Below are 71,190 nucleotides of genomic sequence, written 5' to 3'. Positions count from 1 at the left end.
CGATCCTCATTGACGTGAGTCCTGTTTCGGCAACTGCCGGCTGTTAGCATTCGTGCCATAAAGGCCCGCTCACACTCTTGCAACCGAGTACAACCGAGAGAGACGATATCTGTTGAAATTTTATAACCAGTACTCCTTGTAAAATGTTAGAGCATATTATTTATTCACATCTTGTTAAATATCTCGAATCCAACTCTTTTTTCTCATCCTCACAGCATGGCTTTCGTAAATTTCTTTCTTGCGAAACACAACTTCTCGTCTTTACTAACGATTTATTTTCATTACTTGATCATGGATCCCAGGTTGACTGTATTTTTCTTGATTTCAGCAAAGCATTTGATAAAGTTTCTCACCAACTACTACTCTTCAAGCTTAGCAAACTCAACCTCGACCCTCAGATACTAACTTGGATTGAGTGTTTTCTTACAAATCGTTCGCAGTTTGTTCATGTAAATGACTCTAATTCTTCAGTGTCTTCTGTTACTTCTGGCGTCCCTCAAGGCTCCGTTCTCGGTCCTTTGTTATTCCTCATATACATCAATGACTTGCCGTTGTGTGTCTCATCATCGCTTAGTTTATTCGCGGATGACTGCGTTATTTATCGTAAGATTACTAATGATTCTGACTCTCTCCTTCTTAAAAACGACTTAAACGCTGTTCTTGATTGGTGCAAGCTGTGGTCCATGACACTTAATACTAAAAAATGTAAAACAATGAAAGTATCTCGCCGTAACACTACGCCTTTTATCTATCATCTTGATCACGTTTCTTTAGAATGTGTGACCTCATATAAATACCTCGGTGTGCATATTACTTCTAACTTCTCCTGGCATATTCATATTAACCACATCATTGCTAATGCCAATTCTATGTTAGGCTACCTAAAACGTAACTTTTCTCTAGCACCAGTTTCTCTCAAACTAATATTATTCAAATCTTTGGTTCGCTCAAAATTAGAGTATGCAGCTTCAATCTGGGATCCTGGTCAGACGACGCTCACTTCTCATCTCGAGTCAGTTCAGAACCGCGGCGCTCGTTTCATACTTAACAATTATCACCGTACAGCTAGTGTATCATCCATGAAATCTCTTCTCTCCTTGCCACTGCTTTCTTTGCGCCGTAAGTGTTCTCGTCTATGTCTTTTCTATAAAATATATAATTCTAACCCCATTCTTAAAGAAAAGCTCTTCCTCGTCCCACCTTACGTTTCTCCACGCATTGATCATCAGTACAAAGTCGGCATTCCTCATTCTCGAACCTCAGCCTATCACGAATCTTTCATTCCTAGGACATCACCAGAGTGGAACCACCTTCCGGCGTCATTAATATTATTACCCTCGTTAGATGTGTTTAAAAGTGCTGTTACTAATTATTTTTGCGAAAGTGACCCGTGACCTATTCCATGTCTTCTATTACTGTTTGTTGTTGTTTTTTCACTCACTCCCCTCTGTAACGCCCCCAGGGCCTTGAGGGTATGTAAATAAATAAATAAATAAATAAACACACTGGCATTTTGGCGCCATATATGCGGTTACCTTGGAACTGTATTTCACAAGGGCGAAAGTTTTGCGGGATTTTCAAATGCGCGTAATACCTGAAGCGTACTGAGCTTCAACTAATTTATTTACACTATTTACATTAGGTTAAATCTGAGACGTGACGAGCCGATCTTGCGGGTGCCGTTGTTCCTCGATGTCTGTGCTGTTTCGAGCGCCGAGAGAGGCCGTGATCGCGCGGGCACTTCTTTCTCTTCTTTCGCGCTTCGCTGGGAGCCGCTACATGGTTCCCCCCCTAGCGAGGTTGTGTGTAATGCGAGCAATGTGTGCGATGTGCTTGTGAACGAAGTTGCATCAATTTCTTGTAGCTCATTGTTCGTGAGATGTGCAGGCTTAATGCGGTCAATTGAAATTACTTCTGCTCGGCCGTTGACTGAAAGCGTGAATGTTTTGTCAGTTCGTTGCAGCACTGCATAGGGTCCGTCATAGGGACACTGTAGTGGACGTCGCACCGTGTCGTTTCGCACGAACACGTGACTGCAGTGGTGAAGGTCGGGACTTATGATGACTTTGCGTGACTGAGTCCTGGTTTGGATTGGTTGGATGTTTTGGAGAACCGAGCGTAATCGGCTGGCGTAGTTCTCGCAGTCAATGTCACTGCTCTTTTCAGTTGTCTGAAAAAATTCACCGGGTAGTCGGAGGGTAGTGCCGTAGACCATTTCGGCGGAGGAGCACTTAAGTTCGTCTCGCACGGCAGTGCGGATGCCCAGCAGCACCATTGGTAGGACTTCGGTCCATGGGTTTATTGACGTGTGCGCTCTGAGTGCCGCTTTCATCTGTCGGTGAAACCTTTCCACGAGCCCGTTGGAGTAGGGATGGTATGCTGTTGTTCGGATGTGGTGTGCACCGAGAAGAGTTGACAGTTTATGGAAGAGAAGACTTTCGAACTGTCTGCCTCTATCGGTTGTTATTGTCGCCGGCACACCAAAACGGCTGGTCCACATAGTAATAAATGTGTGGGCGACAGTCTCCGCGGTCATGTCTTTCATAGGCATTGCCTCTGGCCAGCGAGTGAACCTGTCCACGCACGTCAGCAGGTAACGATAGTCGTGAGACGGTGGCAGCGGTCCCACGATATCTAGGTGTACGTTGTTGAATCGGGCACGTAGGTCTCGCAAATTCTTCGCTAGCGGGTCAACTTACTCTGAGAGTCTCTTGTTTGATTGGAGGAGTTGAGAAAACTTCTCCTCCAAGGAGTGAGCTCCTGATGACTGGCCAGCTGCTGGTGGTTTTTGGCTAACTGCGGAGATCCCGAGAGCGGAAACATCCATGATTTTATCTGCCATCTGGGCGAGTGTTTCCAAGGGCTCCGATAATGTGGACAGGATCATGCGAACTTGTTGGGGAAGTCGCTGAAGGAATAGTTCCTTGAAGATGGATGCGTCGAGTGATTCGGCGCGGTCTCCCAGAAGTTGATGCATTCTGCGGAGGAGATCGGAAGGTTTTCTGTCGCCTAGCTCCTCTGTGGTGAGGAGCTGCTGGATGCGGCGTTGCTCAGATTCTGTAGTCCTCCGAGTTAACTCCATTTTCAATTTTTCGTATGGATTGTCTGCTGGAGGCGCTCGGAGTACGTCCCGGACGATGCTAGCGATGGACTGCGGGAGGGCAGCAACAACGTAGTCGTATTTTGACAGTTGCGTTGTGATACGGTTTTTTCGGAAGATGGACTCGATAATGATGAACCAGAGTTCCGAGTCCCTGGTCCAAAACTCAGGTAGCTTGACCGTGGCAATGCTTGGAGGGGAAATCTGGTCGCCGGTGGATGTGGATTCGGTAGCTGGCGGAGACATTACCGTTGTTGCTGAGGGCCGGGTCAGAGCTGAGGTCGCTGTTGCTGAGGTTTCGGGTCACCAATTTGAAGCGTACTGAGCTTCAACTAATTTATTTACACTATTTACATTAGGTTAAATCTGAGACGTGACGAGCCGATCTTGCGGGTGCCGTTGTTCCTCGATGTCTGTGCTGTCTCGAGCGCCGAGAGAGGCCGTGATCGCGCGGGCACTTCTTTCTCTTCTTTCGCGCTTCGCTGGGAGCCGCTACATACCTATAAGAAAGGCTCGTTTATAACGTATACAAAAGTTTTTCGAGCCAAGAAAGAGAGGATAATGCGCGGGTAAAATAGAAAATATGCCGGACTGCCAAGTTTACACTGCAACCCGATAGATGGCGACACTGTGTCCTCTCGTTGTAAGAGGTTTTAAGGAACCAAGTTCTATGAGATCGCAAGAGTGTGAACGGGCGTTAAGTTGTCAAGGATAGACTTCGTTCAGCCTTAAGCTGAGACACTGCCAAAGCTAAAAGCACGAGCTACTCCGCGCTTTTGGCTTTGAGACGCGAGTGCTCGTTCTCCAGAAGAACGACCTCGTGCTCTCGTGCTTGTGGCATTGGCTTAGGTCTCAGCTTAAAGGATCCACGAAACAATTTTTCTACTTAATACTACTTTGAATCACTCGGGGAAGAAAACCGGTTTCTTCCCCGACTCGCCGATAACCCCCTGCACGAGCGGCGCCAAGTTTTCCGAAGGAGGATACAAATCCAGGAAACGACATCACACCGAAATCTGATTTTGGTATTTCAGAAAGAGGGGCCGTAGTGCGTTCGCAATTGCGTTAAAAATATGTTTTACGATTGCCGTTATTAAATGTTATAAATATGTCGCCTATAAAGCTTCTAAATTTTCTTATTTTTGACGTCACCGGTCAAAAGAAGCAAGGAGGTGAGCGCGGGAAATATAAACGCCAAAAATACAAAGGCGCGCACGCGCGCGAGGTTTTTTTTTTTTTTATTTTGCGATGCGTTTTTTTTTTTTTTTTTTTGCGTGTCAATGAGTGTAACTTGCATCGTTTTAGACAATAAAAAATAATACGACCTTTGGGGTGTCAGTGCACCTTTCAGCGTCTACCTTTTTTGCGGTTTCCACGTCCCTCGGGGTTCGGGCAAGCCAGCGGGCACGGAGAGAGTAACTAAATATCAGTGCGTCATATTTTAACCGGACGACGCGGAAACCTCCTCCACCTACAGGGGCGACCCGCGGTTGGGTACCGAAGGCGCGCGATACGTGACGTCTTAGGTCCTGGGCTTATTACTGGTCAGAGCAGCTAAAAGCTTCTTTTTAGTCGAAATACAAAATATAAGTGGCGGGAACCCTTTCAGTTGTTTATAAAAGTAGATTTTGTTCAGTATTTTAGATCAGAAAAGAATCAAATGCAGCTTAAAAAGTACGGAAACAAGAAATGACCCGTAGACATACCCGGCACTAAAGTCACTGGATCGGGGGGCACCAAGCGGTGGAAAAGGCGGCGCATACTAGAAAGGAGTAGTGGGATCTGGCGCCGACACGGAAAGGTCCCGGATGTACGCGGCGGCGCTGCGGTCCGAAGTCCTTCGGCAAGCAGCCTTGTCTTGCGTTTTAAAGGGATACTTCAACAAAATTTGAAATTTTCCGGTCTTGATCAAAAATAGGTTGCATATGATCCACAATATCCGTAAATGACAATGTCACGTTTGTATTTTGAGCCTGGTGGCTCTATTTTTCGTTATAAATGGCCCACTTTGGCAAACGCACGGAGAAGGCCCAGCGGAGACCACGTGACATCCAACGCAATCGTGACTTAGGTCGTCTCAGGATGAGCAAAGCTACGGCGAGGCTGACGTCGAGAGGATGGCCTAGTCGTTCCAGCCACCGAAGCAGCTGCTTTTGTACGAATTTTGAGTGACGGGTTAATCTTCTATAATCTTCTAGGGGAACAATAGCGACTTCTGCGACACACAAAAGGCATTCTCGGGAAGAGGGGAGTTCCTCCTTCCCCTCTTCTCTCGTCGTGGCCGGGGGCGAGACAATCTCCGTCACTAGCTGTCAAGGTTCCTAGACGGGCATTACAAGCGAGGCGTTAGCGACATCCACAAGGTGCTCTTTGCTAATCGTTTAATTCGTTTTAAAATTCTTTTTCGAGACTTTTTTGACAAGATATAGGTATTTTCGATGTGAGACTGCTCCTTTGAACACATATAGACAAAAAAATGAGTGCCGAAATTTTCTTGTAGTATCCCTTTAACCGTTTCGCGGTATGGCAGCGCGAAGTGGCTCCCATTCTGAACTGATCCTTACCCCGCGTTCGCTGTCGTTTGTGACCAATAAAGTGTCATGCCAATATAGTGTTTAATCACGCAGAAAATGCAATGAGAGCCGCTCTGGCTGCCCGCTGCATACAGCCTATTCAGGACATGCTTTGGTGGCGCCCTCTCGCGCTGTCGACACGAAGTGCGGCAGCCGTGAGCGCTCGCTGAGCTCACTACCCCTCGTCTAGTTCACGGCCACTCAAGCAACAAAGGACGTCATGAAGGAGGTTATTTTTTGCTTGTTTTTGTAATTTTAATTTGACTATAACTTTTAAAATAACGCGAAATTCGATAAAAGAAAAGTTTCATTAAGTTACTACGTTCAGTGCGCTCAGGTTCGGTGCAAATTAAAAACCAGTAAAATGGTCCTTGCAGGGCACCTTTAAGTAATGGAACATCAGCACCCGGCCACCGCTGACAACAGCGTCAACCCGGCGTCTTTTTTTTAACATTTTTTAGGAAAAAAAAAACAATTTTAGGCTAGAGCGTTTTCTTTTTTTTACCTACAACCCCGATTCATAAACTACGAGTCTGATAAATGCATTATCTAAAGTCACCTTTTGTGAAAAGTTTCAATGTACTCCGTTTGTTGGTTTGTTTACACTAATTTCTTTGCGCCAGTTTCCCCCAAACGATGCTGGCTTGTCCCCTCTTTTTACGCCTGCTGGTTGAGTGAGAGCACTGTCTTCGTACCTTCTCTCACCAGGCGTCGTTCCTGCCCATCATGCACTCTTACCAGGGGTCGGTGGGGCTGTCTAACCCGGACAACACCCGCACCGAGGTGGATTCCCAAGCTGACCGAACTTCGGACAAGTGATTTCCTGCTTGACCGAATAAAACTCTACCCCTGTTCTAACCTTGGGTGCCGATGGTGCAGTAACGAAATGTGCAGAAACGTCAAGATGACGTAGCTATAGCTGTAAAGGGGAAAGAAACGAAACGAACCGGTTTTGGATTTTTTGGTGGCACTTCGCCGCGTGAAGCATCGTCCCGTGGTTTCGAAAATTTAAGGTATTCGAGTGTGGTCATGAATATCGGTCAGAGAGATTGTTGACCCTTTGAATGGACTGCATAAATCGGTTTCATAACGTATCGAACTAAGATTTGCTAAAGAGGTGGCCGAAGAGGGCGCATTAGCATATCAGAATTTTAAAAATAAAAAATGAAAGCCGCTTACAACTCCCTGTAACGCCGAATTAGAGCGCAGCTCTTGAGGAGGAGGAGGGAAGGGCACTGGGGGGGGGGGTTAAACTAACCAGGGGGGGTCACGTTACCTTGGGGGTCACGTGACCCCCAATGCCGATGATGTCATCACTGACGTCACTGATGACGTCATCAGTGACGATGACGATGCGGGTACCGATGACGTCATTAGTGACGTCACTGATGACTTCACCAGTGATGATGACGATGACGATGCGAATGTCGGTGACGTCATCAGTGACGTCACTGATGACGTCATCAGTGATGATGACGATGACGATGCGGATGCCGGTGACGACATCAGTGACGTCACTGATGACGTCATCAGTGATGATGACGATGACAATGCGGATGTCGGTGACGTCATCAGTGATGATGACGATGACGATGTGGATGCCGGTGACGTCATCAGTGATGATGACGATGACGATGTGGATGCCGGTGACGTCATCAGTGATGATGACGATGACGATGCGGATGCCGGTGACGTCATCAGTGATGATGACGATGACGATGTGGATGCCGGTGACGTCATCAGTGATGATTACGATGACGATGTGGATGCCGGTGACGTCATCAGTGATGATGACGATGACGATGCGGATGCCGGTGACGTCATCAGTGATAACGATGACGATGTGGATGCCGGTGACGTCATCAGTGATGACGATGACGATGTGGATGCCGGTGACGTCATCAGTGATGATGACGATGACGATGTGGATGCCGGTGACGTCATCAGTGACGATGACGTCGTCGGGGGGTCACGCGACATCGGCGGGGGTCACGTGACCTCGAGGAGGGGGCCACGTGACCTCAGGGGAGTCACGTGACTTCGGGGGGTCACGTGACCCCCCACGAGGTCACGTGACCTTGGTGGGGGGCTCGCGCGGTGCATTATGGGACATTTCCCATGATGCACCGCGCGGTTACGCCGACGCCGACGCCGACGCCGACGCCGACGGCGACGCCGACGCCGACGGCGACGCCGCTCAAGCCGGAAACGGGCCCCTAAGAGCTGCGCTCTAAAAGCTTGCATAAGTAAAGAGTGAAAATTAAGGTGTGGCTGTTGGCAAAAAGATAAAACTATACCCCTATAAGCAAAAGCGAGTCAACTGGCATTTTCTGGGTATTTTTTTTTTGGTAGTCCAATGGGCGGCACCATAGGGTATACGCTTTGTCCAGCTCGTTTTCATTAGACCGATAGCACTAAGCGTTCAACTCATGCCTGACGCCGCCATAACTGTTGTTCCCAGGACGCAGGCGCCAGATTATTTTTTTATTTATTAATTTCCTTACCTCTAAAAGCCCACAGGGGCATTACGTAGAGGGGGGTACAAACAATGTCATCAAAGCCGCACAATATTTTAATTGTATGAAAAAATAAAAGAAAACATATCACGCTAACAGTGCTCAATCACGCGTAACATGGTGCATGGTCATGCACACCAGGATGTAATAAATTCTAAGTGATTAACAAGTAATACAGAATAAATGTACAAGTGCTACAAAAACAGAGGGTACATAGAAAACCTTATAGTAAAGATTACTTAGCGATGATGAAATTAACAAGTGGAAACATAAAGGCACCAAACGCACGCGTGCTACTTAGAAAAAAATAGATGTCATAATAAAGAGCCACGTAACAATGAAACAAACGTGTCATGGTTTGTTTTCTGTGCGATTTCGCTTACCTACTCATTCCAGTCGACTATAGCCTGCAGAAGCGAGGAAAATTTATATAAGTTAGTATTTGTGAATGAAATATAAGCTTTTTGGGGTGATCATGACGGGGTGGAAATGCGGGGGGGGGGGGGATGATGTTGTTATCGCGAAATTTAGTTAAAGTGTGAAAGAGATCATGAAACTGCGACAACCTAGCAATATTGCTTATCTGCTGAAGTGTTTGTGAGCCAATTGAGACTTTAAGTTGTGTGACAGGTGGGTATTGTTTGGGTATGAATCAAGTTTCCCTGTTTCGGAGAAATTCTAGCCTGTCATTTAAATACTTTTGATGCAGGTTCCAAATTATAGATGCGTACTCTATCGTTGGCCTAATCAGAGCAGTGAATGCTAATAGTTTCGGTTCTGTTGTGACCATGTACAAATGTCTTCTCATAAATCCTAAAGATTGATTTTCTCTTTTAAGAATGTGGTATATATATGATTATTCCATGAAAGATTAGGACTTAGATGAACACCAAGATAATTAAATAACGTTACTTCATCTTATTTTGAATGTATGAGGGTGTAGTCATGCACGATGTAGAATGAAAGAACGGTTTGTAAATGTCATCGTTTTCAATTTTTCTATATTTATTTGCATTTGCCATATTTCACACCATAGTATTATGCTATTCAAGTCTTTTTGAATGGCAATGCAATCTGATTCATTTGATATATGACGGTATACCTCACAGTCATCTACAAACAGTCGAATTTTAGATGAAAGATTGTTAGGGAGGTCATTTATATAAGCTAAAAACGAAAGTGGCCCAAGAACAGATCCTTGTGGCACTCCAGATTTGACACTTACGGGGGGTGAACTTACGTCATTTGCTATTACGGTTTCCTTTCGGTTGTTGAGATATTCTCGAACCCACGCAATCACATTTGCGTTAATTTTAAGATATTGCAACTTTTTTTTTAATAAGACGACTGTGTGGTACACGATCAAAGACTTTTGCGAAATCTATGAAAACTGCGTCGGTTTGCGAGGATGCATGAATGTTGGTGTGCAGATCAGTTATCAATTCGAATAGCTGAGTTTCGCATGAGAGACCGCGTTCAAATCCATGCTGGTTAGGAAAAAGTATATTGTAACTAGCAAGGTGCTTCATCACTGATGAATAGATAATGCGCAGAGCAAGTCGTCTGCTTCTTGCGCAGGAGTCGCATGACGTCAGAACGACGCCGAGTTTTGATTGGCTTTGAAGGAAAGAATAGTGGGTAGACCTCAATGCTAGCTTCCTTGAGGTCTACTCACTATCTTTCAATCAGAACCAATCAGAGCTCGGCGTTCTGACGTCACCAAAACCCCTGCAAAAGAAGCAGACGAACTTGCGCTCCGTATTTGTTCTAAAAGTTTACATGAAACAGATGCTAGGAGTATGGGTCTATAGTTTGTTGCACAGTTTCGGTTTTCGGATTTATAAATTGGGACTAGATTTTCTCATTTCCAGTCGGTCGGCACACAACCGGTATCAAGTGACTGCTGGAAAAGGCTGGCAAGCACAACGCCTGACACAGGTTTAGTCAGTTTTAGTAGCTTAGAGTGAAGCCCCTCTATCCTGGGAAAAGTGGCGCCATTCATTGTTGTGGAAATGCGCTCGACACGTGCCGCGCGCCACTACTGGGAAGAGCATGGCGTATAAAATTAGCTCAATGCTGCGCTGTGCTGCCATGATCTTCCCAAGGGCTTCACGTTGCACGTGCCTCGTGCATCGACGCACCTTGCGCTACTTTTAAAACATATAGGGGCTTTAGCTTAGAGCATACGCCATCTGGCCCGGAGCTGGATTTTGTGGGTAGTCGATCAATAGCACCCATGACATCATCAATGTTTATACTAAAATCATCCATTTCAACACTTGATTGTGTGCAAGATAACTCAGGTAGAGGAAGTGCATCTGTGAACACTTCACCAAAAAAGCGTCGAGTCTGAGGCTGATTTAAAGGTGGAGAGTGTTTCGCCTCCTTCCTGGAGCAGAGGAAATTAATTTTTTTTTTCTTTGGGGTTTACTACATTAAAATTCCTCTTCTTGTCTTCTTCAACGACAGATTGATGTCTCCGATTTGGTGCTGCTCCCTTGGGTGACAGGCCCGTCAAAATAAGTCTGACATCTGTGTTCTGTAAATTTGACCATATAAAATAAAAGGCCGCAGGAGAAGTACTCCTAAAAGGTTGGCTGAAGTGCGCCACTTCAGGGACCCGTGTAGAGAGATCTTTATTCGTTTGAACAGATGCGCTCTGTAAATTTCGGTGTCGCCAGTGTGAGCGCGTGGTATCCTCGTCTCCTTTTCTTCTTTCTACTACCTTTGACGCGCCCCTCGTGCCTGGCCTGGACGGCACGTGCGTTCCTGTCTGATGCCTGTCTCATGCCTGTCAAGCCTTCAGCCAGTCAAGCCAGCCAGCACTAACTCGCTCTTAGCCCTATTACTTAACGTCTTTATTTAATGTAAATATACTTTCCTTATTCCTTTCGAAGACTCGGCCCTCATATCTTACATCTGGCGCAGTCGACTCTGAACCGTGAAAGCCTGCACTAGCCCGACCTCCAGCCTTGCCTCGATTCGCCTGGTTCCGCCTACGCCCCGTCATGAACACCTGCAACCGTTCTCGACAAGAAACCCGAAAGCTCTGGAACGACGTACTCCCGCACCTCGCGTCTTCGCAAAGCGTTAAGAACGCGCTTCGTTTCTGCAATTTCTGGTGAGCGGAACGTTTCGTAGCCCTTTGGTAAGCCTTGCCCGACACAGCCATGCCCGGCATTGTCTGGAATGAACTGGACGCAAGAACTATGTCGTTTCTAAGCGTCAAGCTTATTAAAGAAGAGCTCGCTGCACGTGAGCTAGACACTTCCGGCACAAAAGAAAACCTCATCCAGCGACTCGCCGCGGACATCGAGGCGCGCGGCGAATCTTCGCCTAGCCTGGGGGGCTATGTTGCGCTTTTTGGACTCCCAGGAGACTTGGAAGAGGGAAGTGACGTCAACGACTAGAGCAAACGCAGATTGGATGTTGACAGACGAAAACGAAATCAACACCCAATCTGCGCTTGCTGTGTCGTTGACGTCACTTCCCTCTCCCTAGTCTCCTGGGAGTCCAAAAAGCGCAACATAGCCCCCCTGGACCAAGCGTTGGCCCCTGCCGCTGGCTCTTTGGCACTAGACCCCATCACGCTGCAAAACCTTGCTGTTTTGTTGCAGCAGCTGCCTCGTCCTTCTACGACAATTACAACGCTACCCGACCTGTCCGCGACCCTCCCACATTTTGAAGGCTCGCCAAAGCAAAACTTCAAAGAATGGCTTGAGGACGTTCAACGCGTCCAGCAACTTGCCTTATGGGATGACGCCACCACCCGGCTCATCGCAGCAAGCAAGTTGAAAGGCACAGCACGAAACTGGCACCTCGCGTTCGGAAGCCAATACGACACGTGGCCAGCTTGGAGAGACGCCCTCAAAGAGACCTTCATCACAGGATGGACCCTGAGCCACTGGCAGGAACGGGTCATGGACGTGACTCAAAGGATTGGCGAATCCCTTCATCAGTACGCCTTCGCCAAATTAGGGATCATCCAACGCTGCCCGGTAACTCTGAGTGATCCGCAGAAGATCGACTACCTACTCCAAGGCATGCGGGACCAACATATCGTCGCAGCATTGGCAGCCAACAGGTCAACAACCGTCCAAGCCTTTCTTGCGACATGCACGAGCCTGGATAGGTCGGCCCAGCACGCCAAGCAAGCCCTTCGACTACTCCAGCCCAACCAAATCACCAACATCATTCGTCTAGGTCGGCTGGATCCGAACGTCCTACCCACCCTACGCGGCGCTCTGGCGTGACATCACCGTCACCCCCAGCCTCACGTCAACGCATCGCAGACCTGCCCACCGACTTGGAAGAGGCCAAATACCAAGCCATCTCGTCGCAATATGGAGCCCCAGCGTTCCGTAGTGGCCAAGACTTGTCCCAAGCGGTCTGCTACAAATGCAACCACCTCGGACACCTCGCTTCGAAGTGTACAACCTACACCGATGAGTCAGCCCAGGCATCGTCGTCGGCAGCTAGGGTCATGCCTGCAAAGCCATATCCACCTGTAAATTTCGGTGTCGCCTGTGTGAGCGCGTGGTATCCTCGTCTCCTTTTCCTCTTTCTACTACTTTTGACGCGCCCCTCGTGCCCGGCCTGGACGGCACGTGCGTTCCAGTCTGATGCCTGTCTCATGCCTGTCAAGCCAGCCAGCACTAACTCGCTCTTAGCCCTATTACTTAACGTCTTTATTTAATGTAAATATACTTTCCTTATTCCTTTCGAAGACTCGGCCCTCATATCTTACACCAGTCACTAAAAATAAACCTGCATTTGTGATGTTTCTGACATATACACTCGTAAATAAAGAAGTGTCGGGAAAGCTCGAGAGATCGAGGCAGGGTCTCGGGGCACAACGCTTATGGAATGGCCATGGTTCTGGTCTCAATCATTGACGTCCTAACATAACAAACTGGCGACAAGGTACACCGTCTAGGACTGACTTCAAGGAAGCCGCTCAGGGCTACGACAAGGGCCATGTCAACGCTTGGAAGCATCGAACCCTTCGATGAAGCGGAAGAGGACTGGCCAATGTATGCCGAAATAATCGGCCAATTCCTCATCGCCAACGATGTGAAGGAACCGAGACGAGTGGCGGTGTTCCTGAGCATCATCGGCGGAAGGACCTACGCGCTACTCAAGAGCCTCGTAGCGCCGTAAGCCCCATCAAGTAAGACCTATTTGGTACTTGTCGAGATACTCTGGGCACATCTGTCACCGAGGCCAATTGTGATTGCTGAACGCTTCCGCTTTCACAAGAGGGACCAGAAGGACAACGAACCCATCCTTGAGTATGTCGCAGCACTGAAGAAGTTGGCTCAAACCTGCGAATTTGGAACAGCGCTGAGTGAAACTTTGCGAGACCGCTTTGTATGTGGCTTATGCAATGACAGCATACAAAAAAGTCTGCTTTCAGAAGAGGATTTGGCTTTCAAGAGAGCGCTTGAAGTGGCGGTAGCAATGAAAGCCGCATCCTCCAGTGCAAAAGTCCTACACGGCTCAGGGTCGTCCAGCGCGGAAGTTCTTAAGGTGGGAAGCAAACCTTTAGAAAGAAAAGGTTGTTCACATTGTGATTACAAGAATCACGAGTTGGTCAATTGCCGCTGGAAGGGCCTGGAATGCAGAAGATGCGGAAAAGTAGGGCACATGCAAAGAGTTTGTAAAGGCTCAGCTCCACTGTGGCAAGGACAAGCGTCTAAACCCTTCAGTAAGCGTAACGAAAAGAAAAAAGATAAAGTCTGTAACTGTGAAAGATTCTGACGAAGAGATAGAAATGCACGAGCTAAGAAGCGCGCAATGATTCGTTAGAAATAACGCTATCGGTCACTGGAATTCCTTTGAGAATGGAAATATACACAGGAGCAGCAGTATCTGGTTTGCCATTACAAAAGTAGTAGGCTAAGTTTTCGCACCTCAAAAAGCAACGAAGTTATGTCGTCTTGAAGGCATTTAACGGAGCGAAGATCAAGCCGCTATGGGAAGTACAAGTGGCGGTGATGCATGAAGACAAGGAGTCCAACCTGAAGATGCAAGTGGCCGATTTCAAGGGACCACCTCTTCTTGGACGTGATTGGCTAAGAGTCATGAAGTTGGCCAACAACAAAGCAATACACTGTTCGGAAGAGATAGGAATACAAGGGATTGAAGGTCTGATGAATGAATATAAGGAAATATTCTCAGATAAGCTGGGATGCGTAAAAGGGGTTGAAGGAAAACTCAAAGTGAAACAATGAATGTCTCCATCATTTCAAAAGGCGAGGCCAGTACCACACGCATTAAGGGATGCTGTGGCCAAGGAACTACTGGCTCTACGAGAAAGAGGCATCTTGACTTCGCTAGAAACAACTGTGTTTGCTTCTCCAATAGACCTTTCCCGAAATTCAGTGACGTCTGGTGGCTATAATGGCAGTTTAACTTTGGCCGTACTAATGGCGGCAATGAAAATGGAGTTTGCCGTATTTTATCGGGCATCGTCACTTTGGCAAGTCAATGGCAAACGACAGTGTGCGCTTCACAGTACATTTCCTTTTTTAATCTCTTTCAGTTACGACATAAATAAAGATGCAACCAGTTAGAACGAAGCGTAAACCCACGTACACGGCCTAATAAAGTTTTACAAATCAAGGGGCTTTGGAGTACCTTGATGCTACCAACAGATTGGCTGGGCCCGAGCTAGAAATGAACACTTATGCAAATCTTGCTTTCAATTCCTGCTTCGCATCGTGCTAACGTCACGAATGTATAAGCCTCGAATTATCTGCTAAAGAGCATCTCCAACTTCTTCGTTCATCAGTAAACAGAAGGCCGCCATTAGTACGGCACATATGTCATTTTTCCGATGATGATGGTGATCAAAGTGGCCAGACTGAATTTCTGAAAGGGTCTATTTCAGTTAGATTTTCAGTTCCATAATCCAGATAGTTAAAAGTTATACTGGGTTTTTCGGTAGGGAATACATAGAATACTTGTGTCATTTAATGTTTGTGGTCCATTGTCCAGTGACTTTTTTCTCTTTTTATGGCGAATGATTATTGAAACAAAGCCTCGTCAAGAACAGCAAAACTTCTAATGTGACACGAGACGGTGGCACGAAGACACGTGCTAGAGTGGATTTCAGGGAACAGAAGAAAAAGAACCATGGGATGTTTGGAGCCCGAGTACGCCTGGCAGGTCGTCGGGGCCTTAGCAGTGAGTAACGAAAAAACATATTTTTTGTTTATTTTTTATTTTTGTGGTTGTACCAATGGACGACCAGGGGCTCCAGAAAGTACGCAGTTTTCGTCCACGTCTATGCGCGAAAACCGGATCATGCGGAAGGTCTCCATATCGTATTCTACCACGCGGGCTGATTGCCGTTCACAGCTTCTAGGGGCGAAACGTCTACGCGCAACTAACCGCAGAACCTGTTTCTGTAACTACAAGATTAGTTTTGATTTTCGTCCACGGCATGAACGTCGCTTTACTGATTCCCTCTCCAACAGGTGGTCAACGGCGCCGGGGTCATGGTCGAGACCACGGTCATGTTCATCGCGGCCCGTGCCACAGACTTGCACAGTGAGTCGCATCTTCAGTCACCTACTTTTCAACATATTTATTGCACATCCGAAGCCCAATTCACATAAAACTTTTCCAAGACAATTCTAAAGAAAGCTGCCGCTCATCCGGACTGCAGAACAAGTAAGACAGAACGCGAAGGTGATATAGGAAGGAACACAGAGCTGACTTCGTCCCTTTCTTTACCTCCGTGTTCCGTATACCTTCGTTTTAATTGTTATGCTGTCCACATTAACAAAAGCAATGAGCTAACGTCAGGGTGACATTAGAACGCAGGATATTGAAACGTTCCTTTAGGTGGTGCACATTCATCATAATAATATTTCATAAATGTAAGTTTCAAAAAAAGAAAAAAATTAGGCCTAAAAAAGAAAAAAAAAAATTTTTCTATAGAAAAGGCAAAAAACTCTCCCTCTTATATATATATATATATATATATATATATATATATATATATATATATATATATATTTTTTTTTTTTATGTTTTCTCATCTGTGAGTGGCCGTGTCACCCAGAAGGTTTTCACCGCTTTCGTCCCCGTAAGAAGGAGAAAATAGGTTTCTATGAGCTTTCATCTTTTCCCCTGAAATCTATAGACTGATAAAATTTGACTAATAAATTTAACACCTGAAGACATCTTTTTTATAAGCGTCAATTCACTCCGTTTATTGGTTTATGCATACGAATTGTTGTTATTACGCCCTCATAACGCTCGAGGACACCCTGTATACAGTGAACAACGACTTCGCTCCGCGCAGCCAATCGGACCGCGGCATTGGCCAATAAGAACACAGAAGGGCCAATCACGTAGCAGGAAGCTCTAAGAAAGGCTATATCGCGGTCCAAATGACCCTTTGCAAAAGTCGCCTTCTGCGCGCTGCCATCTTTGTCTGCTGGACTGTGGAACGCCTTTTGAGCATGCGCTCTTCCTCTGCTGTGCGGTAGATCCGACACTGCGCATGTGTCCAGAACTCAGTGACACAGCATTTTTTGCGCGGGGAATAAGCGATGCAAACGTCTATAGAAAGGCGTCGTGTTGATGTCAGCTCTTAAATCGCTACAGTGAAGGTTGCGCGAAAACGGGGGAAAAATATCTCACGCGAAATATCTTAAAGAAACATTGAATTTGTTTTGGTATTGTCATTTTAGGGCGTAAACTCAACCTATGTGCTCTAAGAGTTTAAAAAATACACTCACGTGTGACCTTTTTTCCTATTAAAAACCCGATCGCGGAATGCCCCTTCTTCTGAGACATATCACTCACAAAAAGTGACGGAGAAATTACAAAGGAAGTTAAAACTGGGTCCCCATTAACCCAAAGAGAAACCGAACAAAAGGCAACAAGTAATCCCTTATATGAATAAAATATCTCACGTGAAAAAGATAGCGGGGCGGTACGACGGGCCTGTCGTCTTCTCGGCGCCTAGGAAGTTGTCGCAACTTTGCCCCGGAGTGGCTCGCAGAGGAAACAAAGGTAACAAGAGTTCTGTAAAACACAGGAATAAGTATGTTCATTGTGTAGTAGCTGTGGTGTACCGAATCCCTTTGAGCTGCGGTCGGGTATACATCAGCCAAACTGACCAATGGGTCAACGACCGTGCGCGCGAACATGCCATGTCGCTGTGCTCAACAATGGGTAGACATCTGCCACTTGCACGCGTCAGTCGAATTTTGAAGATATTACGATTGTGGGAAAAGGGGGTAACAAAACTGCAAGGAAACTGGTGGAAGCGTACTTGATAGGAAAGGAGGGAGATAATTGTGTTAGCCAGACTTGGGTGTATTTACATAAAAAAGAAATAGCTTATCTTGCGCGTTGATGCTATAACGGTATGGTTGTTTACTTGGATGTGTTCTTTTCATTAAACATTCAATTGAAGTTCAGCGCTAGTCTTGTGCATTCGTCCCTTTGTCCTTGTGTTTTTGCACGCTGCTACCAGTTGTAATCATAAACCAACTCGCCTGAAGCACCACAATGGTTCAGTTTCATATGTCGCATATACGTCTTAGCTAGGCTAGGTGGCGCTAGGTACCGCCCTATTGATATGCTATAAAAATATTTTTATTTCCTTACGCCACAATTACACTTCGGGCCCTTCGGGCACCTTCATTATACACATATGTAGGTACATTACGCATACAACTAGCTTCAGCTGAACATATATATTGAGCGCATAGACATACACAGCACAACAAACATGAATACAACAGCACACCCGATAACTACTTCTGAGCTTTGCGTTTCCGCCTTTGATACTGCTTTTTTTTTTTTTTTTTTGAAAGTACAGATTGTTTCGGTGACTACCTGAGCAATAAATAATATTCCCAGCATGTTGATTTTTTTTCGGTAATGTCATACCTCAGATTATTTTGAACGACTCGGGGAATAAATCTTCTAGTAAAAACTAAACGCTCATGCCGTAATTATTTGAAAGCCAATAAATCAAGCCGCTCCACTGTGGTTTCAAGCCACGTGTTTGCTTACTCGCGCGGCTCGTCGTATACTGAAAAGAATTACATGAACTTATTTCTGATATGTTTATTGGACACATTTTTATATCAGAACTTATACGATATGAAAACATCTAAGAGCTGACATGACTGAAATTATGTATTGAAATGTAGTGATGAGCTAACAGGCAAGTATATATATTTTTTTTTATACTGTTAGCCCGTAGGGGCTGTTACAGGAGTGTAACAGATATACAAAATAGAACACTAAGTAGTACATATGAAGGCACATTTTTGAACACTACAACTCACGAAAGACAAGAGTACACAATTTTGGTAAATCACACTGAATACACAACAAAACATTTTTACGTATAATATCTTCTCAGTGCTAAAACTTACAAGAGCGTACGCTGCTGAGCGCGCAAAAACAACATCGAACAAAGGCTAATAAAAAAAAAAGAACAACAAGAACACATGAGCAGATAATAAATGGAGTCACGGAAGTCCCAATCCATTTAAGTATCAAAAACATATAATCTGAATTATCCAGTGCCAGAGGGAAAGGTTCGTTAGTATTGATTATACAATTTAGAAATGCATGTTTCAAAAGAAGCTAGGGTATCACTTAATACTATTTCTTCGGGGAGGTTATTCCACTCTGATATAGTTCTTGGAAAGAAAGAATACTTATAGGTATCATTATTTGGTTTCTCTAAATTCATTTGACATGGATGAGTACTTCTTAGATGCCCAGATACACGGGGCGTTGTATAGTTACTTGTATTAAGGTTAAACATTTGATTTCTCAACAGGAATAGGAATTTTAAACGAGCTATTTTCCGGCGATCAGCAAGGAGGGGAAGACTTAACTGTTTAAGCATTTCATTTACTGATTCGGTTATTCGATACTTCGACAGTACAAACCTAGCAGACATTCTTTGCACCCTTTCTAATTTGCTTATTTGGTAACTTCTAAAAGGAGCCCAGATAACAGAAGCGTATTCTAAAGTTGGCCGTATTAACGTTTTGTATGCAGCTAATTTTGTTTCAGGTGGAGCGTACTTAAGGTTGCGCTTAAGGAACCAGAGCTTTTTTTTGGCTGCGGAGCAGATGTTGTCAATATGTGCGTTCCAGCTTAGATCAGACGATATTGTAACGCCCAGATATTTAAATTGAGAAACTTTAGTCAAAGGTTGGTTATCAAATTCGTACACAAATAGAAGAACGTTTTTCTTTTTGTTAGTTATCACAGAAAAGACTGTCTTGTCACGATTAATTTTCATTCTCCATTGCTTACACCATTCTTGTACTTGCTGTAAAGAGTAATTTAACTGTACCTGATCATGGTGACAAGAAACATTTGTATACAACAAGCAGTCATCTGCGAACAACCGAACAGTAACATTAGGCCCTACTTTTTCCGTAATGTCGTTTATATAACACAAAAATAATACGGGCCCCAATACAGACCCCTGGGGAACGCCGGAGGGTACACTTACAATAGCTGAATTCTTTTTGTTTACTTGCACATACTGTATTCGATTTGTGAGGTAGGCTTTAATCCACAAAACAATGTTTTCATTTACCCCCAGGTTTTGTAATTTATGAATAAGTTCAAAATGAGGCACCCGATCAAAGGCCTTTGATAGATCCAAACATATCGCATCAATTTGCCCTCGATTATTAACAGCTTTGGCAAAGTCGTGTACAGTTTCAGCAAGCTGTGTTACAGTCGAGAGTGACTTTCGAAACCCATGTTGGTTAGAAAAAAATATGTTTGAATCTTCAAGAAACCTATACAGCTCCTTAGACACAATATGCTCAAGTATCTTGCAACAAGCACACGTCAGCGATATTGGCCTATAATTTTTAACTGAATGCTTATCTCCCGATTTGTGCACTGGCACGACTCTCGCTGTCAGCCAGTCCGAAGGTACTTGATGGCGCTCTAAACTTTTAGTGAAAATAACAAATAGGTACTTGGACACCCACTCCGCGTAACGCTTTAAGAATGCGTTGGGAATTTCGTCTGGTCCCGGTGATTTTTTTGTGTCGATCTCTAGTAGCAAGGCAAAAATGCCCTGCTCAGAAATAATCAGATCTGGCATAGCCGAGAGCCGCGCGCCTCTTATGTCATCAACGTTTTGATGTGTGTCGTCACTATCTACAAAAACAGATTGAAAAAAATTATTAAACACGTTTGCCATTCTGGCGGGATCAGTAATGATACGGTCATTATCGGTGACATATTCCACACCCACCGTGACGGCGCGAGATGACGCCAAAATTTTTGTGGTGATGTCCTCATAAATTGAAGCATGGATTCTGAAAAATACTTTTCCTTTGCGTCCTTTAGTTTACATTTCAGGGTACGCGATAGTTCTTGAATAAGTGTGGTATTACGAGTTTTTTTCTTGCGGCTGCGAGCTATCTTACGTTTGAGTTGAATTATTTCTCGGGTAACCCACGGGTTTTGTCTTGCCACGCGCTTAACCCTTTTTGGAACGAATCTATCCAGACAGAAGAAAACTACGCTTTTAAATTGATTTCATAGTTCATTTAAGTCTTCCACACCCTCTAGAGAAGAAAGTTGTAAATCTAAATGGTCGAGAATACTGACGTCATCGGCTCTGTTAAGGTTATACACTTGCGTGGTTAAGCACTTTGCGGTTCTGCACGTTGTTGCGACTTTGCAGGATAGCAATACCATTTTGTGATCTGACAGTCCGTCTTCAACGCTTACTTCATAATTTGTTAATTGTTCAGAGACAAAAATTAAGTCAAGTATAGAACTAGATGACCCAGTTATTCTAGTAGGTTCTTGAACCACCTGCACGAGATCATTACAAAAAGCGATGTCCAATAAAAGTTCGCCATTGTTGGTTTCAGTTGGTCCTGGTTCTAAGTCATCCCATTTAACTCCGGGTAGGTTAAAATCACCAGCAATTATCATCTTGGAGTGATCGGTCACATTTTGTTGTAGGTAATCATTAATAGCCTCCAGGAACGTAGTTGGGGAATCAGGAGCTCTATATACTCCACCAATCACATAGGTATGTCCACAAAACGTCATTTTGCACCACAAGCTTTCAGTATCAGTGCAGTCGGCCATCAAGATGCAGGCTACGTTATTCTTATAGATAATAGAAACTCCACCTCCACGGGATCCTCTGTCTTTCCTGATTATTTTGTAGGATGGCGGAAGAAGCTCGGAATCACTTATCTGGTCGTGCAGCCAAGTTTCAGTAACAACAACAATATGAGGGTTATGTACTAAAAGTAGCTGCTCCAATTCGTCCACTTTATTAACAAGGCTTCTCGCGTTCAAATTAATAAGCCGGAGGCATTCTTCCTTCTCAATTTTTGATCGTCATTTATTTTCCGACCGTGAACCCCGGGAATCCGTGACTTTTTCGCGACAGCCAACAGCATCATTCCAAATAAACGTCTCGTCACCGATCTGCATCTTATCGTGTACAAGCCTCACACGTAATCTTCGGGACCTTTCTTCACTTGCACTTTGCCAAAGATTCCGTCTCTTGTGTAAAGTAGCATGCGAATAATCATTGGACACCGATATCTTTGACCCTTTCAGTTTCTTGCAATTCCGGAGTACTTGAACTTTTTCATTGTAATCATACAGTTTCATGATGACAGGGCGACATTTACCTTCATTTTTTTCCCCAAGTCTGTGAATTCGCTCGACCGTGTCCACAGTCACGCCTAGCTGTTGTTCAAAAACGTCACTAATTACCTTAGTTTTCAAGTCATCATCTGTTTCGCTGCGAGTTTCGGGAATACCAAACACTATTAGGTTGTTTCTTCTAGCCCTATCTTCAAGATCTGTTATTTTAGTCTGTTGTATGTGAACTAGTTCTTCTAACTTTTGAACTGTTCCCCGTAGCTGAACAATATCTCGATTGCTCTTCTGGAGGGCGTCTAGAGCCGTTTCAAGGCGGGTGATCTTTGCAGCCATTTCGTCCTGTCTTTGTTGGGACGTAACCTGGTTTTTCTTCACTTCTTTAATTTCACTACTCATTTGCTTTTGATTTTCAAGAACTTGTTTAATCATTTTTTCTAGTGTTGTATCCGGGCCCGGATTTAACTCGACGTCCCCAGAAAGAAGCAAGAATAAATTATCCCGACACTGCAAGGCACAGGCAAAAAACACTCGTGGGCACGGCAGAACAATAATACATCGGTTGTCAGATTTGAAACACATGCAATCGCCTTCACTAACCTGTTGTATCACGAAAAGAAGGGGCATGTTAGATAACTTGTCGCTCGGACGGTTGCCGTGCCCACTGACGAAAGCTGCTTCGGGCCGTGCTCTTGTACCCTTTTGGCCTTGAGTCATGGTTGCTGCTTGATGTCCGTGCAATACGCCGATGCTGACGTGCGGTAGCAACGTTTGCGCTTGGTTTGGCCTTGCAAGTCTTGGAACGATGGTTGCCGCCCCCAACGCAGGAACGGGACATGCGGTGCACAGCAGCATCATCTGTTGTATCACGAAAAAAAAGGGGCATGTTAGATAACTTGTCGCTCGGACGGTTGCCGTGCCCACTGACGAAAGCTGCTTCGGGCCGTGCTCTTGTACCCTTCTGGCCTTGAGTCATGGTTGCTGCTTGATGTCCGTGCAATACGCCGATGCTGACGTGCGGTAGCAACGTTTGCGCTTGGTTTGGCCTTGCAAGTCTTGGAACGATGGTTGCCGCCCCCAACGCAGGAACGGGACATGCGGTGCACAGCAGCATCATCTGTTGTATCACGAAAAGAAGGGGCATGTTAGATAACTTGTCGCTCGGACGGTTGCCGTGCCCACTGACGAAAGCTGCTTCGGGCCGTGCTCTTGTACCCTTCTGGCCTTGAGTCATGGTTGCTGCTTGATGTCCGTGCAATACGCCGATGCTGACATGCGGTAGCAACGTTTGCGCTTGGTTTGGCCTTGCAAGTCTTGGAACGATGGTTGCCGCCCCCAACGCAGGAACGGGACATGCGGTGCACAGCAGCATCATCTGTTGTATCACGAAAAGAAGGGGCATGTTAGATAACTTGTCGCTCGGACGGTTGCCGTGCCCACTGACGAAAGCTGCTTCGGGCCGTGCTCTTGTACCCTTCTGGCCTTGAGTCATGGTTGCTGCTTGATGTCCGTGCAATACGCCGATGCTGACGTGCGGTAGCAACGTTTGCGCTTGGTTTGGCCTTGCAAGTCTTGGAACGATGGTTGCCGCCCCCAACGCAGGAACGGGACATGCGGTGCACAGCAGCATCATCTGTTGTATCACGAAAAGAAGGGGCATGTTAGATAACTTGTCGCTCGGACGGTTGCCGTGCCCACTGACGAAAGCTGCTTCGGGCCGTGCTCTTGTACCCTTCTGGCCTTGAGTCATGGTTGCTGCTTGATGTCCGTGCAATACGCCGATGCTGACGTGCGGTAGCAACGTTTGCGCTTGGTTTGGCCTTGCAAGTCTTGGAACGATGGTTGCCGCCCCCAACGCAGGAACGGGACATGCGGTGCACAGCAGCATCATCTGTTGTATCACGAAAAGAAGGGGCATGTTAGATAACTTGTCGCTCGGACGGTTGCCGTGCCCACTGACGAAAGCTGCTTCGGGCCGTGCTCTTGTACCCTTCTGGCCTTGAGTCATGGTTGCTGCTTGATGTCCGTGCAATACGCCGATGCTGACGTGCGGTAGCAACGTTTGCGCTTGGTTTGGCCTTGCAAGTCTTGGAACGATGGTTGCCGCCCCCAACGCAGGAACGGGACATGCAGTGCACAGCAGCATCATCTGTTGTATCACGAAAAGAAGGGGCATGTTAGATAACTTGTCGCTCGGACGGTTGCCGTGCCCACTGACGAAAGCTGCTTCGGGCCGTGCTCTTGTACCCTTCTGGCCTTGAGTCATGGTTGCTGCTTGATGTCCGTGCAATACGCCGATGCTGACGTGCGGTAGCAACGTTTGCGCTTGGTTTGGCCTTGCAAGTCTTGGAACGATGGTTGCCGCCCCCAACGCAGGAACGGGACATGCGGTGCACAGCAGCATCATCTGTTGTATCACGAAAAGAAGGGGCATGTTAGATAACTTGTCGCTCGGACGGTTGCCGTGCCCACTGACGAAAGCTGCTTCGGGCCGTGCTCTTGTACCCTTCTGGCCTTGAGTCATGGTTGCTGCTTGATGTCCGTGCAATACGCCGATGCTGACGTGCGGTAGCAACGTTTGCGCTTGGTTTTTCCTTGCAAGTCTTGGAACGATGGTTGCCGCCCCCAACGCAGGAACGGGACATGCGGTGCACAGCAGCATCATCTGTTGTATCACGAAAAGAAGGGGCATGTTAGATAACTTGTCGCTCGGACGGTTGCCGTGCCCACACACACAAATATAGTGCAAAAGACAGACAAGGTAGGAGAAGTATGAAAAACAGGAAAAGTATGAAAAACAGATATGACTTAAAAATGATATGCATGATGAGGGCGTCAAATAAGTTACTATTTAAATCACGTATGAAGTTGTATGCTACATATTAATTGGCATATGTTACATATCAGTTCTCATATGTCGCATATCAGTTTTTGGGTGTTTCATATCAGTTTCATATGTCGCATATCATTTTTTGGATATTTCATCAGTTGTTAGATAGCTTCATATAATTTTTTTTTTCAGTAGGGTCGCACGTGTAGGAGCCGTGCTCCGTCGATTGCGGCCGGTCACGTAACTGAATTCGGCGAATAGCGGCGTCACGCTGTTCGCGCGCATGGAAAACAGGAAAGAAGGAGAAGGAGGCAAAAGCAGGGTAACATATGGCGGGACGCGTGCAACGTCTACTTTCCTGCTCAGCGAAGGATTTTTCGCTAATCACGTGATCGATCTCAGCGAACGTGGAAAACGGACGCGCAATCCCGACTCCCGTAGGCAGCCTATACGGGGACCCTACAGTGAGGAAAGCAAAAGCGCCCCTGGCGAGCTTCTCACCACGAATAGCGAGGTTTTCTTAGCACTGCAATGGTGCGTGTGAATTGAGAAGGGTGAAGTGCGACGGTTGAAAGAAGAGGTGTGTGTGCGCGTGCAGGGAATGGCGAACGCCGATATTGGGTTTTAGGCCTGAGATGAATGTCTACCGATAAAATTCTGGCCGGTTACAAGTAGGGGCAGTGGTGGGATAGCAGAAAAAGCTCTAACCCCTGTCCTCTCGGACGTCTTCACAGGTGAGGGGAACTTAATCCTGGGTAAAGCTCTTCTGTGTTTGCACAGCAGCCAACGGTTGAAACGACGCCCAGAAGATGTTGTGCATATGCTAACACGCTTGCGAGAAAGTTCCTTTCGCGTCTTTGAACGTCTTCCCGAGAACGAGAAGGCCACCTTGTTGGCATTAGTGGAGCCCTTGACGCTTCGCTTGGCGTCGGCAGGAAAGCATGCTGTGTGAGGTGTAGAATTCCAATCGCACTGTCATCAACTCAGAGAAGCCCTGGACCTTTACGCCTACGACCTTATGGACCTCTTCGAGCAGGCATATTCAGAAGTGTCACTACAGGTGTGCCACACCTTGATGCGAGATCAATTTATTATGGGACTTCAACCCAAGTTCCGTGCCCTTGCTGCCGATCCCGCAAATTCGAAGAGGCCTCTTGAAATCTCGAGACTAAAGCCCGGTTCACACAGTTGCGTTTGACTGCGTTTGACTGCGTTGCGGCAGCGAGACACCAGGACATCCCTGCTGCTTATATCGCGTGCCAAGATGATTCCTTGAATTGGATTCCACGCTTCATACGAAGCACAGATGTGCCGGTGACTCGCTTTCGGTTCTCGCCGCAACGCAGTCAAACGCACTCAAACGCAAGTGTCTGAACCGGCTTTAACATGCCTCGGACAGTTCTCGGCCACTTCAGAAATATCGATGCTGAGCGCTTATAGCTTCTATGCCTAGCAATTTATATCTCATTTCACGACCAGCTGATGACCACGTCGTGGCGTTGACCAGCAGCGGCGCTGCACCGAGTCCTACAGTGAATTATTTCATCGAGTCGCAGAGTAGCTCTAATGACACTAGCAAAATCGTTATTCGTGGGAACACACCTAGACGACCACCACGATATTTACAGTGCAGCGCATTGGCCACCTTGCAAGAGCCTGTGCGAGCTCTGTGCAGCTCACGCCAACACCAAGTGACCTTCATACATTTTTACAGCACACCGGTCAGTAAACGGCATACCCACTCAAAGTTCACCGGGACGCGAAACAATCATGACTGGGCTCTTTCTTCCGCACTTCTTCCGCACCCTCATGAGAAGTAGAGTGGGCAGATTTTCAATGACCACGCTTGTTGACTCCTTTTCATCAGCAACTATTCTGCGAGGCGACAAGTGGATAGAACTCCCCCACCACGAACCGGGACTTGAGTTCACTCACCAAGATGGAGTCATAGGTCTTAGCGGCGCCGCTTTCGAAGTTTGGGGACCATGCATTACAATGAACATTGAGATTGCAGATATCTCTATGAGCCAACTTGTCATCGTTATTCCCGGCATTCTCCATGAGCTTCTCTTTTTAAGGGGGATCGACTTTTTGATAAAACAGCACTTTTGTGTGGACTTCAGTAAAAGAACTCATGAGCGAAAACGGGTAGGGGATGCATTTATTCAAACCCAAAAAGTTCAGCTTTCCATCATGTCCGCTCTCCCACCTAGGACCGGAACGATCGTGTTCGGGAACCTGTCATCGAATGCTGCTATGTTTGGTGCTGCACTTCTTGAACCCAGCATGGACCTTCTTGCGAAGAAGATTGCTGAAGTCCCCTGTAGCGTTGTCGCAGTGCCGGACAGGTTACCGGTATGCGTCACCAAATATTCCGAAGAAGCAGTCTCCTTATTCAGAGGTACGACTCTCGGAACCCTGCACGCCTTTGATCATGGTGATTTGGACTTACGGAGAACGTCAGTATTGACGATAACTATTGACACCGGCAAAGCAAGCCGAATCCAAGAAGCTCCATGCCGCTTACCGCCGAACCGACGCGCAATTGTGTCCACTTAAACCTATAAAATGCTGAACACGGGAGTTATTAGTCTTTCCAACAGCCCATGAGCTGCACCGGTTGTTTTGATAAAGAAGGGCAGGAGCTCACGTTTCTGCTTCGGCTACAGTGCCTCGGATCGACGACCTGCGGAAGCTCTGAACTGTGCGAAGCATTTTAGTACCATCGATCTGGCATCAGAATATTGCCAGGTGGAGATGTCGGCAGACACTCGAGAGAAGACAGCGTTTGCGAATCACCAGGGACGTTTCGAGTTCAACGTCCACCCATTCAGGCTGTGCACCGTTCCAGCAACGTTCCAAAGCATGATGCATACGATCGTAGGAAAATTTTACTTCTGTTTGTGCTGTTTGGATAATCCAAATATTTTCAGCAAAACGGAAGCAGAACGTCTGTTGCACCTCAGGAAAGTTCTGTAAGCTTTGAAAGAAGCAAATCTCAAATGAAGGGTTTCAAAATGCCGGTTTTTCAGGGACACTGTTTTGCTCCTCGGCCACAAACCTTTGGTTATGGGAATTGCAACTGGCGAGGCGAAGACGAAAAATATTTCAATGTGGCCACAGCCTACAAACGTCGATGATCTTCGCTCGTTCCGTGGGCTTACCTCATACTACCGGAAGTTTGTCCCGAACTTCGCAGCCCTTGCAGGTCCCCTTCACAAGCTGCTAGAAAAGCAAGCCAAATATGTCTGGACTTTTCAATGCCAAAGCGCCCTCGAGGACTTTAAACACCGCCTCACAAAATCTCCAGTCTTGATGCTTCCCAACTTTGACCTACCCTTTATCCTGGACACGGACGCAAGTGACAACGGGATCGGCGAGTACTCTCATAAGTACAGAGCAGGGTTGGGCAGTATCGCCATACAAATGTATCGCGATAGTATTTCAGAAATACATTTCGTATCTGTATTTCTGTATCGCGATACATTTTTTTCACCAGTATCTGTATTTCTGCATCGAAATACATTTGGAACGTTTCTTTGTATCGCGATACAATCAGAATGAAATGTATTTCGTTACATTTCTTGAGAAATACTCTCCCCCCCCCCCCCCCCCCAAAAAAAAAAAAAACAAGTCCGAACGTTTTTTTTTTTTTTACTTCTAAGGGCACCAGAGTCAAGGAGATGCTGGGGTATTGTTACTATGCTGACCAAGGTTCCTTTTGATTCTGCAAACTATTTTTCTATACGTCCTCTTTTCTCTTCTGAGAAGTCTTGCCTAGTCGGGGATTCGAACCAGGTGCCGTGCCAGGAGTGGAGTCAGAGCATCTTCTGCCGCAGGTCCCCAGGTAGGGATTTCTTGAGTCATTGTTTCCTGGCATCCAATGCCCGCTGCTAACCGTCTCTCTCGCCTTAGCGTACACAGTACACCCAGCCGGCAAAGCTGAGTCACATTTCGTTGCAGCACGAGCCAGGCGGTGGTTGACTTGAAATAGCAGGAAGACTCACGCTGTGAAGTTGAACACATATTCGAATGCATCTGCGGTTGCGCCCGTAACATTGCACGGCTCAAGGGTACGTCATCAGCCGACGTGAACGCATAGAGTTATTATAATGTACGCTAGAGGTTCAACTGGCGCTAGTGTCTATGCGACTTCCGTGACGCAAATTGAAGCAGACAGCAACCAGTCTACTTTTCCAGTCTTCCTGTGTATTCCTATGGGAAAGCGCGCGTGCATTTTTCCTCTTCGCAGGAAAATAACACGGAACACTTTGGTTATTTGGGTCGTACCGAATAGTATGTACCTTGACTAACACTGTAAAAGTGTAATTGCTTTAGTTAGCACATTTTTCTTCATCATGTGACCGATGTTTAACTTCGCTACATTTCAGTCCCAAACATGTGTTCCGCAGCAGGTGTGTAAAAACAAGCGACGATTCAAAGCAAAATTACAATCGAAAGGAATATGGAGTGTGTTCAAGGCTCGCCAGCAATCCGGTGACGCTTATATATTGATAATATACCAGTCCTGTCACTATATAAAAATGACCCCGTCGTGCATGAGCGGATAAAAACATTCAAAACGTAGAGAATAAAGTCCGTGGGATATAAAAGTTGTCTCTTCGTAGTTTTCTCTGCCGGACAGCTTTTATCGGGCACTTCTTCTCAAAGATTTCGAGCGTGCGAGTGATATTTTGAACTATAGAACAATTAAGCAGCTTCGCTCAGAGCAGAAAGAATAAAACGGTACTTACTTACTTAAAAAAGGAATAGATTACGTGGCCTTCAATTAATTTTGATCGTATATGCACGTGTAGTTACTGATCCGGAGTTACTGCGTAGTTCTTGCCGATTTTCTTAATTTCCAGATGTTCTTCGTTCGTTTGGCACGTATATCCCCCACGCTGAAAAGCGCCCACGTCGTGTTCGCGCTAACAGTGTCCGACAGTGCACATAAATACACGTACGAAGCTGTTTTAGCACCGTTTTTAATGCGATGAATTTGAAAGATAAACACCGTAAATGACCAATTCTTTCGTCGGCCTGACTGAGAAATGTTCCAAACTACCTAGTACGTACGAATTATTTGGGATATTTGCTCCTATGATCGAGCGCAGGGAGAAAATGCACTCACTTTTTCCCATAGAAATGCATTACCGGAAGTCAATTTTCGACTGGTTGCTGTCTGCTTCAATTTGCGTCAGCACACTAGCGCCACTTGAACCTCTAGCGTACATTATAATAACTCTATGCGTGAACGTGACCCGCTGCTCTGGTGATCCGAAACCGAGAAGGAGGCCAGAAGTGGCCTCGCTGTGCCATCCCAGATTACGTACTCCCGCGACTAGTCTCGAGACCGCTGTTTCTTGGACAGCTCGCACCTGTGCCGGCAATATCAGCTCGCAATCCGCGAGGTCTCTGTTTGGATAATGCTAGGCAAAACGTGAGGACTGCAATCCGTGCGTCGGTGGCGGAGGGTCGGTAGTAAGGACCTTCAGAGCAGGGATGCTACCGTATCGTTTTTTCAACTGTCAAACAGAAGATAAGACCTGTATTCCAAGATGCTTCAGGTGGTCCACTATTCTCAAAAATTCCAAATGACACTGCATGCACAATATTCAACAACAAAAGTACGCATTGTACTCTCATACAGCAGCGTAGTAAAGTTTCATGTTCAAGGCCACACCTACAGATAAAGAATTCTAGTTCATTCCACAGTAACATAATGTGATCAATGTTGACAGGATTCCCTCGTCAGACAGACAGGATGTCATGGAAGGGACCGTGGTCAGCAATTGTTGGAACGTTTTTTTGGGCCCATTCAAAACTCATTGTCGTCCGAAACCACTACCTTCAAGGCAAAGTGCCAAGCCTACAGGAAAGTCATTTCGGGATCGAAAACATCCACTTCAAACTTCAAGCTTCATCTCAGTTGGCGTCTCAAAACATTTGGAAAATGTATTGCAGTATCAGTATTTCTATATTTGTATTTCTGCCCTCCCTAAAATGTATTCCTGTATTTGTATTTCCAAATACTTTTTGCCTCTTTTTAAAATGTATTTCCGATACGTATCGCGATACATTTTTACAGATGTATCTTACTATCAGTATTTTAGCTACAATTTAATGTATCCCAGTATTTGTATTTCCAAATACATTTTTGAGTATTTCTGCCCAACCCTGGTACAGAGCCGGAAGTCGTGCCCTCACGAAACGTGAGGGATCTACAGTGTGACGAGAAAGGAAATGCTGGCCCTTCTCCACTTTTTTATTATTTCAGACACTACCTGATCGGGCAACGATTCACCTGCAGGAAGGATCATAGCGCCCTACCATGGCTACACAGCTTCAAGGAACCGAAAGGTCAAGTTTCCCGCTGGATCGACCAACTCAGCGAGTATAATTTCATCGTCTCCCATCGACCAGGAAAGCAACACGGCAACGCAGATTCGTTTTCTTTGTGACCTTCGTTGCCGAATGAAGGCCTGCGGCAAGTTCTAACGGCAGGCGTACAGTTTCCGTTCACTGTAAAGAAATTACGATATGAACAACGACGTGACTTTCAGCTTTCGCCCACCCCAGATTCCCTACTCACGAGAAAAACAGCAAAAAAAAAAAAGCTCGACGCACCGCGGGAGCATTTTTTCGTTACCGGCAGAAGCTAAGACTCATCGACGGCTGACTGTTGTGGACCACGACTACAGAGTCAAGACTAGTTCCCGTGATCCGCGAGACGTGGATACCGCTTTCCCTGGATTACGTTCATGAATCAGGGAAAGGGAGGGGGGGGGGGGGGGGGCGCTCATCCTGGGAGGGCAAAAAGACTGAAGAAAGAGGCAGAAAGGTTGTTTCTGGATTCGAATGACACACACTGTAGCTCACTGGTGCCCGATATGTGTCAAGTGCTACCCGCGTAAAGCACCAAACCCGAAGCAGCGAGCACCACTGGTTCAGGAGGAGGTCACATTTTCTTTTGAGCGCGTGGCTATTGACAGCACTGGTCTATTGCCGATAACGGAAAGAGTACACAAATCAGGGAGGTAGAGCTAGGGGCTTAGAGTGCTAAACTTGCATCCCGTTCACCGGGCAAAAGTGGCCCTCATTCGGTTGCTGCCATGTTGTACAATTTTGACCACTAGGCACGTGACCATACCGAATCCTGAGGCTTTTACGCAAAACGGAGCCCAGATTTGTTTTGCTTTCGCTGTAAAATACATGATAAACTATTTATTCAATACTGTCAGCCCCAGAGATTAGTGTCCAGCTCCAATAAAAACCCAAAATACAGCGCCGCGGCTGATGGCATCTAGCGGAGGCATTGCGAAGCTGTCCGAGTTTTTGTCGTAAAAGTACATTTTGGATTTAAAACGAACGAAACATAACCTATCTCGCCGGTACTGCTATTAAAGATCGATAAATAATTATTGGTGTGCGGTACTTTCTTTTAAATCTAGACATCCTGGCGATGACCGATTATAAGTGGCAGAAAAAAGTGAAAGCCGCTTACAACTCCCTGTAACGCCGAATTAGAGCGCAGCTCTTGAGGAGGAGGAGGGAAGGGCACTGGGGGGGGGGTTAAACTAACCAGGGGGGGGGTCACGTGACCTTGGGGGGTCACGTGACCTTGGGGGTCACGTGACCCCCAATGCCGATGATGTCATCACTGACGTGATGACATCATCGGAACCCGCATCGACATCATCGATGACGATGCGGGTACCGATGACGTCATTACTGACGTAACTGATGACTTCATCAGTGATGATGAGGATGACGATGCGAATGTCGGTGACATCATCAGTGACCTCGCTGATGACGTCATCAGTGATGATGACGATGAAGATGCGGATGTCGGTAACGTCATCAGTGATGATGACGATGACGATGCGGATGCCGGTGACGTCATCAGTGATGATGACGATGACGATGCGGATGCCGGTGACGTCATCAGTGATGATGACGATGTGGATGCCGGTGACGGCATCAGTGACGTCACTGATGACGTCATCAGTGATGATGACGATGCGGATGTCGGTAACGTCATCAGTGATGATGACGATGACGATGCGGATGCCGGTGACGTCATCAGTGATGATGACTATGACGATGTGGATGCCGGTGACGTCATCAGTGATGATGACGTCATCAGTGATGATGACGATGACGATGTGGATGCCGGTGACGTCATAAGTGACGATGACGTCATCGGGGGTCACGCGACATCGGCGGGGGTCACGTGACCTCGGGGGGGGGTCACGTGCCCCCCACGAGGTCACGTGACCCCGGTGGGGGGCTCGCGCAGTGCATTATGGGACATTTCCCATGATGCACCGGGGTCACGTGACCTCGGGGGGGGGTCACGTGCCCCCCATGAGGTCACGTGACCCCGGTGGGGGGCTCGCGCGGTGCATTATGGGACATTTCCCATGATGCACTGGGGTCACGTGACCTCGGGGGGGTCACGTGCCCCCCATGAGGTCACGTGACCCCGGTGGGGGGCTCGCGCGGTGCATTATGGGACATTTCCCATGATGCACCGCGCGGTTACGCCGACGGCGACGCTGACGCCGCTCAAGCCGGAAACGGGCCCCTAAGAGCTGCGCTCTAAAAGAAAGACCAAGAGGTCTGCGAAGTAGAGAGCTGGGCTAGTTGGTGGAAGTTGAACATGGTTTAGGTGTAACAGCGCGTAACAACGAGGACTAAAAGGAACACAGAACACAGGACGAGTGCTGACTCGCAACTAAATGTTTAATAATGAAATAAATGTTTTTTGTTGTTTTTTTTTTTCACTACGAATGTGATGCGTTGATAGATGAAGCCCTTTGTGACGAGACAACTTGGGTGGCGCATGGGTGGTTAAGTGTGTCTTTTGTGTTTTCCTGGTTTCTGTTTTAACTACTAAACAAGTATTTGCGAGTCAGCGCTCGTCCTGTGCTGTGTGTTCCGTTCATAACATTTTCAGTCGCAACGGCATACCATCAGTACTACATTCTGACCAAGGAAAAAACACTCGAGAGTCACGTGTTTCAAGCAATGTGTTCAATTTTGGGAATCGGAAAGTCGAGGACGTCTCCTCACCACCTGCAGTCGGACGGGTTAGTAGAACGCTTCAATCGCACGTTGACAACAGTCTTTTTACCATATCCATCGACAATTCATGGCTTGCACCGACATTAAATCAGGAGTCGTTGTAGTGTCCTTGCTGCTGAGCACGTACTTTTTGACAGCAATCACAGCATACACTACGCAGCACAGAATGTGTTTTTAATTACCTTCAAGAAAAAGTCCGAATGACCTCCAGGCTCTAGCATTGTGCATAACGTCACGTACTTACAAACCGTGTTTAATGACAACGCTAAGATAGGAAGCTTGCTGATATCGTTGACAAATAAAGAAAAGGCTCAAAAAACGAGATTTGCTTTTTGTCCTCTGTGTGTTTCAATAATATTCGTAAGAAATTAGAAAATTTGGCACGATCATTTGGCACAAGATAACCTCATTTGATTGTTCGGATGCTTGCCTGGCTTCTTGTGTCACATTACACCACAAACTGAACCAACAAAAAGTTCGAACATTTCATACTTCAAGACAGATTTCTCCACCAACATGTAGGCCCTCGCTTGCGACTACAAGCGTCAAAAACACGTATGATAAGTGCAATCTTTGCGGCACGTGCAACCTAATGCAAACAAAAACAGGCTCATAGTCTTAGGAAAGATAGTAAAGTGTTTGCTTTTCTTTACTTTTTTTTTTGCAGGACGTCCTTATGTTTGGATATCCAGCATGATTGACATCCTTCTTGACCTTCTTCACCTCACGTTCATCATATTGTGGATCTTCGCTCAACTAAAGGTAAGTGTAAAAAGTCCCTCCATAATAAAGAAGAAAATCTAGTTGTAGTGGGGCAGGAATCAAAACGACAAAAATTCATCAAATTACTTGGTGTATAAAAATAAGTAAATGAATAAACAAAGATTTCCACTGCACGAGCCCTGATTTTATCATAGTAATTTCATGCTATCAAACTGATATATCTAAGAAAGCGTAAAATAGGAATAACCACAAGCATTGCGGAATGCCGTCACCGCAGTAACCCTTAAATAAGGGTTACTGAGCAGGCGGGCTGGTAAACTGTGTGTGTGTGTGTGTGCGTGTGCGTGTGCGTGTGCGTGCGCGTGCGTGCGCGTGCGTGCGTGCGTGCGTGCGTGCGTGCGTGCGTGTGCGTGTGCGTGCGTGCGTGTGTGTGTGTGTGTGTGTGTGTGTGTGTTTACGTACAATTTGTTGGGTTTCGTGTTTTCAGGGTTTATTTTGCTTTAAATATTAGGGTGTTTTTCAGACCCCAATAAAAAGCGATGTTCATCAGGGGTTTTTGTGGAAGAGGTCACTGACACGTGAATGACGTTCCGATACCGAGGGGAGAAGGAAACGAGATAAAAGGCACCTTTCCGAAGAGAGCAGGAGCCTTGCTGACAGTTCAGTGTGGGCGGTGTTCCCCCGGTCAACACGTAATAAAATATAGATAAAACGTTCTTCATCAAGCTTATATATTTTTTTCTTTTTTAGTCAGAGACCGCAATATTTGTGTTTTTCCCCGATCTTGACAGAAGCAGCTCGGGGGTTAATTTTTGCCGGGTTTATCGGTATTTACCGAACAACTTGGTTTTATTGATAGTTAGCTTTCCTGGGCAAGTTTGGAGTTTTCATTAACCTTGTTTACAACCCCTGAAGCAAACATCGCTCGCACGGACGCCGGTTGCGCCCTTCAATCGTTTTAACAGGTGATTTCTACATGCAGCGTGCACATTGCTAGGATTTGCTACAAAGAGGCCCGAAGGTGCTGAAAGTTTTTACAAAAATTGCGGAAATATTGACTCACCTGAATAAATCACGAAAAGAAACGGTTTTCCAAATACTTTGCATGTGCACTTAAATAATATATTGCGTTACTGTGCCGCTTATTTGGGTCAAATAAAGTCAAGGTTAGTTAAGCCTGTTCTAATTGCTCTCCACTTCACTAGTTTTTCAGTCGTAATAAACGCCAGAATAGCCCAAAACAATTTTTTGATGATTTCGAGGGGAAAAAAAGGTTTAGCGATAGCGAGAGAAAGAAAGAATATAAATTAACGTATAGTGGAGAGACTGGCAGCCTTAAGACGGTGCAGGCAACTCCATGTCTGAATGAATGAAGGTAGTTGAGAGATTGGAAACTAGAAACATCTTGGTGATATTTTTTCCGGACAAAAACAGTCTTGAGTCTCTTTCTTTTGACTCCGGAGGTTTCATGTCTCAATTGATGAATGTACCTCTTTCGGGCGGTACGTTGAAAAGCAATTTTTGCGAGCCGTCCAAAGCGGGATGGAAGCGTTAGTGTACACTCGGTGGAATTGAATGGCCGAGCCATGTATGGTTACAAAATCATTCCAGAAATCTTTGTTATCTTTTCAGAGCGATGTCCGGAAGATGAGATTCCTCTTCGGTGCCATCGTGATACGTGACATCGGCACCGCGTTGAATGCTCTATATTCCTACATCGTGTACTGGGTTCACGTGCATCAATTGACTTCCCTGTATTGATTAACTTAGATTTAAATATGTTATTCAGGAAATCTTGGCACTTTTTCTGGCACTGTGACACCTGTACGTGCCTGTGTAATACTCCGTTCGCCAGATTTAAGTCGCTATATTACCCTAGCTGCACAAGCGCTTTTAACTGTCATTAAGCCAACCACAGTTGACTTAATCGCGGTCGGCCGTTGTTAAAGCCCGTCCAAACAGGATACTTCAGAAATCGTGAGGTGACACGACAGAAGAGTAAAAGTACAGGCAAGCTGGTAAATTGCAGACATAACTAAACCTGAGACACCGGAAGAAAAAGCTGACACGACTCCGAAATAAATCGTGCTGCGCTCCGCTTCTCTCCGATTTTTGACGGGGGGAAAGTTCCCTTCGTCAAAGTTCGTTCGTGTCCTTCGTGAGGGTCCTTGATCATTTTCATCACGTGGGTCCGGACAGCCATTCACAGGCTCTGTTGGCCGTCGGTCAATCGCTCAAGGCCCCCGCTGCTCTTTAGCTCCCGAAAGGGAAAGGCGGTGTTAGAAATCTTGCCCAAGTAGACCACAACTATACCCCGGCGGGTCATGTCACGTCATAATATGGACAGAGCGACGCTGGACGCGGGTAAGTTTTCGATCGCAAAGGTACGAAACATTTACGATCGAGTAAATTTACTCGATCGAGTAAGATGAGTAAATTTTGGAACACGGCCTTGCATACGAGGGCCCGGCAGAACGGATGGATGGCAGACATCGGACTGCCGGACGCTTCAACTTCTACGATCTTCGGCGGAGTCATGTCGCCTCGCGATTTTTTAAGTGTCCTGTTTGGACAGGCATTTACACGGCGGCGCCAAATTCCATTAATCCGCTACCGATCATTGAGTTCAAATGAGCTTGAATACCTCTGATGGGGGTACGCACCAGTAGAGCTAAAGATGGCGGCCTCCGCCTCATCGGCGCCCATGGCCAGCGCCAGCGAGGCATCTATTATTGCGGAAGATTGGGAAACGTATCTAGAAAGTGTCGTAGCAACAAATATTGTCCGAAGAGGTATCATTCGATGGCAGAGCTGCCGCTAGAACGATCACGGCACGACACACAAAGCTCGACAAGGGCGGCCATTGTGATGACGGGGCCGATTGATAAGACTTTCGTTATGTCTCTCTAGCTTCAATTCGTGTGAAACGTTTTGATTGTCGTTTCGTTTACTCTAAAAACAAAACAAAAAAAGTTTCTTTTTTTTTTTTGCTTTAAACGTTTATAATGACAGAAAAGTGTGCCTATAATTGATTTCCGACATTTTTTTCACGCGCATGTCAACGGGTTGTTATGCCAATGTGCTGTGTAACACCGCGGACAACTTAGTTGAGCTCAATGACAAGAGATGCCAACGATCGTTGGCTCGATGACACTTGAGAGCGCTGGTTTGGCTAGGGTATAAGAGACCTGTTGCCTCACCGATATACAAGGTGTACCTTCTTCGATTCAAAAATATATATATATATATATATATATATATATATATATATATATATATATATATATATATATATATATATATATATATATATATATATATATATATATATATCTAAAAGCTTTTTGAAGGAAACTTGCGTGAGGGATCTCTTAGCTCTGGAGTTTGATGGTCGTCAAGGCGGCTAGCTACTAGAACAATGGCGAAATGGGTTAATTAGAAAGCTAAAACCATTCAAATACCTTTTCTTAAAAAAATATTTCGTGTTGGGAGAATGAAGTATTTGAGATCACAAAATTTCGATAAAAATTACAGCAAGATCCCTTGGTGGATTCTTAGGTCATGCGTTAGCATGACCCTTGGGTCACGCCATACATGTCCTCATTTGGGAAACACTAATGCGTACTTTCTGTTCTGGCTAAATTTTTCTTTTGCTTCCTCTTTATATTGCGGCCGGCTTTGTGACGGGGTCAGTGTTAGCGTTTCCCAAAGAGGGACGTGTGTGGCGTTTCCCAAGGGTCATGCTAAAGCATTCCCTAAGGATCCACCAATGGCTCTTCCTGTCATTTTTTTTTTCCAGCTTCTGTTGCACGCAGGCCCGCGCTGGCTTGCCGCAGCTTGCGCCGCATTTCGGCAACCAAAGCTAGGCGCTGCTTCCTCTCCTTTGATTCGTTCGCCCACGCTTAGCAGCGGCATCGACTGCCTGACAATGCGGCGGGTTCAGACTCGCCACAGCGTCCGCGCACGCATTGGCTTCCGCCCAGTAATGTCGCCTCCTTCTCGCCTTTGTCTTTCACTACTCTCCCCCTCCCTACGCGGCGCGCGTCCCTTTTCCACTGTTTTGTCCGCAGGCGGACGCCGTCAGCTTTTCCCTGTCATGTGGGTAGTAATGATAACGCATTAATAAATTCGTAGTTTGCGCTGTGGGACGAAAAATGTCACCTTTTTGCACGGCTTCAGACCGAAACTGGGCGGTCAAAGGGCAGCGCCATCTCGGCCGGCTCGAAGGGCAGTGATATCGGCATCACTCGCGCTCGTTACCTGCTATGTTTCGGTTTGAAGAATCACGTTCGCTGTGACTAAACTTCGTTCGTGATTCTGTCTGCAGAAGAATAGCGCCTTCTACGTGTCCGTGGTGGACCTTCATGGCGACATCGTAAGGAAGAAAGTTTCCCTTTTCCTACCTGACGAAAACTTTTCTTTGGAAAGCAGATCTTATCCTCTGATAATATTTCATCCTCTTTAGTTTGACATCCCAACGCTCACGTTCGTCACCTTTATAACAATTTCTATCCAGGTGAGTAACCGACCATTTTATTTTTGAACATATATAAAAGCATACCTACACTGACGTACGAAACCCTCTGAAGGCGGTGTATGGCGCTAATTAGGGAAGATATACTAGCCAAACAAACTCCGAGGACATGTCACCTGACCTTTCGCTCCACGTAACGCCGTGCACAATAACAATGTCACACACTCTTTTAGCGCCGTTTTGGTGTGAATGGTTTTATGGTCGCTCATTTCATGAAAGAATAAGGTCCGAGATTTATTCTGTACAACGCTTCCGTCTTCGAGCTCCGGTATTTTGAAAAGAGTGGGCCCTTCGCGGTCGACGAGCGTCGCCCTAAAATGGGCTGGCCATTCATTATTTACCAGTAAAACTGTCTCCTGAGAACACATACGCCTTGTACAAAAACATTCCACTGCCGAATAGCGACGAACTCTAAACAATACATGTAAACCATTAGGCTGTTACTTTATTATTAAAAACGAATCATGTTGATGAGGTTCAAGTTACACGCGAAAGAATAAAGAAAACGGACGAAGAACAGAACACGACATATTTCAACTAGCAACGAACAAGAATGAAACAGAACCGCCACCCAAAAGAGTCAACAAAGCTTGAAAAGAGAGGGATCAAGAAATTGTTGAAGGAAATGGAAGTATCAAACGGGAAAAGATCTCAAAATAAAATGCACGCATTTTGTGCTTGGGAAATGAGACTGAAAGCATAGAAACACAGTATTACGCCTGTGTATGAAACAGGTTCGTAAGTTCAAGTTTGTGGGTCGCCTGTCAATTCCCGATCAGGCCTAGTTCTACTCGCTCCGAGGAAGTCACACAAAGAGCGCTATCATAGAAACACTTTATAAATACTCAAATTGTGCCGTCGATGCTGTGGAAGGCCACGGTTGCCCTGGGGTCCGGGTCTTGCCTGGGCTCGTTCAGCACCGCCTCTTTCGTTCGTCACGGCCCTTCGAACTCTGTCCACGCGCACCTCCCACGAGCGTCCCTTTCTCCTCTTCCTCGCCGCTCACGGGGCCGTCCATCCACGTTCAGCGTGGCTCGTTGTCTCCCACACTCCCCTCCCCTCAAGCCTCAAACTCCGGGGGGGTCCGGAGTATCCGGAGTCCCTGGACCGAGTCACTGGACTCCAAGATGAACTCCTGGTGGGGGAGCTTGATGAGCTCTCGCTCCCGCAACAGGTCCGGGGTCAGGTAGCTGTACGTCTGCTGGATGGCCAGGTAGGTGGTCTCGGCAAAGTTGCCCAGCGTGGCCGTCGAGACGCGGGCCGAGGTGTAGCAGACCTCGATGCCCGCCATGTGCAGCAGCTTCTTGGGCACTTGCAGGGCACGGTGTGGCGCTTTCCACTCTTGTTTCCCCAATAGCCGTTACGGACGGGGATGACGCACAGCTAGGCCAGGATGATGGCTTGAAGGATGGCCGTGGCCACCTCTTTGGAGCACTTGGCAGGACTGGCACCTCTTTGGAGCTCTTGGAGCACTGGCCGTTGAAGTCCCCAATGGCCGCAAAGGCCTTGAGGCGGGTGCGCTGGCCGGCACGCGTCTGCTTCTGCACCGTCATAATCTTCAGCACCTCGTCCTTCAGCGTGTCCCTGGGACTCTCCGGTCCTCCGCGTCTCCGCCGCCCTGCCTTCGTTGACGTGGTCGACGTCGGGATTGCTCACCCCGTCTCTGCCAACCAGGTTGACCACCCTGACGGTTGGTCCGTCTTGCTCCTTGCTAACCGGGTTGACCACCCTGTTGGTTGGTCTGGCCGTTCCCCCTTCCAACGGGGTTGACCACCCTGTCGGCTTGTCTGGCCATTCTCTTGCCGAACGGGTTGGCCACCCGGTGCGTTGGTCTGACTGGTCTTCTGCCGGAAGGGTTGACCACCCTGGGAGTTGGGCCAGCTGGCTCCGCCGGTATCCCGGGAAGTGGAAGGTCGCCTTCCCGGATGGCGCCGCCCATTCTGGTTCCTCCGGGGGGCATTTCTGGACAGAACAAGCTCTATTAACATCTTGCAAAGATTAGATCAAGTTCTAGGCCGCAGATTATAGCGCCGCGCAGAGCACCTGTCGGATCTCTCACCGACGGGTTCGCGCATTGTTCGGCTACCGCGCTTAGGCCGCGTTGCCGGTCGCGCGCGAGAGTCACGCGGAACGGAGGATTCCTCGTTTTGTTCTCGTTCATCGTCATCCCGATCACGAAGATGGTACTTTTTTAGGTCTGTGATGTGGACCGGGCCAGACTCCTCGCTCGCATTTTCCTGAGCGAGCCTGTAGGTAAGACGTGACAGTCGTGCCTTTACCACGTAGGGCCCTTCCCACTTCGGAGCAAGTGAGGCTGCGAATCCGCTCGCTGCGTTGCTCAAAGGATGGGTTCTCCTGAGGACCAAGTCACCCACCTTGTACTCCAGGTGACGATGAGTCTTATCGTACTGGGTCGCCTGTTCGATCCTTGCTGCAACGAGGTTCTCTCTGGCGTCGTGCAACGCATTCGAAAGGCGAACTTTCAACTCCGCCGCGTATTTAGAGAGTGGGCGTTCTGTCGAACCTTGGTTATTTCGTAACCCGTTCTCCAGCGGAGACGATAGCTCCTTACCCAAGTTTAGAAGCGCAGGCGTTAACCCAGTAGATCTGTTCACGGTCGTCCGGATTGCAAAACCCATCTCGACAATGTGTTCGTCCCAGTCCCTGTGTCTCTCCGTTAGTGTGATCAGCATGCTCTTCAAGTTTCGGTTCACTCTCTCAGTGATATTAGCCTGAGGATGGTATGGTGTCGTCCTTTTGTGCTTTATGTTTAGCGCCAAGCAGGAGTCAGTGAACACTCTGCTGGTAAAATAGCTAGCATTATCGCTGATGAGACACGTGGGTGTACCGAAGCGCATGAAAGTTTCCAACAACTTCTCCCAGATGCGCTCCGAGACCAGCTTCCTCAGCGGGTGTAACTCCACCCATTTCGAGAAATGATCGGTTATTACCAATAAATACTGGTTCCCACGGGGACTTTTTTGGAAGTGGGCCGATGATGTCGCAAGCAACCATCTCCCACGGGTAGTGACTCACTACAGGCTGCATCAGGCCTGGGGGCTTTCCCCCTCGCGGCTTCGCTTTCTGGCAGGCTGGGCAGCTACGGGCGTATCGGAGTGTGTCCTGTCTCATCCCCGGCCAGGTCGCGACGCGACATAACTTTTGAAAAGTCTTGCTGCCGCTGCCATGACCAGCCAAAGCCGAGTCGTGGAAGTATCCGATAAACCGCCTCCGTAGCCTCCTAGGAATCACCACCCTGAACGGAGAGTCGTTCCCCTCCTCGTCGTCGATTGTTGGAATGTAGCGGAGCAATAAACCGTCTTGACCCAGCAAGTATGAATCAATATGTTCGTTAAATTGACCGCCAGCGTTCCCGGTGTTGCTTGCTATTTCCGCAATTTTCCCCAACACCTGCTGACAAAAACCATCTGCCTTCTGGGCCTCGACAAGCTCTTCCTTGCTCACCACTTCACCCCAAGCCACGATCCTCTGTTCCCTCGTGCGGCCTCCTAACACTGCGACGAGCTCCTGTTGCATCGATCCCTTCCCGCTGTCTCGCTTATGAGCGGCCGCGCAGGAAGCTCGTCTCTCGCAATCCCCTGGCTGCGTCTCCTCCTTCCAACCACTATCATGGGGCGCCCGAGAAAGTGCGTCTGCAACCTTGTTGGTGGAGCCCTTTCGGTACTCGACAGTATAGGAGTATCGCTGCAAAGTGAGTGCCCACCGAGCTAACCTCCCCGCCGGCTCTTTCAACCTTTGAATCCAGGTGAGAGCGGCGTGGTCTGTCTGAATGACGAAGGTGGTCCCGTCTAAATACAGGTCGAATTTCTTTAGAGCAAACATGACGGCCAGCCCCTCCTTCTCCGTCACGCTGTAATTGCGTTCTGGCGGTGTAAGGGTTCGGCTGGCGAATGCCACCGGGCGCAGCTGTCCGTCATGTTCTTGCAATAACACCGCACCGACCCCGTAGTCGCTCGCGTCGGTCTGTACCACGAACGGACGGTTAAGGTCTGGCAGGCACAGGCTGGCCGTGGCTGCTATCGCCTTCGTGAGGGAAGAGAAAGCTACCTCTTGTTCTCCGCCCCAGGCCCATCTTGAACCTTTGTGGAGCAGCAGGTTCAGTGGCCGTGTGAGTCCAGCGCACCCTGGAATGAACTGCCGATAAAAACCGACCATTCCAAGGAACCTTTGAAGGCTCTTCGCGTCGCGCGGTGGTGGGTAATCAAGAATGGCCCTCAACTTATCCTCGTTCGGCCTCAAGGTACCGTCATCTACGACGAAACCCAAGAGGTTGACCCTTGAGGCTGCGAGCTGGACCTTTTTTGGATTAATCGTTAATCCCGCTTTGCTCATTCTGCTTAAGATAATCTCAAGGTGTGCTAGGTGCTCCTCGAATGACCTTGAAAATACGACGACATCATCCATGTATGCCATGGCAAAGTTGAACTTCGCGTCCCCCAGCACGATGTCCATAAGCCGTTGGAAACTCGATGGCGAGTTAGACAATCCAAACGGAAGGCGGATAAACTCAAACAGACCCCTGTGACAGGTGAACGCCGTCTTCTGGACATCGTGTGGTGCTACCTGGATCTGCAAAAAACCTCTGCTACAATCCAAGGTAGTGAAAACCCTCGCGCTACCCAACGAGTACATGATGGACTCAATAGATGGGAAGGGATATGAATCCCTTCGTGTCATCTCGTTAAGTCGGCGGTAGTCAACGCAGAGACGAGCGGTACCGTCTTTTTTTGGCGCTAAGACTACCGGAAAAGCCCAGGGGCTCTGTGACGGCCTCACGGCCCCTGTGTCTATCATCTCATCGAGAGCCTTATCTAGGAGAGCTCGCTTGTGCGCACTCAGCGGTCTGGGATTACAACCCCATGGTCTAGCATCTCCTGTGTCGATTCTGTGTTGTAAAATGTTTGTAAGTCCTGGCCTCTCGGTAAACATAGCTGCGTGTCGATGCAAGGCGTCTGCTAACCTACGCCGTTGTTCTGCCGGCCCGTTGTAAGAAGCGACAATCGCTTCAACGTTTCCCGATACGACTCGCGCAGCTAATGTTTGCTCCTCTCGTGATCCGACGAGTGAGCTTTCTGTGTCCTGACCGAAACTCGGTGGGACGGCAAAGGGGATAAGGGGAGTCAACGGATTATAGTGGTACCCGTTATTCTTCAAGTCTATGATAATCCCCTCCCGGCAGACGAAGTCCTGTCCTAAGATCACAGGGATTTGCATGCCTGGCAGATAGAGAAAACGCTGCCTCCTTCGACTGCCGTCGAGGCTAAGGTGAAGGCGTATAGCGCTTTGTGCCCTAGCCGATCCTGCTGCTAAACGCAGCGTGGTGGAAACTTCCCGCACGTGAAGTGCTCGTCGGCGACAGTCTTCGTAGACTCTGTCGCCGATCAGGGAAAGAGTCGAACCGGTGTCAATTAGTGCGTAGTAACTGTTACCACCGATCTCGACGCGCACGTACGGCCCCTTCTCAGATGTCAAATCCTGAGTTCGACATGCCGACGGGGCAAACACCGACCTGTCGCTGACCGCAACTCCAGCCCCGTTGGCAGACTGATGAGGGGCCTCGGCAGCGGCCGGCAACCGCGAGTCGGGAAGTCCAATTAGTGGCGCCGGCCTCTCCCGTTTCCCTGAGAACCATGGGGGGGAGCTGCCGTCCATGTGCACTGACGCTTGATATGCCCAAGCTGATTGCATTTATAGCACCTGACCTGTCTCCTGCCATTGTGTGCTGAGCGTCCGCCGCTACCATCACGCGAAGCAGTGTCGCGCCGGGGGTCATTGTAGTTCCCGCGACCCTCGTAATGATTCGCGACTCCGCGGTGGTCGGCTGCGCCGCCTCCCCTAGGGGGATGCGCCCTGGAAGAGCCCGCGTTAGCTGCTCTGCGCCTCTGTTCAAAAGCGAAGGGATCTAAGGCGCGGGGCACAGCAGTTGCGCCACTCCTATGTCCTGTAACGGCCACGTACGGCGTACGTGAGTCGTCGCAAGCTCCCGCGCCTCGTCCTGTCCAGGCGCAACCCGGCTCCAGAGATTCCTCTGCGCGTGGAGGGGGGCGATACGTCAACTCGGCGAGCAAGCTCGCCTGAACGATGCGCGCCTCTCTGGCAAGTGCTTCCAGATCAGCGAAATCACGTCCGCGCAAGTAGGGTTTAAATCTAGGGTGACACTGGCGGATCGCCCTAGCTACCCTCTCCGCGTCTGACGCTGTAGGGTCGGCTCTGGAGTAGAGCTCCTGGAGAGCGCGGACGTATTCTACGAGGCTCTCGTCCGGATGCTGAGTACGGCTGGCTAGCTCATCTCTGATCCGCATCTCATAGTCGGGAGGCAGAAATTCCTCTCTGAATCGTGTCCGGAAATCTGCCATCGAAAGGAACGGCCTCTGCATTCGCCTCCAACGCGCTGCGTCATCCGTCAACGCGATTGGGACGATCTGTATCAGGGCCGTTTCATCCGACGCGCCCAACGCGGCAATGTACGCGTCTAGGTCCTGCAAGAAATCGTGAACCGATGCTGCGTCGCAGTAGCCCGAATAGGTCGGCGTCGGCACGCTCAACCGCGGGCGAGGCACGGGCGTAGGCGCGGGATTCACCACCCCTGGGGCCAAACCCATCTGTCTAGAAAACGTCGCGAACATCGCCGTCATGGCGTGCATTAGTTCGCTGACGTCTCCCGTGTTCACCGCCGGAATTGGGGGTTCTAGCGCTGCCGCAACGCTCGCTTCCCCACTCGTGCCTTCTCCCACGTCTGAGTCAATACCCGCCACTGACTGGGTTGAGGCCTCGGGATGGGCGGCCTTATTCCGTAACCTGGACATGGCGGCAGAACGTTAAACACTGATGTCCAGCGGAGTAACAAAAAAATTCAAATGGGGAAACAAAACAAACCTAAACTTAGAAATCGCGATTCGTGGGACTCCCCGGGAGCGAAAAAAAACAACGGCAGACTGATCGGGCCCCACGTTGGAAGCGCCAGTTATGTGGGTCGCCTGTCAATTCCCGATCAGGCCTAGTTCTACTCGCTCCGAGGAAGTCACACAAAGAGCGCTATCATAGAAACACTTTATAAATACTCAAATTGTGCCGTCGATGCTGTGGAAGGCCACGGTTGCCCTGGGGTCCGGGTCTTGCCTGGGCTCGTTCAGCACCGCCTCTTTCGTTCGTCACGGCCCTTCGAACTCTGTCCACGCGCACCTCCCACGAGCGTCCCTTTCTCCTCTTCCTCGCCGCTCACGGGGCCGTCCATCCACGTTCAGCGTGGCTCGTTGTCTCCCACAAGTTTAAGGAATTCAACTTCCGTGTTCGTCTGCGAGAGTAATAAAACCGAAATATTGTTGCAAACCGCATCCATAACAAATGATTAACATTTCCATTTCCTTCAACAATGAAACTAAACCGCCCTCCAAATGCATCAACAAATTTTGGAAGGACGGGTTCTTCCAAACTTTGTTGATGCATTTGGAGGGCGGTTTTGTTTCATTCTAGTTCATTGTTAGTTGAAAGATGTCATGCTCTATGCTGCATCCTATTTGTTTATTCTTTCGTGTGTAAATTGTTCATTGGAAGAGACCATAACGCCGGTACGAGGCCGTAAGAGCAGTCTTCACCTTTTGTCTAGGTTTATCGTGCCAAAACGCAAAAGACAAAAAAAAATCCATCGTACGTCTTTGAAACTTTATTGGGTTGACCAGTACGCGACCTGACGGTACGTTCTTGCAACGTAGGCTCCGTTCCTCTTCGCCATGCACGTGTACCGTGAAAAACACGTGGCCTACAAGGCGTGGAGTCGGGAGAGGACTGCGCAGGGCACCCGTGATGACCTCGACGAGGATTTGGGCAGGGCACTGAATGCAGGCCAGCCGATGTTCTCTGGTGCCGGAACTATAGTATAGAAGACAAACTGGCCAACATCGAAAGTCCCCCCCCCCCTTTCTTAAACCATCTTACTTTTTCCCGATAAATAAACTGCGCTGATCTTGACGTGAACGGTATGGCCGTTGGTGTTGTTACACATGATGGGTCAGTCCTAACAGTAAAGTCATGGTCGCTCGATCACTGCTGCCTCGCATAGCGAGAATCGGAGTTGTTGTTTTTGAGGGAGGCAGAGGCTTTAAGGAAACTACCGAGTTGCTTTTTTTTTCTCTCCCTCGAGTCTCCATTTTGGAGAAAAATAAGGAATTTGCTTTTTTGAGTGGTACATCAGCCCTGCGTAAAGAACTGAGGAGCACAGCTTAGGAGTGCGGGATGGGTGCATCTATGGAATGGCTGCATCATTTGAGTGCTCTCTAGTTTCCGGTTTGTTGAAGAGACAGCAGACAAAACCTCCTTTTACAAAGCCAAAGTTTTACAAGAAAAGTAAAAAGTTTAAAAAAATAGCGCGATTTTGCACTAAAAGCAACACGCATTTGTCGGACGCGTCTAATGACGTCCTGTGCCCTCATTGAATATGCTCGGGGCTACAGTACATAAAGGACAATGTCAATCAAACCAGCCTATATTATACTTGGCGACAACTTTTCTTGGCAATGCAGTGGAGGGTACAGGCACGTGTTTTCTATCCAATTTTGAGCGCTGGATAAGGCTGTGCGTGGGCTATCGTCAATTTCCTCTGCATTGCCAAAAAACGTTGTCGCCGAGTATTGTGTTGCTGTTGTTGTTTCTTCCTTAAAAGTGTAAATTAGTACAGACGATTGCAAGCAGGGCGACTGGCCGCCGTCATGTCTCTGCTCCTATGGGCACGCCCGTCCAATTGCAAGCTCGTCAAAGCTGCGTTCACGCGCACGCTGCCCGTGCTTGTAGGTACGGGGGACCAGCCGTACTTAATACGATGAAATCAGTTCTCGCCACAAGTGATGAGGATGGGGTTCGTTCTACGAGTGGTATGAATGTGGTTCTTTCCACGAGTGATATGGATGACCGTATCCAAGGGCGTCGACGTACTCTGACATGCAGAGTACAAAGAAGGGGGAAAAATTACAGGAACATTCAATTGGTGGATTTGTAAACAATCCGTTAGCACGACCCTCGAAAATTCCCACATACATCTCCCTTTGGGAAACGCTAACACTGACCCCGTAACGAGGCCAAAAAGAGGGAGCAAAAATAGAGGTAAAGAGGAAGCCAAAAGATAAAAGTGACGGAGTCAGCGTTAGCGTTTCCCAAAGGGGGACGCATGTGGCGTTTCCAAGGGTCATGCTAACGCATTCCCAATGAATCCACCAATGGATTTTTCTGTAATTTTATTTTCAGACATTGAGTGGAGCATGTTTTTTGGTTGCTTTCCAGTATGCGCGTAACCTAAACCCCTGGGACACATTTAAATTCACCCTCTCGTCCCTCATCGGGGAAATTTCGGTACACAACCCTGAGTTTGAGGAATGCACGAGAGTATTGATTTCTTTTGGAGGTTCAATATGGAGACGTAATGAAGGCCGCATCGTCATTAAATATTCTCCTTAAAACGCTGGATATTTTTCTTTGTACTTTAGTAAAGTTTCGAAATATGACAGTTTTTACCTTTATGAATGCATTTTGAGGCAATTTTAAAATTAAAATAACTAAAACATAAAAATGGTAATAAATATGGTTGTACCGTTCTAGAAATGTCTCACAATGTTCAGTTGGGCTAGCTGGTTCTTTTATAAATAAAAGCGCCGATGGACAGGGGTTAAGTGAAGAAGGTAACGACAAGACAACGATCCGTGCTGTTGTTACCTTTTTCAGATTGTCCCTGTCCTTTGGAGCTTCTGTCCAGTTAGAAATGTCATCTATCTTAATTTCAAGACTGTGATGGGAAGACTATGTTCTAGGATTTGCGTATTTTCCAATTTGCGTACATAAATGTGACGGCAGAAGTTGTTTTTTCTAAATTTATTTTAGGTTAGTTTAACGAGATAGTGACGCCAGCACCAGATGCTCCCAGCCAGCACATTTGTTGTTGTTTTCTCGAGCTTGCACAGACAACGGCTCGCGGGAAGCGTCGTTTAACTCACACTGCCGAGGTGAGTTTTCCGGACAATGATCTGCGTGCGCTTTTTGTGAGCTGCACCACACCAAAAATAGGACTAATGAGAAGCGACGAATACATGACGATGTGATGCCATGATAACGTGCAACGGTTCGCCGTCGCGCGGCGCTTTTCACTTTTAAATAAAGAGTGACCGCGGTGGATGTCACGACATAAGCAGCCAATCCAGCCATAAGAACGTCCTACGTTACCTTGCGCTCCGCGTGTCCCTAGGTCAAGCCGAATAGTCCTGTGCCTCGAAGTAAAGTCCCTTGATGCATTTATTTGTCGTGCAAGTCGCATCAAACCATCATAGAAATACGGCAATGCACAAAGCCCTTACATAAGAAAAGAAAGAAAGAATTGACATGAGTTTCAAATTAACTCGTAAATAACCCTTGATATTTTTTGTGTCCCTATTGAGTCTTCACAAAATATTGGCCATTGCGTTTCGGGATTTTTAGTAATTGAATTCCAGATGAATTTCATTGGTCGTGTTTCAACTGAATTGGAATAAAATATTAGTGGCTGTCTTTATAAAATATTTTGCAACTGCGTTAAAAAAATTTTGCAACTCGTTGGGATATTTTATCTTATAAACCTTAAAACGTGGAACGTGCAGGAAACGAAGTACGTGAATGAAACAAACACAAACATCATAAAGTACTCACAACGCTGACCACTTCTCTTTTTTTACTTTTGGCCTTCTCTTTTGCTTCCTCTATTTTTTTGCTGCCTCTTTTTGGCCTAGTTACGGTGTCAGTGTTAGCATTTCCCAAAGGAGGACGTCTGTGGCGTTCTACAAGGGTCATGCTAACAGATTCTCCAAGAATCCACCAATGGATCTTCCTGTAATTGTTTTCACCCCTTTTTTTACTCTGCCTGTCAGAGTGCGTCGACGCCTTTGGAAACGGTCATCCGTATCATGAAAAGAGCCACATCCATACCACTTGTGAAAGGAACCGCATCCATGTCACTCGTGGGGTGAAAAGCATCCATCGTTTTAACTGCACACACACATCACAGCCCACGCACCGCTACTACAGAAAACCAGAGGGAAAAAACAACCGGCAAGAGCAGAGCGGCGACTGAGCACGCCCGCATTCCACCGCGTCGCGGCGCAACAAGGCCGTAGTGCGGAATGAGATGGCGTCATCAGAGAAGGCCAACGCTGGGCACAAATTGGACACGACGATTGCGTCGACGTTCGGCTCAAACTTGGCTCGAAGCCGAGCGCTGATGCAGCCTTCGTTCCAATCTGTGTCCAGCGTTGGTCTTCTCTGATTCAGCCATTTCATTCAGTACTACGGCTTTGTTATCTAGAAGGTGTGGCGCGGCGCCTCCTCCTTTCTGGCTCCGCGGCAGCTGTGCGCGTGACTTACAAAAACGAAAGGGCTCGTTTTTACGAAAACCCTGGCGGTGTCTGTCAGTTTGTCAGCGCCGGGAAGAGAGGGAGAGGTTGACGCGTGCTCACGTCAGCGCTTTGGACCAATGGGAGCGTCGTAACGCGACAGCTGACAAACGAAAGACACCGTCGGGTTTTTGTCAAAACGATTGTTCTAATGCTAACGCATTAAAAAGTTGTTCCGATTTCTTTTGGGTTTGCCTCGCACAGTGATGTCACGGCACCGAACTCCAATTAAAAGAATCCTAGGTAGACTTAAAGGCTAGCTACCTTTGTCTCTTTTGACTCTATTCCTCCAATCAAAGTGAGCAAGGTGGTTGTCTGTTCCTCGTGCATAGGAAGCAGCAGGGCAGGCACGTAGCCGGGGTAGGGCGGGGGGGGGGGCATGTGGCCCGCCCCCCCCCCTTCAAAATCTTTCATTTTGCTGCGACCTCCTCTCCCCCCTCCCCCTCATACGGCATTTTGTCATGAACGGGACCCCCCCCCCCTCCCCCCCCCCCCCCGGAGCAAAACCCTGGCTACGTGCCTGCAGCACGGTCAAGGATTCGGGCGCGCCGGCGTCGTTTTCTAGTCCTAGCTAGCAATGGCTGTCTTACTTTTTCTACGGCTTTCAGAAATCATTTCATTACGAACGAGGGCCTTGCCTTTGAGAACGGGGAGAGGCAACACCTTGAAAGGTACTATACGTTTTGTTAACTAACAACAACCAGACGCACAATGCCGAACGAGGAACTCATAGCCGATACGTCGTCTGTCCACACTGTCGATGAACGAACACTGGGGATACGTACCAGATTGTTAACGCACCGCACCTCGGAGAATGTTGAGTGAAAGGTCTCGCTGCAATACCTGCAAGGATCCAGGGTTATATACACACCCCTGCCCGATTCCAATGTGGATATATTGCAGCGTGCGTGGCCGCGAGGAAACGCTTCTACGTACCTCTCGAAGATTCGTGTTTACCCTTACACCGAGTGCAATAGATAAGGAGTCAACATGAACTTGCCGAGACGGCGTCCTGAGTGTTCGACGCTGAAACATTCTAGACCAAATGTTCGAGATGCCGAAGGCCCAGCGCTGTCTTGCCGAGTCACTTTCCTACGACGATAAACTCTCACACACTTCCCGTAGCCAGCTGTTACGTCCACACCCCGACGCTCGCTGCTGCCGACTTCGATGCTCGCTGCTGTTTTCTCGATGATCTTTCCTTCTTTTGTTTCTAGCACAAGTGTGCCGATTAAACCTTTATTTTTTGTTTTAAGCTTGTCAACCCTTTTCCGTCCGCGACAATATGTGGGTGAGAGAGAGAATTTGGGTTTTTTTGGCGCAATAGCTACGAGGCCATCTGCGCCAAACTAATTGAAGGCATCACTGTCTGTACTATAAAACGGGATCTACAAACGGATAACCAGAAGCTAGTATCGGTGTAAAAGGCCAACACTACCAAGAAATTATATTGCTAGTTCAAGAGGGACTAGAGGATTCTCTTCCAGAAGGAGAGCAGAATGAAATGGGATATGATGTTGAAAAAATTCAGGGAAATGAATGCGGCGCTTGGGCTCGAGGCCGGGGCACATCCACAAGATATGCAAAACAGTGAACCTATCACCACACTGATCGCAGACTGGTGGATCCTCTACCGAAAGCAGATACCTATGGGTTGTAAAAGAGTGTCCTATTCTGAGACGGCACAACAACGTTTCATGAAGTCGGCTCTTGCATGAAGAGCTTTCCCAAACTCCCAAAGCCGGTTTGGTAACAAGAACCTTCTTATCGCACTTCATATCCCATTCCAATTGCCAAGGATGAAGAATCGAAGACTTTACCAAGGGCTTAAATATCGATAGGATAAACAGGACAGAGATAGTGGAAGGTTACCGGCAGACCCTGCAAACTTGACGGCTTCTTCATTGGTTGTATGCCAATGTGACTGGGTACCCAACAAAATTTTATATTTTGACCTCCATGCAAAGCAGAGTTAAGTTTATATCGAATCTGTTGTACAAGCATATTTTTAGTATCTTTAAGAGAGAAAACTGCAAGAATCACACTTTGAGAGTCAACAAACAGGAACGCCCTCAGTATTTTCCTATTGATAATGCATTCGATCGTCGTTGATACCGCATAGAGCTCCGCGGTAAAAATGCTGGCAATACAGTCAAGTCCTTGAACCTTGGAGAAGCTTTCAGAATACACAGCGCAACCGACAAAAGAGCAGGTCTTGGCACCATCTGTATAAACATGAAGATAACAATCGTACTTAGTTTGCAATTCACCCAACTCTTGCTTAATTACAGCATGGGAAATGCCGTGCTTGTTGAACTTCGCGAGAGACCAGTCGGATTCAACTCGGTGTGCTTTCCAAAGTGGAATACCGTTGACTTTCCTAACGAGGCCGACCTGATCCAGGGGAAGGTGCAGAGAAGTGCGAAGATGTTCAATACGGAAGCTTAACGGTGTCGCAATGCTTGGCTTATTTTGAAAAAGGCGAAAGAATCTTGACCTTCTAAGTGAAGAGTACGTCGGATGCTGGGGGTCGGCCAGAATCTTGTAAGCATATGTTAGACTAAGATATGTACGTCATTTGTTCAGGGACAGCTCATTGAATTCTGCATACAAACTGAGGACGGGTGACGTTCGGAAGGCTCCTCTTGCCAGTCGCAATGCCGATTTCGTGAACTCCCTAGTGAAAAAAGTCATTTGTATGAGAAATTTCTCGTGTCCAATAAACACATATGAATCATACAAGATATATAAGGACATATAAGAATCATATAAGAACCATTTAAGATACATGAAAGCCATATAAAAAATAAATAAGAAACTTCTCATAAGTTTCTTATATGGTTTTATATGGTTCTTACATGTTCTTATATATCTTGTATGATTCATATGTGTTTATTCGACACAGAAATTTCTCATACAAATAAGAATTTTCAATAGAGTGGGTCCAACATTTTAAGGGCAAAGGCCGAGCCGATCCATACACTACGGCACCGTAGTCAAGGCGGCATCGTACAAGGGTATTGTATAGCTGCAGGATACATTATCTACCAGATCCCCTAGACTTCTGAGATAAAACTTTCAGAAGGTTTGTTGCCTGAAGACATTTTTGCTTCAGCGCTTTAAGGTGGGAAATAAAGTTAAGCTTTCTATCAAATATTACACCAATAATTTTGTGCTCCTTCCTAACAGGTATAGGAGTTCCATTTAATTCCAGGGATGTATCGAAAGGCAGCCCGCGTCGCAAAGAAAACGGCACACAGACCGTTTTTGAAGCAGAGAACTTGAACCCATTTTCGTCAGCCCACTTGGACAGTTTGTTTATGGCTAACTGCAACTGGCGCTCACAACTAGAGAGGTTACAAGACGATGATGAAATCTGTGTATCATCAGCATAAAGAGAATATGAAATAGAAGGTGGCAGCAGTTGTGCGAGTGAACTCATTGTTAGCAAAAACAAAGTCACACTTTAAACACCCCCTTGAGGGACTCCATTTTCTTGAACAAAGGAATCAGATAGGGCTGAGCCGAGACGAACTTGGAAAGTCCTGTCTGTCAGATATTCCTTTATGCTTCGCAGCATACGGCCCCGGATATTACAGGCATACAGGTTTCGGAGAATCCCATACCTCCACGCTGTATCATATGCCTTCTCTAAATCGAAAATACTGCAACACAGTGCTGCCGGTTTACAAACGCCTCACGTATCACAGTTTCCATGCGTAACAAGTGGTCAAGGGTAGATCGACCTTGGCGGAATCTACATCGATTGTTATCAAAGTCCCTCTGGATTTCTAACATGTACACCAGTCGCCTGTTTATAAGCGTTTCATATGTTTTCCCAGGGCAGCCTGTCAGTGTAATTGGGTGGTAGCTTGATGGTTGTGAGGGGTCTTCGTTAGGCTTTAGGAGGGGGATGACATGCGCCTGTTTCCAAGCCTGAGGGAAACATTTTTTTCCCACCAAAGATTAAAAAACAGGAGAAGGTTTTCAATGGATTCTGGAGAAAGGCGGCGCAGCATTTCATAATGAATTCCATCGGGACCAGGGGCAGAGAGCTTTGTCACATTAAGAGCCATCTCAAGCTCGCATCGCGTAAATGGTTGGTTATAAAATGCTGAATTTACTCCTGACATGACAAGCTTTTGTCGTTCCGCACGAGCTTTTAACTGTCCGAAGGTAACACTGTAGTTGGCTAAACTAGATGAATAATAAAAATGTTCCCCGAGTATGTTACCAATATCTTGTAATGACGAAAAAGGAGCAATAAATGTTGGAATGGCAAAGCACCTATAATCCCCATTTACTTTCCTGTATCTGTCCCACGCCACTTTGGCCGGGACAAAGCTGGTTAAAGAAGAGAGATACTTCATCCACGACTCCCGCTTTGCCTGCTTCCTAGTCCAACGAGCCTTGGCTTTTCGTCGCTTGAACTCAACAAGGTTCTTCCCAGGTGAAAATTTCTAATTGGGATCCAACTGGTCCCAGTTCAACTGGTTTAAGGGACAATTCCCAGTTGGGTCTCAGTTGCAACTGGTCCCAGTTGAGTCCCAGTTAGACCGGGACCAGTGTGGACCCAGTTGCAACTGGTCCCAGTTAGACTGGGACCAGTTGGATCCCAGTTGCAGCTGGTCAAACTAGGCGCTAGATTATGCTTCTGGGTTTGAGCAATTGTGTTTCGGAGCTCCCCAACTGGCATATACCGATTAGTATTTTTCCAACTGGAACCTCAGTGATACATGCGTGACAAAATGTGCATCCAGCATGCAATGCGAGTAACGAGTGTCGAAGCGTTCGTGTCGATGAAACGTATGTCCATGAAACGTTTTCCACAGCAAATGCACAAAATAGAACTGTAAAACGCATTGAGTACTTCACAGATTGCAATTAGAAACTGGTTTATTTTGTACTATCGGTACAATGGTAAACTATATCCCATCAGTCTTCTAGTTGTTGTTTTTTTTGTTTTTTTTTTACAGGGTTTTGTATTTACACAACATTATTCGCATATCACTAACGAATGCACTTTTATGCTCAACAAAAACAAGCACTTTCTATAACGCTCACATGTGCGACGAAAAAAGGAAAAGAAACAGAGGAACCGGTTAAGAAAAATAGTTTCCACTTGCACAACTTCTGGGACCCAGACGCATCTGTAAACTAACATTAAAAACAAACTCGACTACTAGAAAAAGTACTTTCTGAGAAAAAAAAAATGCTTCTTATGTGCTGTTGAAGATCAGCTGTCGGCAGTGTTTCGGTCGGCGGCCCGATGCCTGGAAATCTAACGACCTACCCCGATGGAGGCGATACTGGCGATTGCCACAAACAAAGGTGGTCGGTCTCGGACACCAGTTTTCACCTTGTAACCCCCTGGTCATAATCCGGACGTCCCGCAAATGCCTGGAGATTCGCGAAGGCATCTGGCGCACCTGCCGACCGTCAGAAGGCATCGCAAAGTTACACGAGAGGTGCCGCTAAGGCTGGCCAGGCAGGCGGGAACATCGGTGCGATGTAGATTTTGCAGCCGCATCATGATGGGAATCAGCTCCTCGGCTCTTGAAAAGGCATGTAAACGGCCGGGAAACATACCGTGCGCCTTACTCGCGCATCCACGGGGACTTCCAAGAACTTTTCGGCGATGATTAGGGTATTTTCCTGCTGAAAGACTCAGCTACGGCTGGCCACCAGTGGCGGTAAGATGGCAGCCATGTTGAATCGGCCGTCACTGCACGACAAAACGTGCACCTCAGAGCTTGAAAAGCTACACGGACGATGGAAAAACTTATCGTATGCGTTTCTTAAACAGTCATAGAGCACTCCAGGAACTTTGCAGCGAGGATTTAGATGTTTTCCGGCTAAAAACGTGGAACTCGCGGGGTCAGTGATAGACAACAGACACCTTTGGATTGATGGACTACAGTGTTACCAACCACTAAAAAAAAGTGTTTTTTTTTGGGGGGGGGGGGGGGCATAAAATTTGTAAAAAAAATAACTGCTTGCTTAAAATATGTCCTCTCTTTACAAGTCATGTTCTGTGGAAGCCTACCTCGTGTAATATTTGTTATTTTAGCCACCTGAGAAACGACATTTAACGTTTATTTAGATTATTGCTTGGCATTTATGTATTATTGTTGGTACCAGATATTTATGTATTTTTGTGTAGTTTCGTGTATTTGAAAATACAAAAAACACTTAAAATACAATGGGACATACTTCAAACGTAAAGTCAAACCCGTTAATAACGAACAGCAGGAAACGCCACGATCAGTTCAATATAGCAAGTAATTCGATATAGCAAAAACTATTTATATTGAACTTCCACGATGCGTTCGTTGTAAGGCGAGAACTCCTCTTTCTTTCTCATCTCTTCGCTTCCGCCTTGTAACAACGCGCTGTAAAGTTTTTTTTTTCTTTTTTTCCACACGTGCAGAGTTTGCGTTTTCAGCTTATCTACTTTTCTGAATCGCTTCTTTTTGTGGGCAACGGTATTGGGATGAAAAAAAATTGTTTTTGCTGTGCGTGCGTGCAGAGAGTATTTTTATTGCTTTCTCCCCCTTCTGATTCGCTTCTCTTCGCTCAATTTCGTTCGCAACCTGAGCCTTTGGAAATTTCTTTCCTGCTTTTTTTGGTGAAAGGAACAGGCTAGAAGACGAATATTTGCGCGTTTTTGGAAGCCTTCCCGAGGTGGAAAAGTTTGATATAGCCAATAGGTTGTTTGTTATACAAAGTACTCTTTACATGCATTTTTATTTAAATTTTTTTGTGAGTTTGATATCGACAATAATTCGCCGTACGTGGGATCGTTCTAAACGGGTTTCACTGTATTAGTTTTCGCTAAGGATTCTAGGGTATTTTTAACTAAATTATGATTGAATTGTTTTACCACTTTTGCGATAATGCCCTTTGGATGCTGCAGGATAACTTCAATTAATAAATAAACTGAACTCTCCAGGAGAGAAAGGAAAGCGGCCTCATGTTGCCTCTAGAACCACCACATGCGTGCGGAAACTGATACCTGTTCCTTCTTTATAAACATATATTTATTCCAAGAAAATCTCGTAAGGGTGCAGCAAGCTCGTGAATATTAATAATGTTGGATTAACCTGAGAACTTTGAGACGTAGTCCTGTCTATTTTCTGTCTCTTTTACGTTCTGGTGTTTCTTCTCTACCCCGTCCCTATAGGGACCAGTTGACTCCCAACTGGAACCAGTCGACTCCTAACTGGGACCAGTTGACTCTCAACTGGAACCAGTTGACTCCTAACTGGGACCAGTTGACTCCTAACTTGGACCAGTTTACCCCCGAGAGGGACCATTTGACCCCAACTGAAATTAGTTGACTCTCAACTGGGACCAGTTGACCCCCAATGGGACCAGTTGACTCCCAACTGGGACCAAATGACTACCAACTAGAACCAGTTGACTTCCAACTGGGACCGGTTGACTCCCAACTGAACCCAGTTGACTCCCAACCGGAACCTGTTGAGACCAGTTGACTCCCAACTTAAACCAGTTGAAACGAGTTAGATTTTCAACTGGTCCCAATTAGACATTTTCACCTGGGTTGAAGTGGGGTATCTGCGAAATCTGCCCCACGCCCTATTTCGGTCCGCCCGGGTTGTGGCACGCTCCTTATTCCACCTAGGTTTACATTTTCTGGGTATATTACCAGATGTTTGTGGAATGGACTGCTCAGCTGCCTTTAGTATCTGCTCAGTAAAATAAAGTGTAGCGTTCTCAGGGGACATAAAAGAAAGAAGCGAAGGATCTAAAGTGGAGTGAAGATTAAAAAGCACCCAGTCTGCCTTGTCCAACATCCACCTAGAGACCCGATTTAAACAATTAGGCAATGAAACGGCACTCTCTAAAACAACTGGATAATGATCACTCCCAAAAGGGCTATGAAGAACCTTCCAGGAGAAGCAAGGAAGTAATGAAGGTGAAGCAATAGAAATATCAATCGATGTGAATGAGTTGTGTGCCGCACTAAAAAAGGTTGTCTCTCTCCCCTTAAGAAGGCACAGCCCCGAGGACAATAAAACACTTTCAATCACACCACCAAGGGAGTCTTGACGGGTACTACCCCACATAGGATAAGCGTTAAAATCACCCAAAATTTAAAAAAAAGTTGCGGGAGCTGTCCTATAAGTCCCTGCAGCTTTTGAAGGTTTAAAGGAACGTTAGGTGGTAACTATAAAGAAACAGTTGTTATAAGGTGATCCAGAAGGAGACGTACTGCAACAGCTTCCAGTGGCGTGCAGAGGGGAACTTGAGAGCAAGTAACTTCACTCTGCACGACCACTGCAACACCACCAGAAGGGTGGAAGAGGGGCGATCTTTTCTAAAAACCCGATGACGTCTTAAAAAAATGTTAAAAGAATTAGAGTGAAGATGGGTTTCTTGCAAAGCGAGAGCTATGGGCCGAAGCTCATCCATGAAATAATTGACATCATCAATATTTCTTAAAATACCGCCACAGTTCCATTGCATAAAATATAACTTAGTCATCTATAAAAGGTATGTAAATATGCAACTGAAAAATAAACCTTGTAAAATAAGTAAGACTAGAGTCAACACAAACTAGGTGGAAAACATTGTGATCATCATTTGGGTGGGACTACAGGCTTCTTATTTTTTTTCATTTTAACGGCGGGCGTTTCCCACTCCATATTGTCCTGGTCGGACCCAGGATTGGACAGAGTGTCAGCATCTGTCGACATCTGCACCTCCTGAGAAGTATTCGTTGCTTTTAAAACAACACTTGTCCGGCCAGGTGTGCGGGGGAGGGGGGGGGTGGGGGGCAAACCCCGACCACGACCGGCTCGAAGGGTTGCTGACGAACTGGCCGACGGGTCGCCTGAGCTCGTCTGGTCCTCTCCTTTCAGGGGAGCTGCATGGGCACCATGCTGCTCCTTCGGTAGGAGGGTCCTCTCTAGCGAGCAAGAGCGAGAAGCTCGCTCCGTCTCCCCAGAGGGGGGACCTAGGAGAGAGGGCAGGCGCGGCTGCTGCCGGCCTGTCCTTGGAAGGAGGAGCAGCACGCGTGCTGCCACCAGGGGCTGGAGGAAGCAGCTGCTGCCCCTGTCGGAGAGCTGGGGCCCTGAAGTCGGCCGCCAAGATCTCGGGAGAGACCTGGGTGGCCTTCGACTCCGAGCGTGGTGCAGGGCCCCTGCGCACCACCTCGGCAAAACTCCCCTTTGACAGAAAGGAGAACCGCTTCTTGGCTTCTGGTTACGGTATGTTTTCCTTTACTTTGATGGTAAAAATGTACTTTTTTAGCTTCCAAGAGGGACATGCACGATAATAAGCAGGATGTGGTCCACCGCAACTTAAGCAGTGGGCCACAGCCGCCTCGCAAGTATCGGAAACGTGACCTTGACTATCGCACTTCGCACACGTCTCCTTCCCTCGACAGTTGTGTGTTCCATGACCAAAACGCTGGCAACGAAAGCACCGCGGGGGTTGGGGACGTAAGGGCGGATGCGGCAGTTCAAGTATCCTGCCTTGATTGTCTCAGGGAGAGTGTGCCTTTCAAAAGTCAGGATAACATGTCTCGAAGGGATTTGTCCGCCATCTTTCCTAAACATAAGGGGTTTAGGGCGACAACACCGGCACCTTGGAGCACCTTGAGGAGTTCTTCCTCACAAGTGTGCAAGAGGTCGTCCTCGGAGAGGACTCAACTGACAGTATTTAGTGTGCGATGAGGGCTCACCGGCACTTTCATGTCAGCGATGGTAGTCAGTTTAAGGAGTGCATCACTTTGTTTTTTGGTGTTAACTCCCACGAGGTCTCCAGTGTGCTGCTGTTTATTTTTCTATGAAAACCCTACAAGGTTTTCTAGCGCCTTTGCTACAATAAAAAGTGACAGCTTCGAAACAGGTTTTTGTTCATCCGGCGAATGAACGATGAAAAACTTCGTAAATATTTCTACTTCACGTTCTTGGCCGATGGCTTCTTCTTGGGGGCAACGCCTTTTAAGGCGTTGCCCCCAAGAACGGGCAACCCACCCCTCCAAACCCCTGAACGGGGTTTGGAGGGGTGGGGTGCCGTAAGAGGGCAAAGAGTGTTCAGAATCCGGAGTGCACCGCCCACCACTGAGCCCAACAAGGGGTTAGGTAACGCACCATGACAAAAAGGGCTTGGCTGGATACGTTATGCTAACCGTGCTGCCGGGAAACTATACCCAAGTGTGGGTCAAGACCACGGTGGAAGAAATACCGTGGTCAAGACAGAGGTCCATTGCCACCCAAGATTAGCCCTTGCCGCCAAAGAGGGGTGAAAAGGGAGTAAGAGAAATGAAAGAGAAGTAAATTAACAGGAAAGGTAAAAGTGAAAGATCGGAGGGGATAGTAGAAGAAAAGGCGACTAGACTGAATCATCCTGGCCGGGCCTTACCAGGACTCCCGTCTACGAGAAGCGGGAGCCGAAGGGGTGTATTGCCTCCCCCGGGGGCCCCGAAGGGCCCAGATCTACCCCGGGCTCCGCTACACCACCAGGATTCCCTTTTCCCCGGACACGGGAAAGCCACGCACAGCCAGACGTGGGCGGGCGAACCCGCATGGCTCGGGGTCTGTGGAGACGCCACTCTCCAAAGGAAGGGCGCCACGAGAGCGCACGACACGAGAGCGTTGACGGAGAGCGCACGACGGGAGAGCGCCGCGACACGAGAGCGCGTGCCATTAGAGCGCGCGTCACGACAGCGTCTGTGCGCGCATTGGGAATGATCGGTTTTTGATTCTTCAAACACATGTTTTTTTCGGATAGCGCAGTTTTTTGCACTAAGTTGCCCAATATAGTGTAAATTATATGCAACATGCAGGGCGGAATTTTCTTTTATCAAAACGATATTTTTTTACGTTGGGCTTTGTGCTTTGCGGATATTGTCTTCGATATCTGCTGTTCAATGTTGGTAAACATTGGAGGTATACCAATATACGGTAAAATGTGGACCAACAATCTAGTGGAGCCCTGGCACAATGCATTCCAGAAGACACGTACAAGCTAGTGGCCGCCTTCCAAAGAGAGCAGAGCTTGACAGAGCAGAAGCTGGCGGATGTACTTCGTGGAGGGCCTTAAAGGAGCGGCAATGCCACCTACGTTCGCGTAGCGAAGAATCTGAGCAACCTAGTTGAAGAGAACGACCAAAGGTGCTTGCTAGACTACCTCCGCAGTTTCGCGCAATCATTCAATCATTAATTTTTTTTTGTTATTATGGAACGGCAATTGATAAACAGCTATATTTCCGAAACTTTTGTGTCTTGCTTCTTCACTTCGAGTTTGCGAAAATTGTATTTTTTAGACTTCCCACAGGTCAGCGTAGTCAACTATTAAAATGACGTAAAGCGTTCGAACCGAGAAAATATGTTTGAAGACTCAAACATCGATCCTTCCCAAGGCGCGCACATGCGCTCTCCTGACGCGCTCTGTAATGGCACGCGCTCTGGTGTCGCGACGCTCTTCCATCGTGCGCTCTGGTGTCGCGGCGCTCTGGTGTCGCGGCGCTTTGGTGTCGCGGCGCTTTGGTGTCGCGGCGCTCTGCTGTCGTGCGCTCTCGTGTCGCGGCGCTCTTCCATCGTGCGCTCTGGTGTCGCGGCGCACTGCTGTCGTGCGCTCTCGTGTCGCGGCGCTCTTCCATCGTGCGCTCTGGTGTCGCGGCGCTCTGCTGTCGTGCGCTCTCGTGTCGCGGCGCTCTTCCATCGTGCGCTCTGGTGTCGCGGCGCACTGCTGTCGTGCGCTCTCGTGTCGCGGCGCTCTTCCATCGTGCGCTCTGGTGTCGCGGCGCTCTGCTTTCGTGCGCTCTCGTGTCGCGGCGCTCTTCCATCGTGCGCTCTGGTGTCGCGGCGCACTGCTGTCGTGCGCTCTCGTGTCGCGGCGCTCTTCCATCGTGCGCTCTGGTGTCGCGGCGCTCTGCTGTCGCGGCGCTCTTCCATCGTGCGCTCTGGTGTCGCGGCGCTCTGCTTTCGTGCGCTCTCGTGTCGCGGCGCTCTTCCATCGTGCGCTCTGGTGTCGCGGCGCTCTGGTGTCGCGGCGCTCTGCTGTCGTGCGCTCTCGTGTCGCCGCGCTCTTCTATCGTGCGCTCTGGTGTCGCGGCGCTCTGCTGTCGTGCGCTCTCGTGTCGCGGCGCTCTTCCATCGTGCGCTCTGGTGTCGCGGCGCTCTGGTGTCGCGGCGCTCTGCTGTCGCGGCGCTCTTCCATCGTGCGCTCTGGTGTCGCGGCGCTCTGGTGTCGCGGCGCTCTGCTGTCGTGCGCTCTCGTGTCGCGGCGCTCTTCCATCGTGCGCTCTCGTGTCGCGGCGCTCTTCTATCGTGCGCTCTGGTGTCGCGGCGCTCTGCTTTCGTGCGCTCTCGTGTCGCGGCGCTCTTCCATCGTGCGCTCTGGTGTCGCGGCGCACTGCTGTCGCGGCGCTCTTCCATCGTGCGCTCTGGTGTCGCGGCGCTCTGCTTTCGTGCGCTCTCGTGTCGCGGCGCTCTTCCATCGTGCGCTCTGGTGTCGCGGCGCTCTGCTGTCGCGGCGCTCTTCCATCGTGCGCTCTCGTGTCGCGGCGCTCTTCCATCGTGCGCTCTGGTGTCGCGGCGCTCTGGTGTCGCGGCGCTCTGCTGTCGTGCGCTCTCGTGTCGCCGCGCTCTTCTATCGTGCGCTCTGGTGTCGCGGCGCTCTGCTGTCGTGCGCTCTCGTGTCGCGGCGCTCTTCCATCGTGCGCTCTGGTGTCGCGGCGCTCTGGTGTCGCGGCGCTCTGCTGTCGCGGCGCTCTTCCATCGTGCGCTCTGGTGTCGCGGCGCTCTGGTGTCGCGGCGCTCTGCTGTCGTGCGCTCTCGTGTCGCGGCGCTCTTCCATCGTGCGCTCTCGTGTCGCGGCGCTCTTCTATCGTGCGCTCTGGTGTCGCGGCGCTCTGCTTTCGTGCGCTCTCGTGTCGCGGCGCTCTTCCATCGTGCGCTCTGGTGTCGCGGCGCACTGCTGTCGTGCGCTCTCGTGTCGCGGCGCTCTTCCATCGTGCGCTCTGGTGTCGCGGCGCTCTGCTTTCGTGCGCTCTCGTGTCGCGGCGCTCTTCCATCGTGCGCTCTGGTGTCGCGGCGCTCTGCTTTCGTGCGCTCTCGTGTCGCGGCGCTCTTCCATCGTGCGCTCTGGTGTCGCGGCGCTCTGGTGTCGCGGCGCTCTGCTGTCGTGCGCTCTCGTGTCGCCGCGCTCTTCTATCGTGCGCTCTGGTGTCGCGGCGCTCTGCTGTCGTGCGCTGTCGTGTCGCGGCGCTCTTCCATCGTGCGCTCTGGTGTCGCGGCGCTCTGCTTTCGTGCGCTCTCGTGTCGCGGCGCTCTTCCATCGTGCGCTCTGGTGTCGCGGCGCACTGCTGTCGTGCGCTCTCGTGTCGCGGCGCTCTTCCATCGTGCGCTCTGGTGTCGCGGCGCTCTGCTGTCGCGGCGCTCTTCCATCGTGCGCTCTGGTGTCGCGGCGCTCTGCTTTCGTGCGCTCTCGTGTCGCGGCGCTCTTCCATCGTGCGCTCTGGTGTCGCGGCGCTCTGGTGTCGCGGCGCTCTGCTGTCGTGCGCTCTCGTGTCGCCGCGCTCTTCTATCGTGCGCTCTGGTGTCGCGGCGCTCTGCTGTCGTGCGCTGTCGTGTCGCGGCGCTCTTCCATCGTGCGCTCTGGTGTCGCGGCGCTCTGGTGTCGCGGCGCTCTTCCATCGTGCGCTCTGGTGTCGCGGCGCTCTGGTGTCGCGGCGCTCTGCTGTCGCGGCGCTCTTCCATCGTGCGCTCTGGTGTCGCGGCGCTCTGCTGTCGCGGCGCTCTTCCATCGTGCACTCTGGTGTCGCGGCGCTCTGGTGTCGCGGCGCTCTGCTGTCGCGGCGCTCTTCCATCGTGCGCTCTGGTGTCGCGGCGCTCTGCTGTCGTGCGCTCTCGTGTCGCGGCGCTCTTCCATCGTGCGCTCTGGTGTCGCGGCGCTCTGGTGTCGCGGCGCTCTGCTGTCGTGCGCTCTCGTGTCGCGGCGCTCTTCCATCGTGCGCTCTGGTGTCGCGGCGCTCTGCTGTCGTGCGCTCTCGTGTCGCGGCGCTCTGCTGTCGCGGCGCTCTGCTGTCGCGGCGCTCTTCCATCGTGCGCTCTGGTGTCGCGGCGCTCTGCTGTCGTGCGCTCTGGTGTCGCGGCGCTCTGCTGTCGCGGCGCTCTGCTGTCGCGGCGCTCTTCCATCGTGCGCTCTGGTGTCGCGGCGCTCTGCTGTCGTGCGCTCTCGTGTCGCGGCGCTCTGCTGTCGCGGCGCTCTGCTGTCGCGGCGCTCTTCCATCGTGCGCTCTGGTGTCGCGGCGCTCTGCTGTCGTGCGCTCTCGTGTCGCGGCGCTCTTCCATCGTGCGCTCTGGTGTCGCGGCGCTCTGCTGTCGTGCGCTCTGGTGTCGCGGCGCTCTGGTGTCGCGGCGCTCTGCTGTCGCGGCGCTCTTCCATCGTGCGCTCTGGTGTCGCGGCGCTCTGCTGTCGTGCGCTCTCGTGTCGCGGCGCTCTTCCATCGTGCGCTCTGGTGTCGCGGCGCACTGCTGTCGTGCGCTCTCGTGTCGCGGCGCTCTTCCATCGTGCGCTCTGGTGTCGCGGCGCTCTGCTTTCGTGCGCTCTCGTGTCGCGGCGCTCTTCCATCGTGCGCTCTGGTGTCGCGGCGCTCTGCTTTCGTGCGCTCTCGTGTCGCGGCGCTCTTCCATCGTGCGCTCTGGTGTCGCGGCGCTCTGGTGTCGCGGCGCTCTGCTGTCGTGCGCTCTCGTGTCGCCGCGCTCTTCTATCGTGCGCTCTGGTGTCGCGGCGCTCTGCTGTCGTGCGCTGTCGTGTCGCGGCGCTCTTCCATCGTGCGCTCTGGTGTCGCGGCGCTCTGCTTTCGTGCGCTCTCGTGTCGCGGCGCTCTTCCATCGTGCGCTCTGGTGTCGCGGCGCACTGCTGTCGTGCGCTCTCGTGTCGCGGCGCTCTTCCATCGTGCGCTCTGGTGTCGCGGCGCTCTGCTGTCGCGGCGCTCTTCCATCGTGCGCTCTGGTGTCGCGGCGCTCTGCTTTCGTGCGCTCTCGTGTCGCGGCGCTCTTCCATCGTGCGCTCTGGTGTCGCGGCGCTCTGGTGTCGCGGCGCTCTGCTGTCGTGCGCTCTCGTGTCGCCGCGCTCTTCTATCGTGCGCTCTGGTGTCGCGGCGCTCTGCTGTCGTGCGCTGTCGTGTCGCGGCGCTCTTCCATCGTGCGCTCTGGTGTCGCGGCGCTCTTCCATCGTGCGCTCTGGTGTCGCGGCGCTCTGCTGTCGCGGCGCTCTTCCATCGTGCGCTCTGGTGTCGCGGCGCTCTGCTGTCGCGGCGCTCTTCCATCGTGCGCTCTGGTGTCGCGGCGCTCTGGTGTCGCGGCGCTCTGCTGTCGTGCGCTCTCGTGTCGCGGCGCTCTTCCATCGTGCGCTCTGGTGTCGCGGCGCTCTGCTGTCGCGGCGCTCTTCCATCGTGCGCTCTGGTGTCGCGGCGCTCTGGTGTCGCGGCGCTCTTCCATCGTGCGCTCTGGTGTCGCGGCGCTCTGCTGTCGCGGCGCTCTTCCATCGTGCGCTCTGGTGTCGCGGCGCTCTGGTGTCGCGGCGCACTGCTGTCGTGCGCTCTCGTGTCGCGGCGCTCTTCCATCGTGCGCTCTGGTGTCGCGGCGCTCTGCTGTCGCGGCGCTCTTCCATCGTGCGCTCTGGTGTCGCGGCGCTCTGCTGTCGTGCGCTCTCGTGTCGCGGCGCTCTTCCATCGTGCGCTCTGGTGTCGCGGCGCTCTGGTGTCGCGGCGCTCTGCTGTCGTGCGCTCTCGTGTCGCGGCGCTCTTCCATCGTGCGCTCTGGTGTCGCGGCGCTCTGCTGTCGTGCGCTCTCGTGTCGCGGCGCTCTGCTGTCGCGGCGCTCTGCTGTCGCGGCGCTCTTCCATCGTGCGCTCTGGTGTCGCGGCGCTCTGCTGTCGTGCGCTCTGGTGTCGCGGCGCTCTGCTGTCGCGGCGCTCTGCTGTCGCGGCGCTCTTCCATCGTGCGCTCTGGTGTCGCGGCGCTCTGCTGTCGTGCGCTCTCGTGTCGCGGCGCTCTGCTGTCGCGGCGCTCTGCTGTCGCGGCGCTCTTCCATCGTGCGCTCTGGTGTCGCGGCGCTCTGCTGTCGTGCGCTCTCGTGTCGCGGCGCTCTTCCATCGTGCGCTCTGGTGTCGCGGCGCTCTGCTGTCGTGCGCTCTGGTGTCGCGGCGCTCTGGTGTCGCGGCGCTCTGCTGTCGCGGCGCTCTTCCATCGTGCGCTCTGGTGTCGCGGCGCTCTGCTGTCGTGCGCTCTCGTGTCGCGGCGCTCTTCCATCGTGCGCTCTGGTGTCGCGGCGCTCTGGTGTCGCGGCGCTCTGCTGTCGTGCGCTCTCGTGTCGCGGCGCTCTTCCATCGTGCGCTCTGGTGTCGCGGCGCTCTGCTGTCGTGCGCTCTCGTGTCGCGGCGCTCTGCTGTCGCGGCGCTCTTCCATCGTGCGCTCTGGTGTCGCGGCGCACTGCTGTCGTGCGCTCTCGTGTCGCGGCGCTCTTCCATCGTGCGCTCTGGTGTCGCGGCGCTCTGGTGTCGCGGCGCTCTGCTGTCGTGCGCTCTCGTGTCGCGGCGCTCTTCCATCGTGCGCTCTGGTGTCGCGGCGCTCTGGTGTCGCGGCGCTCTGCTGTCGTGCGCTCTCGTGTCGCGGCGCTCTTCCATCGTGCGCTCTGGTGTCGCGGCGCTCTGCTGTCGTGCGCTCTCGTGTCGCGGCGCTCTTCCATCGTGCGCTCTGGTGTCGCGGCGCTCTGGTGTCGCGGCGCTCTGCTGTCGTGCGCTCTCGTGTCGCGGCGCTCTTCCATCGTGCGCTCTGGTGTCGCGGCGCTCTGGTGTCGCGGCGCTCTGCTGTCGTGCGCTCTCGTGTCGCGGCGCTCTTCCATCGTGCGCTCTGGTGTCGCGGCGCTCTGCTGTCGTGCGCTCTCGTGTCGCGGCGCTCTGCTGTCGCGGCGCTCTTCCATCGTGCGCTCTGGTGTCGCGGCGCACTGCTGTCGTGCGCTCTCGTGTCGCGGCGCTCTTCCATCGTGCGCTCTGGTGTCGCGGCGCTCTGCTGTCGTGCGCTCTCGTGTCGCGGCGCTCTTCCATCGTGCGCTCTGGTGTCGCGGCGCTCTGGTGTCGCGTCGCTCTGGTGTCGCGGCGCTCTGGTGTCGCGGCGCTTTGGTGTCGCGGCACTCTGCTGTCATGCGCTCTCGTGTCGCGGCGCTCTTCCATCGTGCGCTCTGGTGTCGCGGCGCTCTGGTGTCGCGTCGCTCTGGTGTCGCGGCGCTCTGGTGTCGCGGCGCTTTGGTGTCGCGGCGCTCGGCTGTCGTGCGCTCTCGTGTCGCGGCGCTCTTCCATCGTGCGCTCTGGTGTCGCGGCGCTCTGCTGTCGCGGCGCTCTTCCATCGTGCGCTCTGGTGTCGCGGCGCTCTGCTGTCGTGCGCTCTCGTGTCGCGGCGCTCTTCCATCGTGCGCTCTGGTGTCGCGGCGCTCTGGTGTCGCGTCGCTCTGGTGTCGCGGCGCTCTGGTGTCGCGGCGCTTTGGTGTCGCGGCACTCTGCTGTCGTGCGCTCTCGTGTCGCGGCGCTCTTCCATCGTGCGCTCTGGTGTCGCGGCGCTCTGGTGTCGCGTCGCTCTGGTGTCGCGGCGCTTTGGTGTCGCGGCACTCTGCTGTCGTGCGCTCTCGTGTCGCGGCGCTCTTCCATCGTGCGCTCTGGTGTCGCGGCGCTCTGGTGTCGCGGCGCACTGCTGTCGTGCGCTCTCGTGTCGCGGCGCTCTTCTATCGTGCGCTCTGGTGTCGCGGCGCTAAAGGTGTCGCGGCGCTCTGCTGTCGTGCGCTCTCGTGTCGCGGCGCTCTTCCATCGTGCGCTCTGGTGTCGCGGCGCTCTGGTGTCGCGGCGCTTTGGTGTCGCGGCGCTCTGCTGTCGTGTGCTCTGGTGTCGCGACGCTCTTCCATCGTGCGCTCTGGTGTCACGGCGCTTTGGTGTCGCGGCGCTCTGCTGTCGTGCGCTCTCGTGTCGCGGCGCTCTCCTGTCGCGCGGTCTCTCGTCGGCGCTCTCGTGTCGTGCGTTCTCGTGTCCGTACAGCCCTCTCCAAACACCTGCCTTTACAGGTGCCCCTGCGGGGATATGTGGGTGAGCGATCGTCATTGTACCGGCGTGCGGTCGTGTAGTGATGCATGACAGGGAGCAAGCAGATGGTAATGCACTAGCTGTATTTCTAGTTTACAGCAGAGTCATCAGATGCCCCATTTGGACTGACTAACTTCCAGCTCTGTGAACGTACACACAACGACTTTTAGGAGAGAGCAGATGAGGGGGCAGGGCTTCGACGCAGACGCAAAGAACTCGTTGCCTAGTTGCGCTCAAGTTTCACCCGTCCACTGACTCTACCGGTTACTTGAGTCACTCTCATACCCTCCACGACCCTGCAGTGAACAACAACCGGGCGCCCAGAAAAGCTGCCACTCTGGGGGACTTCGAGCTCTCCGAATACCTGCTTGGATCAGCTTCGTAGCGCTTTCTTCGGTATCCTGCGTACATTCTGAGGTCAGTTGCCGTCTCCACGAGTTGAGGCTCGCAAGTGTAGAGCTTGTTCAGGTGCAAACGGTTCCTCTCCAAGGATCAACACCTTACCTTCAGGAAGGAGTTTTATTTAACTATGTGTGGGGGTCAGGCTCCTTCGAAGTTCACGCGGGTATACTCCGTTTCACTGAAGTCCGACTGGCGCCAACGCTACGGCCCAATGGAGTCGATCAAGCAGAGCCATGGTGTATCGTCAAGGCGCTTGTTTTAATTCAGAGTTTATTATCGACGGCTTCATGCTCTCAAAAAAACACGGAATCACGGCGCCTTCACTGTACGTAAGGAGGTTATAATGGGCAGGAGGTGGCGTACATTATCTCCATACATGGAGCGAAGTGTAACCGAAGTAGCGTTGCCACGAAATGTCTCCACTGTCTCTCTGCCAATGAGACGATAATTTCCCTGTGTCTTTTTTTCTTTTACTAAGCTTCCTGTCTTTAACCACGGTGTGGGGTAATTTTCATCGTAATCAGGAACCTCAGTTAGTGAACGTCGCCCTGAAAATATCGCGCAGACAACCGCGTTGCAATGGTTGTTTACCTCATATTTACACGGCGGCATCCACTGAATCGCCGTCGAACAGGTGAAATTTGGAGCCCAACACGTGCCTGATCAGTGGAAAGTCGGCGTGTAGCGAACGTTCTCGACACCGCGCCGGGGGCGCTGTATAGAGCGAGTCGTCATAGTGCGTCTTCGGAAAGCGAGTGTGTCATTCGTCGTACGCTCGAACGCTGAGAATGGCACCGTGGGTTCAGAAAGCCGTACAAGCCCTGCTTCCAGTTTCCCTTCACGGTGATGAGAATGTGCGTTGTAATTGAAAGTTTTTTTTGTGCGCCGATCGTAGTCCACTTTTGGTGCACCGAAGCAAACCGCAGGCACGGTGCAGGCGATGGGAGCTGCCCCGTAAGTGTGACGTCACTGCTCCAAACAAACCGTTGCTAGGGCCGTTACGGACAAATACATGGGACTGGATTTCGCTCGGAAAGAAAAGAATAGATACAGAAAGACTAGATTTCACACTTAAAGGGAAGATGGGGCACTTCTACATTTGAGAAAAAACGCTTGAATTGCGTTCATTTGGCCTTTAGACTAACAGATATCGAAATTGTATTTCAATGCGACGCGCCGGAGAGCCATACGAGCAATTTCAAAATAGGACCGAAGCCCCGCCTCCCTAGCCTTGGGCAGCCAAAAGAGCCGTCGATGACGTCACGGACAGCGACTGTCTTTCGCGTTTTTCTCGCGTTTAGCAAGACTTACGCAGCAAATGGTTTGGGTATTCGGGTTCACGGGGTAAAAATACACTAGAATTCACTTCTAACTCATTTTTTCCAAGAAGCTCCGTAGCTTCCCTTTAACACGACAGAAGTTTGCTGAGAATCGACTGTTTCTCAAATATTTGTGAGACAACTTCCGGTCCTCGAGACGTAGATCTCGAGATGCCTCCTGCAACTGCCTCCTGCCACTGCCTCCTGCAGACGACGAACGCATGACGAACGCGCACGAAATGACTGAAGTATGCCGTCTGCAAAAGTTTGAATCGTTTGCTCAATGATACGATTTTTATTTTGTATTTATTGGGGACATGGAAGGGCCCAAGAAAACTCATCAGGTTTATGAAAAACAAATTGTATTTACCTGCGATACGGGATACTGACTGACGAAGATCATCACACGCCTGGAGATCTGCAATAAATAGAGCGAGAAAAGCATATGTTTAGAAAATGATATCAAAGAAGCCTATAGATTAACTCATGTTTACAAACAAACAGGAGCGCCCCTAACGGACGCCACCGGCGTTGCGCATGCGCGATGGAGTGTGGGCAAGAAGCTCACCTTCGCCCATGCAATGCTGTCGGCGTCAGTGTCAGTCCCGGTGCTCTTTTTAGCGTTAGAATTGTTGGTTCTACATCCTTCAAACAATGTATCACTACTTTAGCGGCCTAAGCAAAATTAACGAGGCTCGTTAGACCGCAAAACTTCGCGTGAATAATGTGACATGCGGCGATTCATTCCGCATGTCACATTATTCACGAAAAGGGAGGATGAAGGAGGAGGAGGAGGAGGGGAGGAGCAACACCTCCAAGAAAGAAGGCCGTAGCACTCCGAGTGGTCACGTCACAATGTCGGAGAAGGAACGCCATGGCGCAACTACGTGAGAAAATATCTGGTATCGACGTGAAAAAA

General features: G+C 49.4%; 2 protein-coding genes across 2 annotated transcripts; both read right to left on the bottom strand.

Moving 5' to 3' along the window:
- Positions 1–16,840: 16,840 nt before the first annotated feature.
- LOC120843070 lies at positions 16,841–22,983 on the bottom strand. Its single transcript, XM_040214284.1, has 4 exons — positions 22,924–22,983; positions 22,768–22,787; positions 22,084–22,635; positions 16,841–16,853 (listed from the first exon to the last, which is right to left on the bottom strand). Exons 1-4 carry the CDS (start codon positions 22,981–22,983, stop codon positions 16,841–16,843), a joined length of 645 nt encoding a protein of 214 aa, XP_040070218.1.
- Positions 22,984–39,982: 16,999 nt separating this feature from the next.
- LOC115321613 lies at positions 39,983–43,500 on the bottom strand. The gene is made up of 2 exons (XM_040214278.2): positions 43,085–43,500; positions 39,983–40,978 (listed from the first exon to the last, which is right to left on the bottom strand). Exons 1-2 carry the CDS (start codon positions 43,487–43,489, stop codon positions 40,400–40,402), a joined length of 984 nt encoding a protein of 327 aa, XP_040070212.1. The 5' UTR covers positions 43,490–43,500; the 3' UTR covers positions 39,983–40,399.
- Between the last annotated feature and the right edge of the window lie 27,690 nt (positions 43,501–71,190).

The sequence above is a fragment of the Ixodes scapularis genome, unplaced genomic scaffold (genome assembly GCF_016920785.2).
Source record: "Ixodes scapularis isolate PalLabHiFi unplaced genomic scaffold, ASM1692078v2 PGA_scaffold1__304_contigs__length_218370807, whole genome shotgun sequence".
NCBI classification, from domain to species: domain Eukaryota; kingdom Metazoa; phylum Arthropoda; class Arachnida; order Ixodida; family Ixodidae; genus Ixodes; species Ixodes scapularis.
Note: the sequence above shows the minus strand (reverse complement) of the source record. Positions and strands in the feature narration are given on the sequence as shown.

Excerpts from the sequence above, each read along its gene's own strand:
- LOC115321613 (XM_040214278.2), bottom strand. The coding sequence starts at position 43,489 with ATGGACATCGTGCTGGGGGACGCGAAGTTCAACTTTGCCATGGCATAC. Across the intron at positions 40,979-43,084 it reads CCTGGGGCGGAGAACAAGAG|AAATGCCCCCCGGAGGAACC; the intron begins GTAGCTTTCTCT and ends TGTTCTGTCCAG.
- LOC120843070 (XM_040214284.1), bottom strand. The coding sequence starts at position 22,983 with ATGCCCCTTCTTTTCGTGATACAACAGATGATGCTGCTGTGCACCGCA. Across the intron at positions 22,788-22,923 it reads GCACCGCATGTCCCGTTCCT|CACGGCCCGAAGCAGCTTTC; the intron begins GCGTTGGGGGCG and ends AGGGTACAAGAG. Across the intron at positions 22,636-22,767 it reads CACGGCCCGAAGCAGCTTTC|ACTTGCAAGGCCAAACCAAG; the intron begins GTCAGTGGGCAC and ends CATCGTTCCAAG.